At 38.4% G+C, this 72,089-nt stretch overlaps 5 protein-coding genes across 6 annotated transcripts in view; 3 read left to right on the plus strand and 2 right to left on the minus strand.

The window, feature by feature from the left end:
• The window catches only part of LOC121391061 (sodium/calcium exchanger regulatory protein 1-like), a 29,492-nt gene extending 18,528 nt beyond the window's left edge, over positions 1 to 10,964 (plus strand). Inside the window, exons 2-4 of the mRNA XM_041522821.1 lie at positions 7,172 to 7,359; positions 8,634 to 8,735; positions 10,345 to 10,964. Of these exons, the coding sequence (XP_041378755.1) occupies positions 7,172 to 7,359; positions 8,634 to 8,735; positions 10,345 to 10,398 (344 nt within the window). The 3' untranslated portion in view covers positions 10,399 to 10,964. The remainder of the gene's footprint in view (positions 1 to 7,171; positions 7,360 to 8,633; positions 8,736 to 10,344) is intronic.
• A 4,555-nt stretch (positions 10,965 to 15,519) lies between these two features.
• On the minus strand, positions 15,520 to 19,163 carry LOC121391071 (sodium/calcium exchanger regulatory protein 1-like). Its single transcript, XM_041522828.1, has 4 exons — positions 18,843 to 19,163; positions 18,353 to 18,531; positions 16,719 to 16,820; positions 15,520 to 15,647 (listed from the first exon to the last, which is right to left on the minus strand). The coding sequence occupies exons 1-4, from the start codon at positions 18,913 to 18,915 to the stop codon at positions 15,594 to 15,596; spliced, it is 408 nt and encodes a 135-aa protein (XP_041378762.1). The 5' UTR covers positions 18,916 to 19,163; the 3' UTR covers positions 15,520 to 15,593.
• A 2,881-nt stretch (positions 19,164 to 22,044) lies between these two features.
• LOC121391082 lies at positions 22,045 to 25,792 on the minus strand. 2 transcript variants are annotated; one of them, XM_041522837.1, is made up of 5 exons: positions 25,732 to 25,792; positions 24,805 to 25,270; positions 24,004 to 24,171; positions 23,450 to 23,677; positions 22,045 to 22,959 (listed from the first exon to the last, which is right to left on the minus strand). In XM_041522837.1, the coding sequence occupies exons 2-5, from the start codon at positions 25,249 to 25,251 to the stop codon at positions 22,438 to 22,440; spliced, it is 1,365 nt and encodes a 454-aa protein (XP_041378771.1). In that variant the 5' UTR covers positions 25,252 to 25,270; positions 25,732 to 25,792; the 3' UTR covers positions 22,045 to 22,437. The 2 variants fall into 2 exon arrangements, with proteins under 2 accessions (XP_041378771.1, XP_041378774.1); XM_041522840.1 differs by lacking the exon at positions 25,732 to 25,792 and having other exon boundaries at positions 24,805 to 25,426.
• Positions 25,793 to 29,403: 3,611 nt separating this feature from the next.
• On the plus strand, positions 29,404 to 37,183 carry LOC121368307. The gene is made up of 3 exons (XM_041492979.1): positions 29,404 to 29,488; positions 32,337 to 32,624; positions 34,745 to 37,183. Exons 1-3 carry the CDS (start codon positions 29,443 to 29,445, stop codon positions 35,812 to 35,814), a joined length of 1,404 nt encoding a protein of 467 aa, XP_041348913.1. The 5' UTR covers positions 29,404 to 29,442; the 3' UTR covers positions 35,815 to 37,183.
• Positions 37,184 to 69,469: 32,286 nt separating this feature from the next.
• The window catches only part of LOC121391100 (E3 ubiquitin-protein ligase RNF135-like), a 14,082-nt gene continuing 11,462 nt past the window's right edge, over positions 69,470 to 72,089 (plus strand). The window contains exon 1 of the mRNA XM_041522847.1: positions 69,470 to 69,530. The gene's annotated coding sequence lies outside the window, so the exon portion shown is untranslated. The remainder of the gene's footprint in view (positions 69,531 to 72,089) is intronic.

The following is a 72,089-nucleotide window of genomic DNA, read 5'->3' on the forward strand; positions in this document are numbered from 1 at the left end:
TCAGCTTTGTTAAAAACAGTTTTAGTGAGTTTTATGCACTTGTAAGCAGGCAATTCGATAAAAAGTAAAATCAAGCGTTAAAGACAGGAACCAGGCTACAGTGTTCTAGACAAATGACACTTTTTTCCCCCTAGTTTTCAGAAGGGAAAACAACTCGGTGTAAATAAATAGAAAACGTTTCTTTACAAATTACTTTTTATTCGCGTAGTTATTTTATTCATGCGCGTGAGAAATAATCCGTTTTAATATTGTCAATTAATCCTAAACCCGTACACATACTAAACATTTTATTGCATCATTATTAATTTTAGGCTTAAATTTACATTAGAGCCAGTTTACACTCTACAGCCTCACTTTAATTTTTTTTTATACAGGTATGAAGAAATGTTTTATTTAACGACGCACTCAACACATTTTATTTACGGTTATATGGCGTTAGACATATGGTTAAGAACCACACAGATTTTGAGAGGAAACCCGCTGTCGCCACTACATGGGCTACTCTTTCCGATTAGCAGCAAGAGATCTTTTATTTGCGCTTCCCACAGGCAGGATAGCACAAACCATGGCCTTTTTTGCACCAGTTATGGATCACTGGTCGGTACAAGTGGTTTGCACCTACCCATTGAGCCTTGCGGAGCACTCACTCAAGGTTTGGAGTCGGTATCTCGATTAAAAATCCCATGCCTCGACTGGGATCCGAACCCAGTACCTACCAGCCTGTAGACCGATGGCCTAACCACGAAGCAGGTATGAAGAAAATGTCATGAGAGTTGGTATGGGTTTAAATCTTAATACTATATATTTTTTATATGAGTTTTAGCATTAACGATTTAGTATATTGATATATGCCAGTCCTTCGGTTCTCTTTTAACATAAACGGACTATCGTAAACGTGTGCAAACTATTTTGACTGGTTTCCGAAATGGTCATTCGATTGAAACTGTAGCATAAAAAGCATTCAGGCAAGCGTTAGCGACAAAGGTTGGCTGAACTTACACCCAAGTCTAATCGTATTTGCGGTAATTCAGAGATAACTTAACTAATTCTGTAAGCGTGTTAGTTCAAACCAGTGTGAACGTATCACAAGCATACCAGCCGACAGCTTGGGAACATGCTCAAAGTTAGTTTGTCATCATGGTTTGGAAAGCAATTAGCAGATAGCAAAAAAACTGTCAGATTAAACCATTTCCCGCAACTCGCGAAAACAAAGTTCAACTACAGGGCAGTAAATACCACTGGCGTAGGAATCGCAAGGGTGGAGGGACATATGCCCCACTCTGTTTTTGATCCAGTAGCAGCAGCGATGGTATATATATATATATATATATATATCTCTCTCTCCTCTCTCTCTCTGTCTCTCTCTCTCTCTCTCTCTCTCTCTCTCTCTCTCTCTCTCTCTCTCTCTCTCTCTCTCTCTCTCTCTCTCTCTCTCTCTATATATATATATATATATATATATATGTGTGTGTGTGTGTGTGTGTGTGTGTGTGTGTGCTCCCTCTTCCACACTTTTTGGCACCTTCTTAGGTACCGTAACAAAAGTATTTTGAAGCCAATAGAGACGAAATATTTCGTCTAGGGGGAGGGGGTCAACATCCACATTTTATTTACGGTTATATGACGTCAGACATATGGCTAAGGACCACACAGATATATAGAGAGAGGAAACCCGCTGTTGCCACTTCATGAGCTACTCTTTTCGATTAGCAGCAAGGGATCTTTTATATGCACCATCCCACAGACAGGGTAGTACATACCACGGTATTTGATATACCAGTCGTGGTGCACTGGCTGGAACGAGAAATAGCCCTATGGGCCCACCGATGGGGATCGATCCCACATCGACCGCGCATCGAGCGAGCGCTGTACCACTGGGCTACGTCCCGCCCCCGAGCAAGGGCAAAGTACCGTAACAACCAGCCATGAAACATGGCCACTTTTTCCTCTCCTTCCTGGGTCCTTTGAATGGAGAGCCCTGGCCGTGAGTACCCCCCCCCCCCCCGCCACACACACACACAATTGGCTATTAATGAACTGCTTTACCCCACCCCACCCCCGGGCTTATTCCGGTTAAATACCGTATCTGTGGCGAGTGGATGAAGAAATTTGGCTACTGAATATATTTCACTTACTAGCCAGCAGCAAGTGAAAAAACCCTTCTGAAAAAACCCTTCTGATCCTAATAGTTGGTTTTATCAAAACTTTCATTTTATTAAAGAGAATTAAAAATACAGAATATTCTTTTTATTTATATCTAGATACTGTAAATCATGAAATTAATGCGAGCAAGTAATTAATGCGAAAAATGCGGCGAACACATCGACGCAATAATAACTTGACGCATTTTGTTTAGTCTCATTCCCAATACAAAAAATGTGCAGGATTTTACTATAATACTTCTAAATAAAATAAAACTTTTATAATATAAAGATGAAACAAAATACAAAAACTATTTTTGTTAAATGTCGTTTTGTGAATACTTCAAGTTGTCACTGTTGCAATATATCGCATTTGTTAACGTTTATTCCTGTGCTGCGCATCAAGTGTATAAAATCAGTCTAAAACATTTGTTAGAATAATACGTCTGCGTTCGCGTGAAATATTGTGCCCTGCAATAGCGACCCGTTTACCTTTTATTCCTACTGGTGGATTAATTAAAAGCAATCACCACACAAAAGTGCGAGGCATACTAACTACTAACCAACTAACAATTAACCTACTGTCCTGGACAGACAGCCCAGATAGCTGAGGTGTGTGCCCAGGACAGCGTGCTTGAACCTTAATTGGATATAAGCACGAAAATAAGTTGAAATGAAATGAGGCATACCCTTAACAATAGGTGTAGTTATACTAATTACACTACTTTAAGTAATTAGGGCTTCCTGGTCGACCCACCAAGTGATTAGCTTCAGGTTATGTAGTAACTGTCAAAACAACTACTGACTTCTTTTAACATGAAAGGTGAAGCCCAAACAATATAATAAGTACACAACTGTGGTTTTTATGTGATGTGGACTTTTGCCCGACGCATTAATAAAAATACGCATTTTTGTTCACCCATGTACGGACGCAATAATATCATGACGCATTAATTTCATGATTTACAGTATTCTTTATTTTGTTTTTGTTGAAAGTAAATGGGGCAAAGCTCTCCCTGTCTCTTTCAACAAAAAACCCAAACTGATTCACATAGCACCTTGGTCACGTCCACCAATGTGAAGCCAAAGTTGCTCTTATTTTAGTCTCTTGGGGTGGGGGTGGGGTGGGGTGGGTGGGGTGGGGGGGTGGGAGAGGTCTGCAGAGAGACTAAATTATTTAGTATCTTTTGGCTTCATATACTTTTGCTACGATCCCTAACGCCACTGAATACTGATGATGAAGAGGGCCAGCCCCCATCCCGAGGATAGAAAAAGGTGCCCTTTTTAAGTTAAAAGATGCCCTTTTTCATCTAGCTATAGAAGACCCTATATTAAGATGTTTGTTACTGGCTTCTTCCCATAATTATACTAGGCTAGGTACAGTCGAGACACTCTATAATTTAAGCGTGTATTACGGATTGATAGTCCTTATGGTGAATATGCAATACACGACAGATTACATGTATGTGTAATGGTATATTGTAAGTATAAAAGACGAAGTGAACTAAAAACAGGATTACATTAACCTGCAACAAGTTTAACTATTACCAAAGGTACCATCTGTTGCCTATACAACCATGTAAACAGATGCTGAATGTGCCAATGAACACAAACACACAGTAGAACCTTAACACTTCCAAGTCAAGGTGTTCAGCCAGCAAACGTTTCGTTAACGTTCGTGAACTAATTAATTGGTTCCCAACGTGGTCATATGGTTTACCGTAAAGCGCATAAACCAGTCTAGCGGACGATTTTCTGCTCGATCTGGCTGAACTCGGCCTTCATCTGCGTAAATCCACATTAGTTTTAAGCACAGAGATTTCTTGCTTTCCGTTTGAAAGATAATTTTGGAAATGACAAGATGATAATACGTGTTAGAAATAACAGCATGACTTTAATACGCGCGCATTGGATTGTAGTTAATGAACAACAGAACTAGATCGCGTGCCTGGTCTACATGGGCGGTCTACGTACCAGCGACTCTGTTTTTACCCCAACTCCCATATTTTGAGAAATCGATACGAATATATCACTTTGAAACATAACTTTCCACTTTGCCAGCTCAGAACCCATCAGAAGACACAAACATGATGTCTAAAATGGCTACATGCATAATCTCTACCGATACATATTTTTTTTGTTTGCTGCCTGCCTTTCTGTCTAGTTTGGTCTGGTCCGTCTGTGTGTCTGATCTGATCTGTCTGTGTGTCTGCAGGATTTTTTTTTGTCAGAAGATAATTTGAGGGTCCATAATAAAAACAAAACAGATCTTAGGTACCCCTACCAAGTAGTTATTGACTTTAGCAAATTTTAAACAGCAGTTTAATCTTTTTAAAAAATATTATAAAACATGTATCCATTAATTTCCTAGATTTTAAGATACGTAATTTTACCCCTCAAACACTCTGCAAAAAACCTTGGTCTATCTGGCTGTCTATCCGTCTGTCTGTCTACCTACCTTCTGACCGACCAATCTAATACAGGCTATATTAGGTGACTTGGAAAGACAGTCAAATTTAAAATAAGTAACAATAATGATTTACGTGTGTATCTGTTTCATTCTTTATGTCGCTGGATCGAACCACCTCGACGGATCCATTTAGCAAATTGTTTTTTTTTTATCTCGTTCCAACCAGTGCACTACAACTGGACAAAGGCCGTGGCATGTGCTTTCCTGTATGAGAAACAATGTAGCGGGTTTTCTCTGATGACTACGAGTCAGAATTACCAAATGTTTGACATCCGATAGCCGATGATTAATTAATCAATGTGCTCCAGTGGTGACGTTAAACAAAACAAACTTTTAAAAAACTGTTTAACCCTAAACTAAACGTTGTTTCTTCTGAATATTTACCCAGTGGTAAAAATGCTTGCTCGATGCGCGGTCGGTCTGGGATTGATCCCCGTCTGTGGGCCCATTGGGCTATTTCTCGTTCCAGCCAGTGCACCACGACTGGTATATCAAAGGCCCTGGTATGTACTACCCTGTCTGTATGATGGTGCATATAAAAGATCCCTTGCTGCTAATCAAAAAGAGTAGCCATGAAGTGGCGACAGCGGGTTTCCTCTCTCAATATCTGTGTCTGACGCCATATAACCGTAAATAAAATGTGTTGAGTGCGTCGTTAAATAAAAACATTTCTTTCTTTCTTTCTTTCTTTCTGAATATTGTATCAGATTAAAGAGCGGGACGTAGCCTAGTGGTAAAGCGCTCGCTTGATGCGCGGTCGGTTTGGGATTAATTCCCGTCGATGGGCCCATTGGGCTATTTCTCTTTCCTGCAGTGCACCACGACTGGTACATAAAAGGCCGTGGTATGTGCTATCCTGTTTTAGAGATGGTGCATATACAAGATCACTTGCTACTAATAACAAAAATGTAGCGGGTTATCTCTCTAAGACTGTATGTCAAAATTACCAAATATTTGACATCCAATAGCCGATAATTAATAAATCAATGTGCTCTAGTGATGTCGTTAAACAATAAAAAAACGTATCAGATTATATCGTTAGGACTGTTTTGGTCACATAGAGGTGTGGGTAGAAACGGTAGCCATGTGTTTAATACCCACCTCCTACAAAATAAAATGTAAACCGTGAATGCTTAGAGCAAACGAGAAAAACACGAAGAAAACCCACCAGGTATAAAATAACAAAATTACGCTGCCTACTGCCCCCCCCCCCCCCCCCCCCCCCCCCCCCGTGTGATACGTTCTGGATCAGCCCTTACGTAGGTTATGATAATTTAATTTAGGTACAGAGAAACTTCCCCATCTCTCCCAAATAAACCTAATTTACCCAGCAGATGTTTGTTAATAGAAAAATGTCACGTAGGTATATATATAATGGCGGTAAATCTGTTTTAACGTAAGTAAATAGATTTCCTACAGTCCCGTAAACACCTAATTTCCGCTTGACCTACACTTGCTCGCCAGCTAAAACATCAGGTGTTCGATTATTGAACTGCCGAATTTTGATGAATATTTTATTTAGAACTTGTTACAATTAAATAAAACAAAATAAAACAAATCAACGTATACGGATCACCTGACTATAATGAGCAATTGAGAATATCCTTTCTACACCAATTTATATAGTTTACTACCTGTATATAATGACCATCCGTTTTTGTATGATTACTGAGTAATACGAAGAAAAAAGAAAGGAATGTTTTATTTAACGACGCACTCAACACATTTTATTTACGGTTATATGGCGTCAGACATATGGTTAAGGACCACACAAATATTGAGAGAGGAAACCCGCTATCGCCACTTCACGGGCTACTCTTTTCGATGAGCAGCAAGGTATCTTTTGTATGCACCATCCCACAGACAGGGTAATACATACCACGGCCTTTGATATACCAGTCGTGGTGCACTGGCTGAAAAAAGAAATAGCCCAATGGGCCCACCGACGGGGATCGATCCCACACCGACCGCGCATCGAGCGAGCGCTGTACCTCTGGTCTACGTCCCGCCCACTGAGTAATACATGCGTATTGGGTAGGTATAATATTTAGTCAGCCCGTTCAACCTGCCACCTCTCTATAAAAAACAAGAACTATAGATTACAATTTGACGTAAGCAGCGAACCTTTCTAAGAAGCCCCACTCCCCCCTTTGTGTTTCCTCTATCATATATTTGTTTCACTTTCAAAGGCGGGACGTAGCCCAAGTGATAAAGCGTTCGCTTGATGCACGGTCGGTCTGGGATCGATCCCCGTAGGTGGGATCATTGGGCTATTTCTCGCTCCAGCCAGTGCACCAAGACTAGTATATCAAAGGCTGTGGTATGTACTACCCTGTCTGTGGGATGGTGCATATAAAAGATCCCTTGCTGCTAATCGAAAAGAGTAGCCCATGAAGTGGCGACAGCGGGTTTTCTCTCTCAATATCTATGTAGTCCTTAACGATATGTCTGACGTCATATAACCGTAAATAAAATGTGCTGAGTGCGTCGTTAAATAAAACATTTCCTTCCTTCTACTTCACTTTCATTATTGTGAAGAAAACACCCTTATTTCTTACAGGAGTTAGTCCAGAAAACATAAAGAAAGCTACTGTAGCTCTCTCGGCGTCTTCCAAACTGGTTCAACAGATCTCCGTCTCGGGCGAAGACTGGACCATCAAGGTTGTCACCAATTCCGGCGAGAAGGCTATAAACTTCAAACTTGGCGAAGAGTTCTCCACCAGTACACTAGATGGAAGACCCGTCAAGGTAAAACTAGTGTGTTTTTAAATACTTTATGGAGTGAAAAAATAGGTTGGAAATCTACCAGTGCTTCATGCTGGGTGCACCATGATGAAGAAACCATTGACTGCATAGATTGCAGAATATGTAATTGTTAAAGTCTACTTCGTTTCTGCGACTCAGCCATTACAATTACTAAGAATCAACTTATGGCCATAAGCGTACGCGACGGGGGTGGGGTGGGGTGGGGGTGGGGGTGGGGGAGGCACAGGGGGCAACTGCCCCACTAGTGCTGGAACAAAAACTCAAATTCGGGCAAAAATTACACAGATATTCGAGAAAATATGTTAACGTAAGACCTTTTTACCATGTATTTCCATCATTCTACCCTCAAAATTAGTTGTAATCTATGAAAAAAAATGCGTACTGATTCGTTTGCAACCCTGTATAGCTGTTTGGTAGTAATGCTAATATGAATGAATGTTGTTATCCAGATTCGGGCATTTTGATTTAATTCGGGCAAACGCCAGCCTGCCCCCCCCCACCCCCACCCCTACAAAAATGAGAGCCCGTACGCCTATGTTTATGGTTACTGAATTTTGGAAATGTCACCACTACCAACTCGTTACTCGGTCACATTTAGCATAGAAATCGGAAGCGAGCGGAGACAGCAGCCCCAAGTTTGAGGGCCAACACCACCACCAAGGTGTATTAAAAGTGTAGCTGTAATTTTATTTATTGTTGTTAAATGATAGAAATGCGATATTTGTGCTCCAAAATCGGGGTTCGAAACCTACTGCTCGAAAATAATGTTCTTCTTTTTTATATATTTTCTAGGGGAGCATAACCCGACACCCCCCCCCCCCCCCCCCACCCCGACTAGAAACTTCGCTTGCCACAGTCTAGACCCCCACTGCATAATTCCTTCCTTAAAATGTATTTCAGTTCTATAAAACTATATCTGTCTCCCATAATATTCCACATAACTACAACAGCATCAGCCACATTCATTATTATCAAACCTACTTTTACGTCGATTTAATAGATTTGTTTTAATTCAGTTTTACTATTCTACCGAAATGATTACACATGGTTCATATCGACCTGTATCAATTAATTATTCGACTTTAAATGTCGAATGAACGTACAGCACAGTTTTGATCGTGCATGTATATCATTATAATTATATGTCAGTATTACTGTATAATGTTATGTTTTATACTATATATGTTTAACTGCCAGAAATCAAATTTTGACTAGCACAGTATTGCTGTAAGATGATATACGTACATTGTTTTTAGGCGACCCTGAACCTAGAGGGAGACAAGTTGGTTGAAATTCATAAAGGCGATGGCTTCGAAACGAAGAGTATCAGAACCGTTTCAGGAGGTGAAATGACAATGGTAAAGCAGACGTACGAGGGGCAGTCAAACAATGAACGACACCCCAGCACGAAAAATACATCGGCTATTGGGTGTCAAACTATGTTAATGGGCAGTCAAACAATTCGTAGAACTACGTACCGAAAGTGACAACAGATCAAAAGTCTCTACATTACGTTTTAATATAATCATCATTGACCCCAATGTATTTGGTCCAATTACTCCTTCGAGACACTGGTGCCAGCGACATAGAACTCTTCTGGCTGGTACATCAACCACCAACAACTAATTCCGGAATAATTTTAATTACAAACCATATAAATTATGCTTGTGAGTTTCAGTAGCATGTTCACCTTCGTCGGTGAGAAACCTGATAATGGCGCTTTGTTCCAATCTGGTCAAATTCACGGTTTCAGGATGGTAGGTTACCGTTAAGCTATAACATGTAAATACACAGGCAAGAAGAATCGTTTTATTGTTAGGACAGTTGTATGAAAGAATAAACTTTTGGAAAACCTCAAAACACGATGGTGTTCCAAACTTTGATATCTAGTTCTACGAAAGTTTTGACTTCCTTTCGTATTTGATACTTTTTATATTTTTGCCAATAACCTAATTTGACACCCAATAGCCGATGTATTTTTCGTGCTAGGATGTCGTTAAACATTCGTTCATTCATTCATCCATTCATTCATTCATTCATTCATTCATTCATTCATTCATTCATATGATATGTTTTACTGCAATGTTGTTGTTTTTATTCTAAAGTTATTTATGTACGATATAGTGCCATCCATTAGCTACCTAGACACAACACTCAAATATGGCCACTTAATAAAGCAATTTAATACATTCTTATTATCGAAAATTGCAATGCGAATTTATGCTAATAGAAGGCAGGACATGTTTCTTACATAACTATTCGCTGGATGCTCATGCGCTTTGTTTATAGCTGGTCTTGGTGTTTTCGTACAATCCTATTTTCGGGCACGTTTGAAGTGGACGAGGGGTTAAATAAATAATGACTGATATTGATAATGGAAGATAAACATTTTAATCTAAGATCCCCACATGTGCATGTTGTTTGAACATGGGACTCAGTTTAAAAGTGGGAGGCATCAACAAATTGCCAAGTTATTATATCGAGAACACACACACATTGGGAGGGGAGGGCAGTCACATTGTCTATGAGTCGTGTTATGGGGCAATAGCACAAATTATAAAAGGTGGTGAGAAAAAAAGGTTGTGTTGGCGAGGGGTGGAAGTGGGTGGGGACGTAGGGCCATATCCTTCCTCTGGCTACAACAGTGTTGAAAGATTGGCCGTGAATGTTGTTAACGACATGAACCAGTAATATGCAAGGTGCAGGTCAATTAAATTTGTGTCGATTAACAATAATAATTATAACGATAATGCTAAAATGTCATATTACAAAAAATAAAACATTAAGTTATGATCATAAAGCTTTAAATATAGCAAGCATTAAAATGCATGTCAGTATATAGTAATACATGTACTACTAAACATGATTTTTACTTCTAGATTCTCCCTTTTAAAATTCCTTTAATTTACATACGTAAAATATGCTGCGTTTGATAAATTATATACATACTTATTTATTTGTTTTCAGGTTTTAAGCGGAAATGGGGTTACTTGTACTAGGAAGTACAAGAAAGTTGATTAAATGTCCTGGATGCTCTATACTATCTTCCTAATCTGGAATTCCAGTCTGAGATTAACCGACGGTGTTGTGCGCAGTTTTGTTTGTTGTGACTAGTATTGGTCTATTATCAGAATGTTTATTTCGCAAAGAACTGTTATTGGTCAGTTGCATGCATGTTCATTTTGTGCAGCATTCGAACGGGTTAATAACACGAATGCTTGTGTCTTCGCAAATAATTTACATTAGTCATTTACATGAACGTTTATATTGACGGAGTACATGGATATTTATTTCCTGTGCAGACTTGCACACAAGGGGAACCAGAAGTAGGTGTGCATGGTATAACTTACTTATAATTTACTTTTGAAATAGTGCCTCCAAAGGCAAAAGCGTGTATACAATTGAACAAGATGAGTGAAGTGAGGTGCGGGATTAGGAAATCATTTAGTCCAGTAAAGGGCGATAAATCGGTTGGAATATCATTATTGATCATCGGTTATAATCAGTTTTCACCAACCGATCCACTTTCGATTACACTATCGGTTAAACTAGTATGCACGTAAAACGGATGAATTACGAGGACCAAGCATGTACCTATTGTCGTATTTACCGGGTAGACCCATCACATTGTTAATTTGACTTTTAATAACAGTATAATACCATTTTTAATACACACATGAACACAAACCCCAACCCCAACCCCAACATATTTACATCAATTCCGTCATCTAAACTAGAGGAACAGTAATTGTAGTGAATGTTTCCCACGACAATCAATTATTAATTTTTATAATCGATCATCAAATCGGTAGAACCCAACCGATCAATTTCCGATTATAAGCCACCACAGGAACATCACTAAGAAGACCCATCAATTTCCGATTATAAGCCACCACAGGAACATCACTAAGAAGACCCATCAATTTCCGATTATAAGCCACCACAGGTACATCACTAAGAAGACCCATCAATTTCCGATTATAAGCCACCACAGGAACATCACTAAGAAGACCCATCAATTTCCGATTATAAGCCACCACAGGAACATCACTAAGAAGACCCATCAATGTCCGATTATAAGCCACCACAGGAACATCACTAAGAAGACCCATCAATTTCCGATTATAAGCCACCACAGGAACATCACTAAGAAGACCCATCAATTTCCGATTATAAGCCACCACAGGAACATCACTAAGAAGACCCATCAATTTCCGATTACAAGCCACCACAGGAACATCACTAAGAAGACCCATCAATTTCCGATTACAAGCCACCACAGGAACATCACTAAGAAGACCCATCAATTTCCGATTATAAGCCACCACAGGAACATCACTAAGAAGACCCATCAATTTCCGATTATAAGCCACCACTGGAACATCACTAAGAAGACCCATCAATTTCCGATTATAAGCCACCACTGGAACATCACTAAGAAGACCCATCAATCTCCGATTATAAGCCACCACAGGAACATCACTAAGAAGACCCATCAATTTCCGATTATAAGCCACCACAGGAACATCACTAAGAAGACCCATCAATTTCCGATTATAAGCCACCACAGGAACATCACTAAGAAGACTCATCATTTGTATTTTGTTAATGTGAAGACGTTAAACTTTAAAAAAAAGAAGTTTGTTTTGCTTAACGACACCACTAGAGCACATTGATTAATTAATCATCTGCTATTGGATGTCAAACATTTGGTATTTATGACTCGTAGTTATCAGAGGAAACCCGCTACATTTTTCTTAATGCAGCAAAGGATCTTTTATGTGTACCTTCCCACAGACAGGAAAGCACATACCACGGCCTTTGACCAGTTGTGGTGCACTGGTTGGAACGAGACCCCCCCCCCCCCCATCAGTTGAATGAATCCACCGAGGTGGTTCGATCCTGCAGACGTTAAAGATACACGATCCTCTTCCAACACTCACTATTCGCAACTTACAGGTTAATTATAGAAAATAGTATTTCATGGGGTAAACTCAGTTTCAGTAAAAAATTCTTTACATAAAAAGAGGACCACTGAACGAAAACTTTATACACTTCTTCATCTTATCATCAGCTGCAAAGTGATTGTCTCGCTCAGGAAAAACGGAACAACAACAACAACAACAGGCGTGTGTGCAGAAATTTATGCTGGGAGGAGGGTGTGTGTGTCTAGACTGTACTGAGCGAAGTTTCGAGTTGGGGAGGGAGGTGGGCAGTCATGTTCCCCCGAAAAATGTTTTTCGCTTCAGCAGGGGTGAGAGGTCGACCACAACCACCGTGAAACCAAGTTCAGGCCTAATAGTTGCTCATCTGGTTTTGGTTATGCTTGATTGCTTTCAGTAAGATTCTGTTTATGCGCCACGTACATTTTGTTAATGAATGTTGGGCATTCGGCAAGTAGATTATTCTCTCTTTTTTTTTATGGTTATGAATTATTTTAATTTTCTCAGTAGATATTATAAATGTCAGCCACCCTTCCTTGTGTTAAACGCCAAGTACCTACTTTCCCCTGAGAATAACAGTTCTCCAAACTCCCTTAAAGGTGTCTAAGGTGAAGGCCGCGGATATATCTAGTTCAGACCAGGGTACCATTCCCGGGTGTTAGATGTTTGCCCTCGGTTACTGAGGACGTGGGTTGGGAAGAAGGAACCAAATTTAAAGTCGATGACTCTCGGACATTTCTACACTAAACATAAACTGACATAGTGGCGTATAAGTATTTTTCAAAGATTATTTAACAAAGATATTGCATTCTATGGTATTGTAGAGTAATTTTCTCATGCATCAATTCATGTTTACGACAGTAGTTGTAGTTACATATATTTGTTGTACTTCGTATTCATTTGTGGCTATAAAACAATACAGAAACATCTGTACACATACTTCGAGTTTTTCTTTTATAGATCTCAACGGGGGTCGGGGGGGGGGGGGGGGGTCGGCGCGATCGATTTGAGATCGATCCCTGTCAATGGGCCCATTGGGTTATTTCTTGCTAGTGCACTGCGACTGATATATCAAAGGCCGTGGTATGTGCTATCCTGTCTGTGGCATAATGCAAATAAAAGATCCCTTGGTACTAAGACCATATGTCAGAATGACCGAATGTTTGACATCCAATAGCCGATGATAAATAAATTTACTTTAATGGTGTCGTTAAACAAAAGAAACTAAGTAAGGAATTAACATATTTTAAACCACGGCTATTTGAGAGAGAGAGAGAGAGAGAGAGAGAGAGAGAGAGAGAGAGAGAGAGAGAGAGAGAGAGAGAGAGAGAGAGAGAGAGAGAGAGAGAGAGAGAGAGAGAGAGAGAGAGAGAGAGAGAGAGAGAGAGAGAGACAGACAGACAGACAGACAGACAGACAGAGACGGAGAGGGAGAACGAGAGAAGAGGAGGGAGATAGAGCGAGCGAGCGAGGGAGGGTGGGAAAGAGCGAGGGAGAGAGAGAGAGAGAGAGAGACAGAGAGACAGACAGACAGAGAGAGAGAGAAACCGAGGGGGAGAGAGAGAGAGAGAGAGAGAGAGAGAGAGAGAGAGAGAGAGAGAGAGAGAGAGAGAGAGAGAGAGAGAGAGAGAGAGAGAGAGAGAGAGAGAGAGAGAGGGAAGGAGAGAGAGAGGGGGAGCGCTCCTACCTATAAAGCAGCAAGGGATCTTTTATAAGCAAATTTTCTTGTGGTGTGCCAGTCGTGGATCACTGGTTGGGACGGGACCCCCCGAAAAAGCCGTTGAGGGTATTCGATCCTGTAACCCATCGCACTTTAAAGAAGCGCCCAGCCGATTGAGTTAAATCTCTCCCCACGTATGGTAAATGCATTTTAAGAGAATTATCTGTTCATTTATAAAACGTGTTTTGTTTAACGATACCCCTAGAGCATATTGACTTATTAATCATCGGCTATTGGATGTCATACATTTTGGACAATTGTGGCTTAGAGAAAACACCGGTAAATGTTCCCTTTAGAATCAAGGGATCTTCTATATGTACTTTTCACAGTCGGGACAACACGTACAACTGCTTTTGATATACCAGTCGTATAAACACCAAAAAAAGGTCAATGTAACGAATTCAAGCAGCCCATTTTTAGTGGTTATATTATTGGACCACTTTTATTATTTGATTTGCAGTTATTACACAATAGAAAATACATATAAACTGAACCACTTTGTTTTTATATTACTGACTGTCAATACATAAGGCCATCCTAACATAACAAAGGGTGGGTGGGGGCTGTAAACGGCCAGGCCACAGTCATGTAGGGTCTTCTCCAACTATAGGGATGTAGCCGAGTGGTAAAGCGCTCGCTTGATGCGCGGTCGGTTTGGGATCGATCCCCGTCAGTGGGCCCATTGAGCTATTTCTCGCTCCAGCCAGTGCACCACGACTGGTACATCAAAGGCCGTGGTATGTGCTATCCTGTGTATGGGATGGTGCATATAAAAGATCCCCTGCATGCTGCTAATCGAAAAGAGTAGCCCATGAACTGGCGACAGCGGGTTTCCTCCCATATGTCCGACGCCATATAACCGTAAATGAAATGTGTTGAGTGTTAAATAAAACATTTCCTTCTTTCCTTCTCCAACTATAAAAAAGACACTCTTTTAAACTTAAAATTGCACCTTTTCGTATTTTACGTTAATTTACGACTCTCTGTGTGCAATTTTCCAAACAAGTATACGTAAAAGGTCACGGTAAAATGACGAGGTCATTGATTGATTTTATTTCAACTTATTTTCGTGCTTATATCCAATTAAGGTTCAAGCACGCTGTCCTGGGCACACATCTCAGCTATCTGGGTTGTCTGTCCAGGACAGTGGGTTATTTGTTAATTGGTTAGTGGTTAGTGAGAAAGAAGACGGTGTAGTGGCTTTACACCTACCCATTGAGCCCGTAAGAACTCGCTCTGGGTTGGAGCCGGTACCGGGCTGCGAACCCAGTACCTACCAGCCTGTAGTCCGATGGACTTAACCACGACGCCACCGAGGCCGGTACATTAATACATAAAGCAGCAGGGTTTAGTGCAATTGAAAGAAATGCTCAGGAACAGTATTATTCCAACTTATATTATCCCGTTTTCAAACTGTGTTATTGTTCATTAGAAAAATGTTCCGTAGACCACAAGCAACAAGAAAAAAGAAAAAAGAAAGAAAATTAGAAAATAATTTAATTCAACAAGTATAAACAATTATTGTATATGTGTACAGCGTTCTTGATACTGTCTTAGTCAACTCTGTGATATCGTCGGTACGCCACCACATCTTCACAAATGAGGATCTGAAAATAAATAAATAATAAAACAAATTATAACCAAGGGCATAAGATTTTAACAATTAATTAAGTACAGTATAGTACTCTTATAACGAACTGCAAGGCACAGACACGTCAGTTCGTTATAGCAGTAGGTCACTTCGTTATATCCATTTTCGGAAGTTAACCGTTTTCATTCAGGACGATAAGATACAAATAAGATGAACATTATGATCAGTTCGTTATATATACACTAATTTACATTGAAATTCCTGACGACGCCACCATACAACTAAAAGCGTATTGGGCTTGCTACAATAGAACATTTAAACAAAATGTTGCAAGTAATTTGTAAGTGAACTGAACAAAAAAAAAAAAAGAAAAAAAAAGTAAATATTTCGAGCTGCCAAAAATCTTGGAACAGCGGATTTAAAGTAACCAAAAAAAAAAACAGAAGAAAAAAAAAGAAATGTTTTATTTAACGACGCACTCAACACATTTTATTTACGGTTATATGGCGTCAGACATATGGTTAAGGACCACAAATATTTTGAGAGGAAACAGCTGTCGCCACTACATGGGCTACTCTTTCCGATTAGCAGCAAGGGATCTTTTATTTGCGCTTCCCACAGGCAGGATAGCACAAACCATGGCCTTTGTTGAACCAGTTATGGATCACTGGTCGGTGCAAGTGGTTTACACCTACCCATTGAGCCTTGCGGAACACTCACTCAGGGTTTGGAGTCAGTATCTGGATTAAAAATCCCATGCCTCGACTGGGATCCGAACCCAGTACCTACCAGCCTGTAGACCGATGGCCTAACCACGACGCCACCGAGGCCGGTCTAAAGTAACCAGTGCAACATCGCGTTTAACAAGCGCTAATATGAGTATCAAACATCAACCCAGATACAGTGAATAGTAATATTTGGCCCCAAATATTTAAATAAACATGTTTTGATGTCACACTTTTCGGAAATGAAAAATAATCAATTAAAAGACAATCTTATCTAGACAAAATTGGAAGAGGGGGCTAGTGGATCCAATATATCCGCTATTAAATAAATCAGTGTTCCCGAACAAGAAAGAACTACATACCAGAATCATTTCATCGTTGACTACGTTCCTGATATGTTTCACAGAAAACCCATCTCCAGTTGCATGTCGAATCAACGTGTCGCCCTCTAGTGTCAGCGTAGCCTGAAATGTTTTTTTATGCATCATAATTAATTTGTTTTCGCTAATGAAACAATCAATCATTAGACCTGCGTATAAAAAGTGTTACATTCGACCCGTACACACAAATACACATCCGCACACAGACACACGCGCTCATACGCACGCACACACACACACGCACGCACGCGCGATCGCGCACACGCACACTCACGGCCCATACTGTTCTTTATAACATCAGTTCGAATGGTCTCCAGCTAGATGTCCTGTTTATTTACTGGTCTGTCACACTCAGGATAGGCATACTGACTTATAGTGTAGAAAACCATTAATTACAACATCCAAACAGTCGTCAAGTACTGTGTCTAAAAGATATTGAGTTTCTGAAATATAACGCCAGAGACCATTTGTCAGATTCACTGACGAAATTAAACTTACATGTTTGTGACTAGAAGAAACGCTACAAGAAGAAACTCGACACCTGTAGATCCTTACCTGGGGTACTGTTTCAGATAGGAGGTCAGGTCAGGTCAGGTCAGGTCAGGTCATAGGACCTACAGTGCACATTCAGGGCAAGCTGTTGTAGCGCACGGCTGCCATGAGCGCAGGTGTCGACCCATGCCGGCTACTCCGTTCAGGACAGGAATTCAGATATGAGTGCCGGGTGTCTTCTTTGAGCGACTGTATTGGTCACGAACATATTTTTTTCTGTCAGGGGCCACGGAACTGAAGTCTTCCGAGGGGACCATTCTCTCCCCACGTTTTATTCTTAGGCCTAGAATGCCGAAACTGTCGTATTTGAACACCTGGCCCGCATTTTACGAAGTGATCTTAGCGCAAAGATCGCCTTAAGTGCATAGATATCTTATGCACTTAAGTTGATCTTAGCGCTAAGATCGCTTTGTAAAACGGGTCTCTTGAAATCAAAAACTAATTCACGGGACCTTCTTCCCGAACCCGCTCTAACATATCCAAGCTCTTAAACATTGGGCCCTTAAATGTCCCTCCCCCGTACCACCATCAGTCTGACTGTTCCCCCCCCCCACACCCCCACACCCCCACCCCCCATTTAAAATACACTCCGCGGGCTCTGAATGTTATGAACGGATTAGAACATTATCAAATTAAAAAGCTGTGGTATCAAACTTGGGAACCTATAAAATAATTAATGTATTAATAATTGTCCTGACACAAAAACAGAGTAGGGTTAGAGGAGTCTCGAGCTACATTCTATCTGGTTGTGTTAGGGCATGATTGATTTGATTTCAACTTATTTTCGTGCTTATATCCAATTAAGGTTCAAATACGCTGTCCTGGGCACACATCTTAGCTATCTGGCTGTCTGTCCAGGACAGTGGATTAGTTGTTAGTTGGTTAGTGGTTAGTGAGAGAGAAGAGGGTGTAGTGGACTTACACCTACCCATTGAGCCCTTAAGAACTCACTCTGGGTTGGAGCCGGCACCGGGCTGCGAACCCTGTACCTACCAGCCTGTAGTCCGATGGCTTAACCACTGCGCCACCGAGGCCGGTTGTTAGGGCATGTTTCTTCTACTCACAGTAAGAGGTCTTTTATCCAGTGTTGTCGTTGGCGTTGGAACTCCTATCTGGAACACGGCTGGACGAGCACCAAACACAGTGTGGTTGAGAAACGTCCACTTGTCACCTTCGTGGAATATCTCTAGTGTCGTGTCCTTCACCGCTTTCATCGCCGTACGAATGCTTTCATCAGGACATCCTGAAATAACAATCATTTAAATAAAAATATATTTTAAAAATATTTATATGATAGTTATTAATTTTGAAATTTATAACACAATTACGTATATATAATACACAAGCGTAGGAAGGTGCCAAAAAGTGTGTGTGTGGGGGGGGGGGGGGAGGGGGCACACTTTTATATTTACACACTTTTACACTATTATAAAGCAAATACAAAGCAAAATATCTGTAAATATAAAGCAAAATGTGCCCCCCCCCTCCCCCCGTAATCTACGCCAGTGATAAAATATTATTTCAATTTCTTCTTTTTTTCTTTCTTTTTTTTACCTGTTTTAGCCATAAGAGCCTCGAAGTTTTCGGATGCGTGGAGTTGCCATTTTCCATCAAATTTGTCTGCCATTGCTATTTGAAAATATAATTTCCTTTTAGAATACGTTCCTTAAACGAACCACACACAGGATTTACTTTCAGTGGTTCGAAGTTCCATTTTATAGCATTCCATGCGGATGCTTTCTCTATACTCGGCTTCCTCGAAGTTAAAGTAGGTCAGTTCCACAATTCACAGAACAGATGTCAACACCGGCCACTGATTGGTTCTCGCTGGAGTACGGAACTCGCAGCTGTGATGTCATAACAGTAAACAGACTTGACTCAAACCAACAGGATGTCCCAGTTCCAGAATACAGAAATTATATTTTAAAACAGGTGTTGTTTTTCTACTTGTTTATTTCTTCTTTATCTGTGTCTGCCTGCCCCCCCCCCCCCCCACCCCTGCTATCTATCCTCATCTCTCTCTCTCTCTCTCTCTCTCTCTCTCTGTGTGTGTCTGTGTGTGTGTGTGTGTGTGTGTGTATGTATGTCTCTCTATATATATCTCTGTTTATGCGTGTGTGTGTGTGTGAAGGGCGGATCCATAATTGTGTAAATGGGGTAATAAAATTCTAAACAGGACAATTTTGAGTTTTCCGAAGGCAAATAAAACGAGCTCCCAAAGGTATCAATATTTGTAGGGGTTTTCGGGGGCATGCTCCCCGGAATTTTTAAAAATAAAGATTCCCAGAGAGGTATTTTTATGACAGTTTAGTGATATATATTGTGGATGATGAATTAAAAAAAGGTTATTAAAAAGGGCACTTCAAACGTATTTTACTCGCATTTTGTTATAACATTTAATGTTATTTCAGTATTTATAATTGTCGTGGCTCCGTGCTCCCAACATTCGTAGTCATGTTCACTAAACCTTGTCCTGCATTCATAGGCGTACGAGCTCCCATTTCTTAAAGGGGGGGGGGGGGGGGGCATGCCCGAATTCAACGAAAATACCAGAATCTGGATTACAACATTTATTCATATAATTAGCATTACTGCCAAACAACTAAATAAGGTTGCAAACGAATCATTACGCATTTTTACACGGGATACAACTAATATTGTGGGTGGAATGATGAAAATACTACGGTTTTTAAACCAGTTCATTTTGCTCCAAAATCTCTATCGTTTTTGCCGGAATTTGAGGATTTGTTCCCGAACTGGAGTTTGAAACAATACCCTGCACCTTCCGTCTCTGCATTCGAGAGTTGATAGACACAGTGGTCTGCGCAACTCGGAAAATTCCTGTCCACTAAATGCAACTAAGAGCCCTCGCCCCATTTCCGCTGCTATTTATTTAGTTTTCATTTCAACTTATTTTCGTGCTTATATCCAATTAAGGTTCAAGGTCCTGGGCACACACCTCAGCTATCTGTTCAGTGGGTTAGCTGTTAATTGTTTGTGAGAGAGAAGAGGGTGTAGTGGCCTTACACCTACCCATTGAGTCGTTAAATCTCGCTCTTGGTGGGAGCCGGTACCGGGCTACGAACCCTGTACCTACCAGTAGGGCCTCCACGAGTCCAAAATATTGAACACAGGTACTCGAGGGTCAAACTCGACTCGAACCCGAGTACCCGACATTTACACTAGATAATAATGAGACTAAAGAATAAAGTAAAATAGCATTATAAAATAGTATTGCATACAGAAACCAGTGGATATGTTCAGTGTTGTGTCGAACGGCCAAATTAAAAGAGAAACTAGAGCATAACCATATAATTATTGTGTAACTTATATTGTTGATTATCTACTGCTGAAATTATTGGCCTACATTGTCCATTGTATTATAGTTGTTCACTGTACTCCACTTTGTACGGGTACTCGAGTCCCGTGAACGGACTCGAGTTTTGCTAGACTCGACCCGTGCCCCAGTACTCGTGGAGACCCTACCTACCATCCGTATGTCCGATGGCTTAACCATGACACCACCAAGGCCGGTGCTATTTATTATTTTTATTTTTTTTCAACTTATTTTTGTGCTTATATCCAATTAAGTTTCAAGCGCGCTGTCCTGGACTGTCTGTCCAGGACAGTGGGTTAGTTGTTGGTTGGTAGTTAGTGAGAGAGAAGAGGGTGTAGTGGCCTTACACCTACCCATTGAGCCCTTAAGAACTCGCCCTGGGTTGCAGCCGGTACCGGGCTGTAAACCTTGTACCTACCAGCCTTATGACTTAACCACGACACCACCTAGGCCGGTGTTAATTATTAACACCGCTATAACTAATATTGTAAGTAAGACAATCCAGTTACACTCTAGATCATCCACAGTGATCTCCCCTTTCCAATGGAACGGAATATAATTAAGGGGAACCGGTCTCGGTGGCGTAGTGATTAAGCCATCGGTCTACAGGCTGGTAGGTACAGGGTTCGCAGCCCGGCACCGGCTCTCATCCAGAGCGAATTTTAACAATTCAATGGGTAGGAGTAAGGCCACTACACCCTCTTCTCTCTCACTAACCACTAACAATTAACAACTAACCTACTGTTCTGGACAGACAGCCCAGATAGCTGAGGTGTGTGTCCAGGACAGCGTGCTTGAAACTTACTTGGATATAAGCACGAAAATAAGTTGAAATGAAATAATTAAGGGGCGGTTTGTAGCTGAATGGTAGAGCGCTCCCCTGATCGCGATCACCTTTAGTGGTTTCGCTTTCGTTTTTCTCCAATACCAACCAATGCCCCACGACTGGTATATCACATGCCGTGATGTATACTGTCCTGTCTATTAGACTATTAGAACGTACATGTGCATAATGCATCTTGCTGCTGTTTTGGTACGAATAACGTGTGTAGCAGTGTTTGCATTAGAAACAATATTTGACTCTTTTTTTCTTCTTTTTTTCCATTTCATTACCGACATATATTATAAATTTTTAACCAAAAATTAAAGTTGACAGATATAAAATAGCTACATTTGGGTATGATAAAAAATCGATTGGTATTAAAGAGGTTTGCAGCGCTTGAAAGAGGAGTTCACTTCGAACCCAATCTAGACTCACTTTTGAAACTTAGTTTGATACAAACACAGGAATATATTATATCCACCTCACCCACATCATCATATAATACCAACAAATTACAATTGACTCAAATCTTTCACAATATCGTTTGACGATAACAGATATTTATGAGAACAAAAAAGAAAACAAAAAATCACCATGCAGTGGACATTTATTGCAACAACAGATAACAGCAAAATAATGAACATATTTAACAACATAAGCACAGTGTTTCAATAAATACCTTATGACATAATATTTGCAATTTAAATTCACATTTACATATGTACATGTATTAACGACAAAACAAAAGCATCCAGTGTCACACATGTCAACGATACAAAGATATTCAATAAAGAACATCATCACCAACACAGGTCAATACTTGTATTTTAAATTTGTAACTGCCATTATAATAAGACTTGAACATATAATCCGAGCAGACGTGAAATATAGGAATATGTCACAGTGGACGATTATATACACCACAACACTAATTTAAATTATTTTATCACATACTGTTCAACATTTCTAAACATATTATAGTCAGTTATTCAGTAAGCTTCATGTGAAATTTTGAAGTCACCTTTAACGACTGTTCTGTGATTGGAACGTTTTCGTGAGATTCTCCTCCAAGCATAGTCATACAGTCTGAGTGACGTAAGCGCATTCTGTGCAGTTGCTTTCCTCCTCAGAGTGACTCTCCTGATAAACAGACTGCAACCACTCTTCACAACCTCGTCCACCTGGCGTCTGACGTCACTCCTTCCCAGCAGACGACTTTCCCAACCCACGTCGTTCGGGATCCGTTTGGCAAACCTGCTGAAGACAACATGGCGCCTTGATCTCCTCTGACTTTGGACAGCTACCTCGTACAAAGCTGGCAGAGTAGTTTTCCCCGGGAAAATTCTGATTTTGCGATACCCTCGTCCTTCTCCTCTCTTCTTTTCCCAAGTGTCGTCTGGTTTGTCGGGACAAACAACCTTAACCCACGGCGACCAATGGAGATCCCTCAGCATGAAGTTGTTTTCTGGAACATTCTCTCTTCTCAACAGGCGAACAGGACACATTTTACTCTGAAACACAAGAACAACTTAATAATTATCTGCCTTCGTGTTCCAAGCAGTATCAATAATTTAAAACGGTGTCATTCATATAAAATGTATTTGATAAGACAATAAAAATATTTCAGACTAAGTTGAGTGTGTTACTGTGTCAGATTTAATTTATTTCTCTTACCAGAAAATCGTGAATACTTAAATCTAATTTGTAACTTGAATGTTTCTGGTTTTCTGCTTCCAAAATAAGCGACGCATTCCATAGCTATCAGTAGATACTTAAATCTGAGTTTAAATAGAATATTTCTGGCTGTCTGGTTGTAACAGCATCCAATACATTTTATCAGTTAATAGTGTCTGTAGCTGCCAGCATCCACCCGTCGCTATTGTAGTTTTAAGTTATTATCTCCATAATCTATTTTAAATGCTTAAATATTAAAACTATATTCGAGATGACAGATTTAATTTTAAAAAAACTCCGATTAAATTAAAACCGAATCTTCTTTACCTTGACGTGTCTCTTGTTGTTGGCTTTCAGTACAGGTCTTTTCAAAGAACCCTTCTTTAACGAAGCTGGTTTTGCCACTTTCTTTGACGTTGTTTTTGGTTTGGCTTTACACAGTGGGGAACCAGTTGCGACAATTGTTGTGGGATCTCGCAGAGTAGAAAACAAGCCGTGCAGATCTTTATGTAGACTGCCGTCACCGCATCTCTGTCGGACTTCTTTCTCGTACACCTGAAATAAAATAGTTCTTATTTCAATATACGAAACAGCAGTGTGAATTACTGTGAGAGTGAAAAAAATACAAATCCATATGAAAACTTCTAAAATCGTCTATTTTTGTGATATTCTTTCCCATTTCTTTGTTGGTGTGATTACATTTATAATACATAGAACATGCTAAATAGCAGTTTGTATCAAATTAATGCTAAACTACTTTCCTGTTTCAAAACCTGAAATATGGAATTAAGAAACATATTCCTGATGTGAATTGTAAAACCGTGTTGCGTGAAGGTCAGCTAAAGACGCCATGAATAGAAATGTTTATTTTAAATGTTTACCTGCAGCAAGTCCTCTCCTTGTTCTTTGTAGCAGATGGCCATCAAGAAATCAAAGATGTTTGAAAAGCTGTCCATCTTAAGGTGACGACCAGACGTTTTTTCCGCCATTGTCTTATAAAACGTTTCTGCGCCAAATGATTTGCACTGTACAGCATAAATCTTTACTCCCTGCAATAGTATGACATGGATGTTTAATAAATATTTTTTATTTTGTACAGGTAACATTTTTTAAATACATGTATTGATTGGTATATTGGAGAACTTGTACTTTTTGATTACCGTATTTAAGTCTTTGTCAGCCAATCAGAGACATTTCAGCTTTGAATTGTTAAATTATTTGTCAGCGAACCACAAACTGGTTATGTATTTTTATATCATAAATACTATTACATGCCGGCCTACTATTATTCGGCCACAGCACTCGCCATGTTACGTTGATGAGACCAGATATCAAGATACCAATAATCTGGTGCCCCCTTCTTGTGAAACGGCTAAGCTTCCAGATATGGTAGTACAGAAACACCTGTTCTTCGCTAACATACAGACATCTTCTAAGGTACATACAAGGACGAGGACGATGAGTAGGAAGAAAGAGAAAAAAAAAGAACAAGAACAAGAAAAAGAAGAGGAAAGATGAAGATGAAGATGAAGAATAAGAATAAAAAGAATAAGAAGCACCAGCACCAGCAACACCAACAGCCGGAGACGAGCTTTGGAATGATTTTATTGTTATCCATCACTTTAAAAGCTGAATGGGTGCTACAATTAATTAGATGATGTTATTGTTTAAGGTCTACATACCATGTTTGCGAGGTTGTCCGTTTCAACTCTCCAGTCTAGTTTCAGTTTGTTGTCTGGATAGTTTGGCTCGTGTGGCTTCGCGTCACCGATCATGACGAGGGCTCGATTAGACCCTGGCGTCCAGGAGAGTTCATCACGAACCTGGTACAGCACCAGCTCGTAACACTCGTCCGAGTCCCCCCCGCCAGTGGAGGAAACATCACTGACGAAATCACACAGTTTCTTCACGTCATCCGTGAAGTCCACGAACTTGGTAACATAATTGTGTTTGTCGCAGTAATCCCCATGCGCAAACACAGCGATTCTGATCGCGGGGATGTCTGCTTGGAGACGCTGAATCATGTCTTTCAATCGACCTCTAACCTCAGCTAGACAACTGCTCATAGATCCAGTCGTGTCGAAAGAGAAGACAATTTCGGGCAATCCGCCTGGGGGTAACAGAGCCATTTAGAACTATGTTGTGATTCTGAAATTTTTTTATATAAAAGAATATATTCTACATGCACAGCACAACTTTACACAATACATATGAAACTTACCAAACGTAAATAATAATATATTTACTGTTCACCTTAACAAGATGTTAAAAAAATTAAAACAACTAAATTATAAAAAAAAGTATTAAAAGTGAAATAATAATAAAAAAAAAAAAATGAATAAAGAATAAGAAGATAATGTTAATGGACTAATACCTACAATTTAATTTTATTTAGGAATCGTATCAGGTTTGTGTGTGTGTGTGTGTGTGTGTGTGTGTATGTATGTGTGTGTGTACATGTATCTATCTGTATATTTGTATGTCTATACCTGTACCTGTACCTGTATCTATGTACATGTATCTTTATACGTACATATATATATATATATATATATATATATATATATATATATATATATATATATATATATATATATATATTAACTTACATTTAAAATAACTGAGAGACTGGCAGACGTATTGTTTTTATCCTCTTTTTTTATTATTCCTTTCGCTTGTGCTAGGACCAATATTTCTGAATTTTACAACGTTAGCTGGCTTTATATAGGGCCAGACAGCCTACGTCACAAGCATGTTTCGACTTGTTGTGACACGAATAGTTGTGTTCAGTCTTTCATTCATGTTGTTACATTAGAGGACGTATTCGATTGAGCTACTCAAATATCATTGCCTGGTATTCTAGTTCTTTTTTATGTGCCGTGTTATTTGATATTACGCATATGCTGTCATAAACTATCCTTAATATCCATATAGCGATACGACTGCACCATTTATAAGAACAAAATCAAACAAACTAACAAACTGAAACTAAATGAATCTCAACCAGTGCACAGACAGATAGTTTACTTCGCGGAGTAATATTTCAATCGGAATATTTCGACTATTTCCGTCAACGACAATACAGGGTGTACTATACCAAATAAAATCCCATAAACGACCATGTTAACGTTTGTATTTAAAAACACTATATATGCAATATATCCACCAAACTATGACCCATAAATATCAGTACTACAATCCCTACCTCAAAGTATTAACTAAAGAAAATGGTACGCCCCGCTCATAGCTCATTTTCAGTTTTTACATCACACCTAGTTCCGAACAACATTTTAGTACTTTTTTTTTTACAGGTACCCCATACATATTTCAAGCACAAGGCTACTTTGACCCAGCAGGCAGTTATTTTCTTTAGTACTATCATTTTTGATGACTAAAATTACATCTATAAATTTCTTGTTCAGATTACCAGTAGCCTGTCTGTACATAAACATTTAAGGTGTTTTCATCGTCTTAACGTTTGTAGTAGTCAAACCAGATTTTACCTTACAATAATTTCGTACGTACGATTCCGTACGAAACAAATATGTGTTACGAAGTAAAATGAAATTTGAATACTACAGACATTAGCACACGGCCGCAAATACTGGATATACAGACACTGATATTGTAAACAAGAAAATGTAGTATGAAAAGCAACCATTGAAGCTCGCTATATCTCGCTCCAAGAATTGATTTCTCGAGACTCGGGTCAGAAAAACCATCTACAAAAGGACTCATGCCAGAAACTATTAAATTAGTTGGATATAAGCACGAAAATAAATATAAATGGATACAACTGTTATTCTCGGTATCGTTTGTATATCTGGTCGAGCAATTACAGAAAACAGTTTAAAAGTTTGTTTTGTTTAACGACACCACTAGAGCACATTGATTTATTAATCATCGGCTATCGGATGTCAAACATATGGTCATTTTGACAGTCATAGAGAGGAAACCCGCTACATTATTCCATTAGTAGCAATGGATTTTTTATATGCACCATGCTACAGACAGGATATCACATACCACGGCCTTTGATATAGAATGAAATATAATTCAGTTACTGGGCAGGCCCAAAACGTGATCTAGGCTTACCTAATGTATAGATATTTACAATCATTTTTGTCTAGAAAACCTCATTTCTTCAGTAGTTTGGGGAATTATTAAAACACCAGCTAAAATTTTGACCCCTCTGCTCCGCTCCCCCCCCCCCCCCCCCCCTCCCCAATTTTTTTTTTTATTAATTGAGTGGAGTAAATCAGCCTTCTCAAAATTATTTCATATATGTTGAATTAAGCATACATAGCCAATGCAGGCTTTTGTTAAATTTTGGATTTTGAAATAAGAAATAAACTGTTATTCAAGAACTATTTTGTTTTGTAAGCGACAAGACATTCAACATGTCTGGACCTGCTACCCTTGAAAAGACTTCAAAACAGTAAAGTTATGAGATAAAATGGTTGGTAGTAAGGCCTTTACGAGTCCAAAATATTGGATTCGAGTACTCGAGGGTCAAACTCGAACTGGATTTTGACTTTGAATTGGTTTAACATGCTCATATACCACTAAGGTTTCGAGCATGTCTGTCCCGGGTTCCGCACCTGGATAGCCAGGGGCCCGATCCGGGACAGAAAATTTAAGGGGACAATTTAGATTATTAATGCCAAAAGAAAGGGGACTTATTTAAATTTGTATGCGAACCAAAGAATAAACGGAAAATACAAAAATATAAAAGTACATGTACTCATTGATAATTTTTGCGCAATTTAGAGCGGGCTTCCTAAAATAAATTCGACCTGGACCACCAAAGTACCCGACACTTACACTAGATGATGATGAGATTAAGGAATAAAGTAAATTAGCATTATGCTAATTCCAGCGCTGAACATGGATGCCAAATCATGCCATTGCATTGCATTTACAAACCTTTTATTATTATTATTATTATTATATTATTATCATTTTTGTGACGGACGGACGGCCAGTTTAAAAAGGAAAACTAGCGCATGATCATATAATTATTGTGTAACTTATATCGTTGATAAGTTACTGCTGAAATTATTGTCCTACCTTGTCCATTGTATTATAGTTGATCATTGTCAGTGCCGGATTTATAAGGTGGCAAAGAGGGTCATTTGCCCCGCGGCCTTCTACCAGAGTGGCCCACAGACTAAGGACTTCCTTTATAAAAAAATTAATAATTATAAAATTAGTTTAATTATTAAACACAATTAACAAAGTGTGTGTGAGGACATCAGAAAATAGAAAGACAGGGGCCCCAGACCTGAAGTGCCCCGGGCTCCCCAAGGTCTAAATCCGGCCCTGGTCATTGTATTCCGCCTTAAACGGGTACTCGAGTCCTGTGAACGGACTCGAGTCTTGCTAGACTCGACCCGTGCCCGAGTATTCGAGTACTCGTGGATATCCTAGTTGGTAGATTTATTATGTAGGACTTCAGGATAGATAAGATATCGGCTTGCATTTATCCTGCTCCGATCGAATGGCGAATGTCGTGAGGGAGAGCTCCCCCCTCCCCGACCCTCTGTTTATGCATCTGTCTCTGTCTGTCTGTCTGTCTGTCTCTCTCTCTCTCTCTCTCTCTCTCTCTCTCTCTCTCTCTCTCTCTCTCTCTCTCTCTCTCTCTCTCTCTCTCTGCGTGTGCGTCTTTTCATAACATGATGGTCCTAGAAAAATAATATCAAGATGTTTTATTACAATAATCTTTAATGTTGTACGATCCGAAGCACCGTATCCTTTCCCCTCATCCCTGCAGGTTGGACTACACCAATTAAAATCCCATAGGCAACCATGTTAACGTTTGTGTTTAAAAACACTATATGTAATATACCAACCAAAATATGACCCATAAATATCAGTACCACAACCTCTACCTCAAAGTATTAACTGCAGAAAATGGTACCTTTCGTGGCTCATTTTCGGTATAACCAGATGTTTTTACAACACCCCTAGTTTCGCACAAAATTTTAGTACTTTTTTTTACAGGTACCCCATACATGTTCCAAGCACAAGGATACTTGACACAGCGGTACTAGATGAAATAAAATTGCATACATTTTTAGCCCAGATGAAACTAAGTTTTTTTTACATCCAACACACTCACATTTATAACCAATCACAGGACTTATGGTGTTAACGTCTGTGCACCTCCAACTTTGACCCAGCTTGAAATTATTTGGTTTAGTGCTACCTGCAAGCGCGCCTGTGCGCTTAATTTAGACCAGTCAGTGTCATATTCTATATATAGCGATGGATTTCCCAGGTTTACGTCATTAACAGTCTGCTTCTTGGTGTGTTACTACATGGTTCTTAGTCTACATATAGAATTTACACGATATTGCGAAACAGGTAATTTAACTGAAAAAAAGGTTTTATATTATTGAAAAACTAGACATATAAATTATATGTCTAGTTTTTCAATAATATAAAGTTTTAACAAATTAACATTACAAAGAAAATAGATTGTAACACGAATAAGCACCTTTCCATGGTTGCGCCGACATGTTGTTCAATATTTTTTAACTTTAGATCCTACAAACTATGCTGCTTTGGTTTGAGACTTCCATGGGTTTATTTTCGTGGTAAAATTGGCAAAGAAATGAATGATATACTTTGTGCTTTCGTGTCAGGTCCAAAGTGTAATATATGTTTTATTTTACAGAACACGTAACAGTGCTAGTCTACGAACTTATTCTTCGTAGAAATTTCTACTTTCTGTTTAGGTATTTTCTGAAATTTCAAAACACGGGACGGGTGTTAAATGTCAAACCGGACGCAATTTAATTCTCAACTGGTTATTGTGCAAACGTTTTTGGGGTAACTTATTTAAAAAACGTTAGGTTCACGCGGTTTTTCTAGGCACGGTCTAGTAATCGGAACCACATTGACAACTATTATTTTGTTTGTCAAAATTTTAATTTAATAATACAAATAATAATTAGCAAGCAGTTTTTCATATTTTTTCCACGACTTTCTAAAAATCCCACGACTTTTCAGGCTTGAAAAAATAAAGAAAAGTAAAATGCAAATTCCATTACTTTCGAGGAATCACAGGACCGTTCGGAACTCTATATTAGGCCAAGTCTAGTCAAGTCAAGTCAAGTCAAAAACAAATTTGGTTTGCGTTCTTTTGTAACAGTATATATATATATATATTTTTTTTAATGAATCTTAGATAACATTAGATAACCAAGTCATGTGTCGGTTTAAATACAAGACTACTGTTTTTAATGACTGCTACACTCTTAAGTCCTAGCAAAACATGACAATGAACCATGCTAATAGTAATTTAACACCAACATGTTCACTTCTAGTTAGAGTTGGGTATTGCCATAATTTTGATATTGCGATATATAATGGGATATTTAACTAAATGTTGTGATATATATTGCAATTATATTGCACAATCTTGAAGCTAAATTATAAGCATCTGTGTAGTAATACCATGACTGTTTCCTGTATAAAATATATTAAATTTGTTTTAAAATCCCAGCGTTTTGTTTAAAATCTAAAATATTAATTCACGTTTGCTATTATATAGTTGTCGTTAACAAACGCCAAGTTCTAAAAATCGAACAATTTTTCCGCTTGAATGCAAACATTTCCAGAAATATATTCATCTGTACTTTGACCGGCCTCGGTGGCGTCGTGGCAGGCCATCGGTCTACAGGCTGGTAGTTGCTGGGTTCGGATCCCAGTCGAGGCATGGGATTTTTAATCCAGATACCGACTCCAAACCCCGAGTGAGTGCTCCGCAAGGCTCAATGGGTAGGTGTCAACCACTTGCACCGACCAGTGATCCACAACTGGTTCAACAAGGGCCATGGTTTGTGCTATCCTGCCTGTGGGAAGTGCAAATAAAAGATCCCTTGCTGCTAATTGGAATGTAGTGGCGACAGCGGGTTTCCTCTTAGAATCTTTGTGATCCGTAACCATATGTCTGACGCCATATAACCGTAAATAAAATGTGTTGAGTGCGTCGTTAAATAAAACATTTCTTTCTTTCTTTCTTTCTTTCTGTACTTTGAAGTTCTGTGTTATAGACTTATTAACAAGCGCTAGCTCTTTTTAAAGATAATTTTAGTGTCTGGCTTGTCGGAAGAATATTAAACAACCAATGCACCTTTTTTTACTTGGCCTTATTATTTTGATTTAAAAAGACATCAAGGTTTCAGCAAGAAATTAATATTTGGGTATGGCGATACGGAAGACAAAAATTATTATTCAGTGGAATCGTGTGATATATTTATATAGATATTAGATTTAGATACATTTAACTTTGCTTTTTATATTCCTTTCTTGAAAGGGTCATCCTACTGCACATATAAAAATAAGTTTTATAATTTATTAGTACTTTAAAGCCAACATTAATCAACCAGTAATGATAACAGTAATTAATTTTGTCAAAAGGTCAAGTAAAAACATTAAAAAATCTTCCAAATATTTTGGATATGGCGCCATACGCAAATAATGTTTTTTGGGAGATGGCATTTTACCCTTCGGCAGAAACCCTGAATATATATATATATATATATATATATATATATATATATATACTCTCCAACAAAAGTAGGGGAACCTGAAATATTAATGTTAATATCAACTATTAGACCGAACATACGTTTTGACCACAGACATCCTAGTAAAGAACGTTCAGGTCTGTTTATCAACACACCGAAACACGTTCCATAGTTTGCACGTGCATCACGCAGTTGCCCCGTACTCCTGCGTGGGGTGTCATTCTCGATTTTGACAGTTTCCAAGAAGGTCGATTAATCACTGTGGAACATTATTTCTGTCGAGCATTTTCATTCTGTTCATCATACAGTTGCTACTGTTTTATTTTTACTCATTTTTATTTGAATTTGCGATTTACTGATAAAAAACGTCAACTTTCAAATTTCACTTCCGACCCCAATCGTCCTTCAAGATCTTTGGTGGTCATAAAACCTACTGTAATAATGAACTACCGGTTGTACTGTTTGCCCAATTAATTCACTATTATCATATAACCATTCCCCACAGCTAATATACCTTACAATTTTGGCAATTGTAAATTCTTATTAGAGTTCCCCTACTTTTTTTGAAGAATATATATATATATATATATATATATATATATATATATATATATATATATATATATATATATATAAACAACTCCAATTAATATGGGTTTTTTCTTCTTTTTCTTCAGATATGGCCTCCTCATGTTACACTGACAACGATGAAGTCTCGTGCAGTCTCTGTATGGAGGTTTTTAGCGACCCGAGGACAATACCTTGTGGGCACACTTTCTGTCGCGCATGCCTACAGAACCTTTTCAACTCCAACAAGAAGCCTCACAGCATCTATCGTTGCCCCGTATGTAGAAAGCGCGTGTCCCTCCCGGACACGACGAAACCAGTATCATGCTACGCCGACCAGTTCCCACGCAATGTGGCGCTCTTGCAGGCCATAGACACCATCAGCAAGTTAAAGCAACGTGGGTTAACAGTCTTAGCTAACTGATTCTCTGTGGTGTAGGTTCTAATAGACCAAATCAATTCCTTATTGCCGATAATGTTAACGTTTACTAATAAAACTGATATAAGCAGCGTATCAACACACCCAGGAAGTACAGCAGTAGAAAGTGTGATACCTCACATCTAATCTACCTGCAAGAAAATGGGAGGTCACGTATCATTTAAGAGATTTAATTAATGTTTTTAATAGCAACCGTCATTTACGCTGAAAATTGCAGTTTCATTTTTGGGGGTACCCCGCATTAGTTTCAACCTCTGGTATATACTGCATAACAACTGTTTAACAATAAAAGTGTATTTATTTAATGTCAATGGATTATAGTATTTGCACAAACAATCAATGTCACATATTACTACCAATCACACCCACAGCTGCTTTTACTCTATAAATATTTGACACGGAACTCTCTTCTTTGGTACTATGCAACCTGTAATAGGCGATCGGGCATAAATCTGGTATGTTCTGGGTTCGCATCCCGGTACTGGCTCCCACAAGACCAAGTTTAATGACTCCGTGGTTAGTGGCCGGTTTCTCTCTCACTGACCACTCACCCTCCGTTCTGGACAGACATCCCAAATAGCTGGGGTGTGTGTCCAGAACAGCGTGCTTAAATCTTAATTGGATATAGGCACGAAAATAACTATAAATCAATGAAACTATACCACTAGAGCACATTGAACTATTAATAATCGGCTGTTGGATGTCAAAAATTAGGTAATTTCAACATATAGTCTTAGAGAGGAAACCCGCTACATTTTTCAATTAGTAGAAAGGGATCTTTTATATGCACCATCTCACAGACAGTAAAGCACATATCACGGCCTTTGACCAGTTGTGGTGCACTGGTTGGAATGGGAGAACATAAGTGAATGAATAAAAGTCTTAAAAGCTGTTTATTTGCGTATATTTTATTGTACTGTTGTAGGGGGAAAAAAACAACAACAACGATTTACAAACTTGACTTACGATCCTTTAATAAAAATAGTGGAGAGAAAACATTACCGCCGCCAACCACCCCCACATCCCTCTACCCGGTTCTGCGAGTCTGAATATTGTAGTGTCCTTGAAAACAAAGTATCGAAATTTAGGAAAATCGACCTGTGGGTCCCGGTGTAAAGCAGGCTTATTTGAATGAATGAAAGTCAATACAGTTTAGTGAGAGGGAAAAAAAGTAAAGTTTTATTTAACGACACCACTAGAGCACATTGATTTTTTTTTATCTTATCATCGGCTATTGGACGTCAAACATGTGGTCATCCTGACACTGTTTGTAAGAGGAAACCCGCTGTCGCCACTACATGGGCTACTCTTCCGATTAGCAGCAAGGGATCTTTTATTTGCGCTTCCCACAGGCAGGATAGCACAAACCATGGCCTTTGTTGAACCAGTTATGGATCACTGGTCGGTGCAAGTGGTTTACACCTACCCATTGAGCCTTGCGGAGCACTCACTCAGGGTTTGGAGTCGGTATCTGGATTAAAAATCCCATGCCGCAACTGGGATCCGAACCCAGTACCTACCAGCCTGTAGACCGATGGCCTAACCACGACGCCGGTCTAGTGAGAGAGAAGTCTAACAACTAGCCACTTACCCAAGTGCTGCATGTGAATTTATGTATTATCAGTCTCTCCGTAATTTAAGTTAGGGGAGAAATTAAATGGACAGACCCTAGTTTTTAAACACTACAGCATATGTTTCACTATTAGAGCCGTTTATCATAACTGAAGTCAAACATTACTTGTATTTTATTCTTTAGATTATCCATTTCTGTAGAACCGGAGTGTTTCTGGTCATCCTGGTGTTTATAATACAAAAACAAAAATAAAATAAAAATAAAAATAAAATAAATTTTAAAAATCCATTTTAAACAAATATTTTTTCGGTTTCAACATCACAGACTTCTTTCACTCTATTGTAACTATATCTAAAAGAGTTACAGGTTTGTAAATTAACTAAACTTAGTGTCCATGTTTTTTACGGGTTAAAAGTAGGGTCTGCGCCTTTAACACCTGCCTCAATTTTTCTCTTCACGGAAATTGTCTCTTAACGTTTTTCTTTTGTCTTCTTTTTGTTTATTAGGTGATGCCCCAGCAACCACTACAACAACAGATCATCTAACGCAGAATATGAAGTCCATCTGCCAGAAACTGGAGAGGTTCAACCACATTCTTCAAAGCAAAATGAAGTCCGACCAGATCGTGACAACCCTTCGCGCCGAACAGACCCGGATGAAGAAAGAGCTACAACAATGCCAGCTCTCCACAAATAATGGCATTTCAGAGACACGAGCAAGAATCCTAAACATATCGGGCATCCAGCCTGACCGGAAGAGAGATAAAATGGTACAGACAGGAGCGTTTAACATGCAGGCAAACGATTTCCTTAGCTCTGGCATACAGTGCATCCTGGTGCTCGAAGGCGAACGATCGAACACGATTGTCGTGACCGATTCTTTCAACTGGTCTGTGAAATATTTCTGTGCAGAGACGTTTGCTCTTCAAAGCAAACGCAAGGTGTTCGGTGCCCCGTGCGGCCTTGCAGAGTCACGTGATCAGCAGGTGGCGGTCGTCCTGCCAAGAGAAAAGCAGATACTGTTTCTGACAATGCGGGATGACACCAGCCTGACCAAAAAGGTGAGGACTGACAGAATGTACTTTTACATAGCCATGCTGCCTGCCAACCGTATGGCAGTCACCGGGGGTAATCTGCAGTCTGTCGCCCATGAAAACTGGTGGGGTAAATACGTTGACGTGTTGGATGAAGAGGGCACAGTGATCCAGTCCCTACTCTTTGACATGTTCATCGAGCCGTGGTGTCTCGCAGTGAAAGGAGACTCTCTAGTTGTCGTATCCGACTGTGGTTCGCTGGTATCGGTGGCGTCATCAGGGGAAGTCACGTGGGCGACGCGTGATCAACAAAGGCTACTTCATCTACGTGGCGTAACGTGTGACGTAGAGGAGTTTGTTTATGTTTGTGACAATGACAGGAGTTGTGTTGTTCAGTTCTCACGTGACGGTGAGATCATCCGGGACATCCTCACGTGCCAGGATGGACTGACGGAGCCTCTGTACGTCTGCTGTGATCAGGACAAACTGTATGTCGGCCAGAGCAATGGAGAAGTTAAAATATTTACGTGGAGCAAAGATTAAAGTTGCAGGATGTCCGCTCCACGGATTCTGTAAAATGCACAATATAAATACAACTGCTGTTTTAATAATGATACTTTCCCCGGACAGACAATTGGACTCGGTGAAGCCTGTTAGATAGGGTTCTTTATTCCAGAGAATATATCAAATAGTCTAAACATACCTTATAGTTATAAGGAAAAAAAAGTATTATTAAAATACATTCACATCTATACATAAACAGTTCTAAAACACAGTATTAAAACACAATTAGCCTAATATATATATATATATATATATATATATATATATATATATATATATTGTAACAAAATGTGGGCGTTTAGTAATTATCAATGTTGTTTGATGATGAAGTCTCCATTACGGGCCTTCGCGGTTATTTCACAGACCGCAGACTAACGGCTCAGAGATCGTTTTCAAGGAAAATATTACAATATTCTATGTCATTATTACTCTTACTATTTAAAACATATTATGGAATTTTTACGTAATCGAATGATGTAGCAGTCACTACCTGTCGTTAGCGTTTTTACTATTTCTAGCCAGTTGAAGCTGTGAAAATAGCACAATTTTATTTGCATGGAAGCCGCCATCTTTGAACTTAACATATGAACGATTTTCAGCCTGTTGCTATATTAATTAGGTTGTAAACGGACTATTGTTTAGATAATTTAGGATATTATTTAAATATGCTAGTTTATAATAGTTATTGGAAAAATAGTGGTTTCCTTAAATATTAGTTTATTGTATTTCTTAATTACTAATTTCCAGCATTTACGACTTAGTGCTATTTTTAACTTGACATTATTTCCATTATATCGTGTGCGCTATTTATAACATGACCTTCTTTACCGTATATGGAATATTCCTATTTTTATCCAACCTTTTTGGCTAAATAAGGGGTTGGTACGGGGTATAAAAAGCGCGACGTCATGACGGTTGGAGTTCAGTTTCTCGGACCATACAGATTTTAAAGAATTAATAACTAGGCCTCCAATGGTAACAACAAATAAAGAAATACAGAAATATTATCACACAGATACAGCACATACACACAGAACAGATAAAGAACAAGTATTTAGAGATTACAGACTTAGATTCCAGATTTTCACAGCGTTAGGTTCACGTTAAAGTTACGTCCCTCTCCTTGACGGTAGTGACGGTTGACGAACTGAGTGACGGGGTAGGGTAAAACTTAGAATTATGTAAATAAGTATAAATAAATAAACTATATAAGCAATTAGAAATTATTAATGAAATCATAATTTAATTCTAAATACTAAATTGATGTATTTTGTGTAGTTAATGTATTGTGACTATTATACTGTTGTTAATATTATTAATTATTTACAAGAATACATTTCTTGAGTTTAACTCTACCTGACTTTGTTCTTCTTCATTTAATTACTTCATATTACAGGACAGTTACTGTAATAATTACACTTTATTTATCTTGCACTTTGTGTGCCTCCCATCTACCAGTTTGAGAATACATTTCTCAAATTTATTAAATTATTTTCTGTTGACAACCTGTGTTGTGAATTAAGGCCACTGTAAGTAAACAGATTAAAGACATACCGTACAGGAAAGAAATATAGATTAGTGTAGAGAGGTAATGTACAGGAAAGAGATACAGATTAAAGACATATAGTACGGGAAAGAAATATAGATATTAGAGTAAAGAAGGAATGTACTGGAAAGAGATGCAGAATACAAATTAAAGATATATATATAGTACAGGAAAGAGACAAATAATACAGAATAAAGAGAGTACAAATATTGAAGAAAGAGTTTATAAGTTACAGTCGCCACCGCTCGACACGAATCACACAACACCAGGTATATCACCACAGTCGCGTAACAACGACGTGGGGATTTTGTCACAGTGGTGGCAGAGAACGTGGGACCAAACACACAAGATAACTAACGTTAAAGAGCATGTCTAACAGTGATAGAGAGTCACCGTTGGATATAGAAGACCGAGAGACTGGACCTGATGTGAACTTCCTAGGTAGCCCAGAGTCCGAAGTAGCTTTTCATGAAAGACACAGACAAGGAATTACTTATTCTGGACTACTGGAGGGATCCTCCCATCAAGGAGCTTTACTCATATTCACACCAGTAAGAAATCCAAGTTATAAACACACACAAGATCATAGTCCTGAGAGGGAAACTGAAAGAATAAAGACATTTATTACAAATACAACGATGCCAAAGATATTATTGTCCAAGTCTTCACAGTCAAGTTCATGTCCCAATGTTCATGGGATAAACAGAGAATCAAGATACGCTAATGCACAGCACAGGTCTGAAAGAGAAAAATATTCACAGTATGAACAAACCATTTTAGATCCAATATCAAGACAAAGTGGTCACACAGTATATCAAGCAGATACAAATGGAATGCCACAGATACGTTTTTCTAATTTTGTTACAAGTAACAATAACAGTTCAACAAGTATAAGACACAGTAATAAAAAGCCTGCCATTTATGATGGTGAAAGTAACTGGTATGACTATCTAGTTCATTTTGAAATGGTTGCAGAGTTGAATCAGTGGGATGAAGAGACAAAAGCAATGGAACTTGCTACCAGTTTAAGAGGTCAAGCACAGACTGTACTCACAGATTTAACAAGAGAACAAAGAATGAACTTTGCATATTTTAAAACGGTATTAGCATCAAGATTTGAACCAGAAAATCAGTCGACAATGTTCCGCATTCAACTGAAAAATAGAATATGGCGAAGAACAGAATCTATAAATGACTGGGCGCAAGATATTAAACAGCTAATAAAGAAAACACAGCCATATGTTAGCCGAGAAGGAAAAGGGAGATTAGCTGTAGACTATTTTATGAATTCTCTGAATGACCCAAATTTAGAGTGGGCTGTTAAAAACAATGACCCGGAAACATTAGATAAAGCTGTTCAAATGGACTTAAAGTATGAAGCATTCCAGTTAGGACACAAAAGAAAATTTAAAGATTATGGTGATGTTTGAATGCAAAGAACAGATGAAGACCCAATAAAGTTACTCGAAAACAGAATGCAGAATTGACAAACTGGATAGAGAAATGAGAGATAAGCAAAGACACACAGGGAGAGAGAATCAAAGATTCCACAACAAGAAAGACTGTAGATGTACTCACTGTGGTATATATGGTCATGAAGAAGTAGACTGTAGGAGGAAATATTTCGGACTAAGAATTATACAGAATTCTTCAACAGAGAACCATACTACAGTGAAATGGAATACAAGTCAGAGTCAGGAACACTGATAACAGCCAGCTGTGTGGGTCCAAACCTGGCTGAAACTATACTACAGTGAAAAGGAATACAAGTCAGAGTCAGGAACACTGATAACAGCCAGTTGTGTGGGTCCAAACCTGGCTGAAACTATACTACAGTGAAAAGGAATACAAGTCAGAGTCAGGAACACTGATAACAGCCAGTTGTGTGGGTCCAAACCTGGCTGAAACTATACTACAGTGAAACGGAATACAAGTCAGAGTCAGGAACACTGATAACAGCCAGCTGTGTGGGTCCAAACCTGGCTGAAACTATACTACAGTGAAATGGAATACAAGTCAGAGTCAGGAACACTGATAACAGCCAGCTGTGTGGGTCCAAACCTGGCTGAAACTATACTACAGTGAAAAGGAATACAAGTCAGAGTCAGGAAAACTAATAACAGCCAGTTGTGTGGGTCCAAACCTGGCTGAAACTATACTACAGTGAAAAGGAATACAAGTCAGAGTCAGGAACACTGATAACAGCCAGCTGTGTGGGTCCAAACCTGGCTGAAACTATACTACAGTGAAATGGAATACAAGTCAGAGTCAGGAACACTGATAACAGCCAGCTGTGTGGGTCCAAACCTGGCTGAAACTATACTACAGTGAAATGGAATACAAGTCAGAGTCAGGAACACTAATAACAGTCAGCTGTGTGGGTCCAAACCTGGCTGAAACTTCTACAAAAGGGCCCGACAACAACAACACAGAAAATGGACTTTATTTATTTATAACAGTTCTTGGAGATAAATGTAACTGTTTGACTGATTCCGGCTCTACTATATCAGTTATTCACCCAGAGAGATATTATGAAATACCTGCAGCAAAGCGACCTACTTTAATACGAAGTGGAACAAACAGATGGAGGTGTTGTCTCACTCCTAGGCACTATAACAGTCCCAATAAAGATATCCGAGAATCTCATCTTAAATCAAGAATTAATAGTTGCTGATGTCGAAGCACAGCTCATACTGGGGTATGACTTTCTTTGAGACAACCAAAGTACTTTACATATGGGAGATGGAACTATCACATTGAAAGGAGAAACGTTTCAACGTCAAAAAGAAAGTCAAATGACCTCTACATTTAGAGTGACAGTTGAAAAGACTGTAATTATACCTCCAAATAGTGAAATGGTATTTACTGGAAAAGTCGAAGCAGGTGTAAAGAAACAAGATCTGATTGTTGAAGCAAACCCAGAGTTCACAGAGAGAGCTGCGATAATAGTTGCACGATCAGTCATAACATAGAAACTGGACTAATTCCTGTCCGAATAATCAGTTTATCCAATGAACAGGTCAGAGTGTATAGCTAAAGCATCACCTGTAAATAAAATAACAGAATTAGGTAATGGAGATACGATATGTAACAGTGATATAGCTGGAGATATAAGAAAAATCCACCACATTTAAATGATCTTTTTGACTACTCAAGTGCAGAGTTAAACCAAGATCAGAAAGAGTTAGTCAGAGAATTATTGCTAAAACATCAAAATGTTTTTGCAAAATCAAAGACAGAGTTAGGAAGAAGCAACATTATACAGCATAGCATTGATACAGGTAATGCACACCCCATAAAGCAACACCCAAGATGTATACCACTGTCAAAACAAGCAGAAATTGAAAAACTGGTACAAGAAATGGTCGAGATGGGTATCGCATAACCTTCAAACAGCCCATGGGCCAGTCCAGTAGTATTAGTCACAAAGAAAGACAAGAGTTTAAGGTTTTGCATTGATTACAGTTAAAGATTCTTACCTGCTGCCAAGAATTGACGACCATGCTTAGAATGTAAATATTGTGAATGCCAGGATGATAAAGAAAGAAAAGAATTTTCTAACCATACTAAATGTACAGATGAAGAAACAGAGTTGAAAGATAATAGAGTGATATTTGCTATTACCAGACAAAATGGAAAAGGAATGAAAAGAACCGCAGAAAAGACTGAAAATAGAAGAGTTCCAGATGGGAATGGGTCAGTATCCTGCACTAGTCCGGATGGTGTGGATGAGACTGAAACGAAGTCGCCAAATAAAATAAGTGCACATTCCCCTTTTAAAAATATAACCTCAGGTATATCCTGGCATGAACACCTCGGACGCGCGGCTGGTCCGTGCTCGTGCGAGAGAAGAATCCAGGGCGATTTGCTCGGAGGCCTAACCTCAAGCATAGTACGTTCTGGGAAATGATAGCCCAGGAACGTCCTCGCTTGCGCTTGGGACGAAAGACCAGGAGCAACACCTGGCACAACCTCTAGACTATCTTCCATCATGAAAAACAGTTCGAAAATGGTTTCAAGCTAAAACCAAAGAGGAGATAAGAAATGGGCAAGCAGCAGATGTCGATCTAAAAAATCGAACACGGACTACTTGTCAATAAAAAGGACAGGAAAGAAGTTTCAAACGAAAGATAAAAGATTAGAAGGTATTTAGATCAGTGGGATAAGTTACGAATGTACGATGGTATTTTATATAGACAACAACCAAGTGGAACTGGCCATTCCACAAAGTTGCAACTTTTATTTCCAGAAGTATGGAAGACCGAGGTCTTAGAAGGGTTACATAACAACCCAGTGGATGGTCACTTAGGAGTGGATCGAACAACAGCACGTATCAAAGAGCACTTCTACTGGCCAGGTATGGATGAAGATATCAAGAAATGGTGCAAAGAGTGTTTAATTTGTCAAGCTCGAAAGAATCCACAGAAAATATCAAGAGGGAACCCGAAACAACAGTCAACATCACAGACTTCTTTCACTCTATTGTAACTATATCTAAAAGAGTTACAGTTTTGTAAATTAACTAAACTTAGTGTCCATTTTTTTTACGGGTTAAAACTAGGGTCTGCGCCTTTAACAGCTGCCTCAATTTTTCTCTTCACGGAAATTGTCTCTTAACGTTTTTCTTGTGTCTTCTTTTTGTTTATTAGGTGATGCCCCAGCAACCACTACAACAACAGATCATCTAACGCAGAATATGAAGTCCATCTGCCAGAAACTGGAGAGTGTCAACCAAATTCTTCAAAGCCAAATGAAGTCCAAGATTAAGCGACTTGACAACAGGTTCGTTGAGACTGCAGACGAAATCGACCAGATCGTGACCGCCCTTCGCGCCGAACAGACCCGGATGAAGAAAGAGCTACAACAATGCCAACTCTCCACAGACAATGGCATTTCACAGACACGAGCAAGAATCCTAAACATATTGGGCATCCAGCCTGACCGGAGGAGAGATAAAATGGTACAGACAGGAGCGTTTAATATGCAGGCAAACGATTTCCTTAGCTCTGGCATACAGTGCATCCTGGTGCTCGAAGGCGAACGATCGAACACGATTGTCGTGACCGATTCTTTCAACTCGTCTGTGAAATATTTCTGTGCAGAGACGTTTGCTCTTCAAAGCAAACGCAAGGTGTTCGGTGCCCCGTGCGGCCTTGCTGAGTCACGTGATCAGCAGGTGGCGGTCGTCCTGCCAAGAGAAAAGCAGATACTGGTTCTGACAATACGGGATGACATCAGCCTGACCAAAAAGGTGAGGACCGACAGAATGTACTTTTACATAGCCATGCTGCCTGCCAACCGTATGGCAGTCACCGGGGGTAATCTGCAGTCTGTCGCCCATGAAAACTGGTGGGGTAAATACGTTGACGTGTTGGATGAAGAGGGCACAGTGATCCAGTCCCTACTCTTTGACATGTTCATCGAGCCGTGGTGTCTCGCAGTGAAAGGAGACTCTCTAGTTGTCGTATCCGACTGTGGTTCGCTGGTATCGGTGGCGTCATCAGGGGAAGTCACGTGGGCGACGCGTGATCAACAAAGGCTACTTCATCTACGTGGCGTAACGTGTGACGTGGAGGAGTTTGTTTATGTTTGTGACAATGACAGGAGTTGTGTTGTTCAGTTCTCACGTGACGGTGAGATCATCCGGGACATCCTCACGTGCCAGGATGGACTGACGGAGCCTCTGTACGTCTGCTGTGATCAGGACAAACTGTATGTCGGCCAGAGCAATGGAGAAGTTAAAATATTTACGTGGAGCAAAGATTAAAGTTGCAGGATGTCCGCTCCATGGATTCTGTAAAATGCACAATATAAATACAACTGCTGTTTTAATAATGATACTTTCCCCGGACAGACAACTGGACTCGGTGAAGCCTGTTAGATAGGGTTCTTTATTCCAGAGAATATATCAAATAGTCTAAACATACCTTATAGTTATAAGGAAAAAAAAGTATTATTAAAATACATTCACATCTATACATAAACAGTTCTAAAACACAGTATTAAAACACAATTAGCCTAATATATATATATATATATATATATATATATATATATATATATATATATATATATATATATATATATATATATATATATTGTAACAAAATGTGGGCGTTTAGTAATTATCAATGTTGTTTGATGATGAAGTCTCCATTACGGGCCTTCGCGGTTATTTCACAGACCCGGTTATTTCACAGACCGCAGACTAACGGCTCAGAGATCGTTTTCAAGGAAAATATTACAATATTCTATGTCATTATTACTCTTACTATTTAAAACATATTATGGAATTTTTACGTAATCGAATGATGTAGCAGTCACTACCTGTCGTTAGCGTTTTTACTATTTCTAGCCAGTTGAAGCTGTGAAAATAGCACAATTTTATTTGCATGGAAGCCGCCATCTTTGAACTTAACATATGAACGATTTTCAGCCTGTTGCTATATTAATTAGGTTGTAAACGGACTATTGTTTAGATAATTTAGGATATTATTTAAATATGCTAGTTTATAATAGTTATTGGAAAAATAGTGGTTTCCTTAAATATTAGTTTATTGTATTTCTTAATTACTAATTTCCAGCATTTACGACTTAGTGCTATTTTTAACTTGACATTATTTCCATTATATCGTGTGCGCTATTTATAACATGACCTTCTTTACCGTATATGGAATATTCCTATTTTTATCCAACCTTTTTGGCTAAATAAGGGGTTGGTACGGGGTATAAAAAGCGCGACGTCATGACGGTTGGAGTTCAGTTTCTCGGACCATACAGATTTTAAAGAATTAATAACTAGGCCTCCAATGGTAACAACAAATAAAGAAATACAGAAATATTATCACACAGATACAGCACATACACACAGAACAGATAAAGAACAAGTATTTAGAGATTACAGACTTAGATTCCAGATTTTCACAGCGTTAGGTTCACGTTAAAGTTACGTCCCTCTCCTTGACGGTAGTGACGGTTGACGAACCGAGTGACGGGGTAGGGTAAAACTTAGAATTATGTAAATAAGTATAAATAAATAAACTATATAAGCAATTAGAAATTATTAATGAAATCATAATTTAATTCTAAATACTAAATTGATGTATTTTGTGTAGTTAATGTATTGTGACTATTATACTGTTGTTAATATTATTAATTATTTACAAGAATACATTTCTTGAGTTTAACTCTACCTGACTTTGTTCTTCTTCATTTAATTACTTCATATTACAGGACAGTTACTGTAATAATTACACTTTATTTATCTTGCACTTTGTGTGCCTCCCATCTACCAGTTTGAGAATACATTTCTCAAATTTATTAAATTATTTTCTGTTGACAACCTGTGTTGTGAATTAAGGCCACTGTAAGTAAACAGATTAAAGACATACCGTACAGGAAAGAAATATAGATTAGTGTAGAGAGGTAATGTACAGGAAAGAGATACAGATTAAAGACATATAGTACGGGAAAGAAATATAGATATTAGAGTAAAGAAGGAATGTAATGGAAAGAGATGCAGAATACAAATTAAAGATATATATATAGTACAGGAAAGAGACAAATAATACAGAATAAAGAGAGTACAAATATTGAAGAAAGAGTTTATAAGTTACAGTCGCCACCGCTCGACACGAATCACACAACACCAGGTATATCACCACAGTCGCGTAACAACGACGTGGGGATTTTGTCACAGTGGTGGCAGAGAACGTGGGACCAAACACACAAGATAACTAACGTTAAAGAGCATGTCTAACAGTGATAGAGAGTCACCGTTGGATATAGAAGACCGAGAGACTGGACCTGATGTGAACTTCCTAGGTAGCCCAGAGTCCGAAGTAGCTTTTCATGAAAGACACAGACAAGGAATTACTTATTCTGGACTACTGGAGGGATCCTCCCATCAAGGAGCTTTACTCATATTCACACCAGTAAGAAATCCAAGTTATAAACACACACAAGATCAAAGTCCTGAGAGGGTAACTGAAAGAATAAAGACATTTATTACAAATACAACGATGCCAAAGATATTATTTTCCAAGTCTTCACAGTCAAGTTCATGTCCCAATGTTCATGGGATAAACAGAGAATCAAGATACGCTAATGCACAGCACAGGTCTGAAAGAGAAAAATATTCACAGTATGAACAAACCATTTTAGATCCAATATCAAGACAAAGTGGTCACACAGTATATCAAGCAGATACAAATCGAATGCCACAGATACGTTTTTCTAATTTTGTTACAAGTAACAATAACAGTTCAACAAGTATAAGACACAGTAATAAAAAGCCTGCCATTTATGATGGTGAAAGTAACTGGTATGACTATCTAGTTCATTTTGAAATGGTTGCAGAGTTGAATCAGAGGGATGAAGAGAAAAGCAATGGAACTTGCTACCAGTTTAAGAGGTCAAGCACAGACTGTACTCACAGATTTAACAAGAGAACAAAGAATGAACTTTGCATATTTTAAAACGGTATTAGCATCAAGATTTGAACCAGAAAATCAGTCGACAATGTTCCGCATTCAACTGAAAAATAGAATATGGCGAAGAACAGAATCTATAAATGACTGGGCGCAAGATATTAAACAGCTAATAAAGAAAACACAGCCATATGTTAGCCGAGAAGGAAAAGGGAGATTAGCTGTAGACTATTTTATGAATTCTCTGAATGACCCAAATTTAGAGTGGGCTGTTAAAAACAATGACCCGGAAACATTAGATAAAGCTGTTCAAATGGACTTAAAGTATGAAGCATTCCAGTTAGGACACAAAAGAAAATTTAAAGATTATGGTGATATTTGAATGCAAAGAACAGATGAAGACCCAATAAATTTACTCGAAAACAGAATGCAGAATTGACAAACTGGATAGAGAAATGAGAGATAAGCAAAGACACACAGGGAGAGAGAATCAAAGATTCCACAACAAGAAAGACTGTAGATGTACTCACTGTGGTATATATGGTCATGAAGAAGTAGACTGCAGGAGGAAATATTTCGGACTAAGAATTATACAGAATTCTTCAACAGAGAACCATACTACAGTGAAAAGGAATACAAGTCAGAGTCAGGAAAACTAATAACAGCCAGCTGTGTGGGTCCAAACCTGGCTGAAACTATACTACAGTGAAAAGGAATACAAGTCAGAGTCAGGAACACTAATAACAGCCAGCTGTGTGGGTCCAAACCTGGCTGAAACTATACTACAGTGAAAAGGAATACAAGTCAGAGTCAGGAAAACTAATAACAGCCAGCTGTGTGGGTCCAAACCTGGCTGAAACTATACTACAGTGAAAAGGAATACAAGTCAGAGTCAGGAAAACTAATAACAGCCAGCTGTGTGGGTCCAAACCTGGCTGAAACTATACTACAGTGAAAAGGAATACAAGTCAGAGTCAGGAACACTAATAACAGCCAGCTGTGTGGGTCCAAACCTGGCTGAAACTATACTACAGTGAAAAGGAATACAAGTCAGAGTCAGGAAAACTAATAACAGCCAGCTGTGTGGGTCCAAACCTGGCTGAAACTATACTACAGTGAAAAGGAATACAAGTCAGAGTCAGGAACACTGATAACAGTCAGCTGTGTGGGTCCAAACCTGGCTGAAACTATACTACAGTGAAAAGGAATACAAGTCAGAGTCAGGAACACTGATAACAGCCAGCTGTGTGGGTCCAAACCTGGCTGAAACTATACTACAGTGAAAAGGAATACGTCAGAGTCAGGAACACTGATAACAGCCAGCTGTGTGGGTCCAAACCTGGCTGAAACTATACTACAGTGAAAAGGAATACAAGTCAGATCCAGGAACACTGATAACAGTCAGCTGTGTGGGTCCAAACCTGGCTGAAACTATACTACAGTGAAAAGGAATACGTCAGAGTCAGGAACACTGATAACAGCCAGCTGTGTGGGTCCAAACCTGGCTGAAACTATACTACAGTGAAAAGGAATACAAGTCAGAGTCAGGAACACTGATAACAGTCAGCTGTGTGGGTCCAAACCTGGCTGAAACTATACTACAGTGAAAAGGAATACAAGTCAGAGTCAGGAACACTGATAACAGCCAGCTGTGTGGGTCCAAACCTGGCTGAAACTATACTACAGTGAAAAGGAATACAAGTCAGAGTCAGGAACACTGATAACAGTCAGCTGTGTGGGTCCAAACCTGGCTGAAACTATACTACAGTGAAATGGAATACAAGTCAGAGTCAGGAACACTAATAACAGGCTGTGTGGGTCCAAACCTGGCTGAAACTATACTACAGTGAAAAGGAATACAAGTCAGAGTCAGGAACACTGATAACAGCCAGCTGTGTGGGTCCAAACCTGGCTGAAACTATACTACAGTGAAAAGGAATACAAGTCAGAGTCAGGAAAACTAATAACAGCCAGCTGTGTGGGTCCAAACCTGGCTGAAACTATACTACAGTGAAAAGGAATACAAGTCAGAGTCAGGAACACTGATAACAGCCAGCTGTGTGGGTCCAAACCTGGCTGAAACTATACTACAGTGAAAAGGAATACAAGTCAGAGTCAGGAACACTGATAACAGTCAGCTGTGTGGGTCCAAACCTGGCTGAAACTATACTACAGTGAAAAGGAATACAAGTCAGAGTCAGGAACACTGATAACCGTCAGCTGTGTGGGTCCAAACCTGGCTGAAACTATACTACAGTGAAAAGGAATACAAGTCAGAGTCAGGAACACCGATAACAGCCAGCTGTGTGGGTCTAAACCTGGCTGAAACTATACTACAGTGAAAAGGAATACAAGTCAGAGTCAGGAACACTGATAACAGTCAGCTGTGTGGGTCCAAACCTGGCTGAAACTATACTACAGTGAAAACGAATAGAAGTCAGAGTCAGGAACACTAATAACAGGCTGTGTGGGTCCAAACCTGGCTGAAACTATACTACAGTGAAAAGGAATACAAGTCAGAGTCAGAAACACTGATAACAGCCAGCTGTGTGGGTCCAAACCTGGCTGAAACTATACTACAGTGAAATGGAATACAAGTCAGAGTCAGGAACACTGATAACAGTCAGCTGTGTGGGTCCAAACCTGGCTGAAACTATATTACAGTGAAATGGAATACAAGTCAGAGTCAGGAACACTGATAACAGCCAGCTGTGTGGGTCCAAACCTGGCTGAAACTATACTACAGTGAAAAGGAATACAAGTCAGAGTCAGGAACACTGATAACAGCCAGCTGTGTGGGTCCAAACCTGGCTGAAACTATACTACAGTGAAATGGAATACAAGTCAGAGTCAGGAACACTGATAACAGCCAGCTGTGTGGGTCCAAACCTGGCTGAAACTATACTACAGTGAAATGGAATACAAGTCAGAGTCAGGAACGCTGATAACAGCCAGCTGTGTGGGTCCAAACCTGGCTGAAACTATACTACAGTGAAATGGAATACAAGTCAGAGTCAGGAACACTGATAACAGCCAGCTGTGTGGGTCCAAACCTGGCTGAAACTATACTACAGTGAAAAAGAATACAAGTCAGAGTCAGGAACACTAATAACAGGCTGTGTGGGTCCAAACCTGGCTGAAACTATACTACAGTGAAAAGGAATATAAGTCAGAGTCAGAAAAACTGATAACAGTCAGCTGTGTGGGTCCAAACCTGGCTGAAACTATACTACAGTGAAAAGGAATACAAGTCAGAGTCAGGAAAACTAATAACAGCCAGCTGTGTGGGTCCAAACCTGGCTGAAACTATACTACAGTGAAAAGGAATACAAGTCAGAGTCAGGAAAACTAATAACAGCCAGCTGTGTGGGTCCAAACCTGGCTGAAACTATACTACAGTGAAAAGGAATACAAGTCAGAGTCAGGAACACTAATAACAGCCAGCTGTGTGGGTCCAAACCTGGCTGAAACTATACTACAGTGAAATGGAATACAAGTCAGAGTCAGGAACACTGATAACCGTCAGCTGTGTGGGTCCAAACCTGGCTGAAACTATACTACAGTGAAAAGGAATACAAGTCAGAGTCAGGAACACTGATAACAGCCAGCTGTGTGGGTCTAAACCTGGCTGAAACTATACTACAGTGAAAAGGAATACAAGTCAGAGTCAGGAACACTGATAACAGTCAGCTGTGTGGGTCCAAACCTGGCTGAAACTATACTACAGTGAAAACGAATACAAGTCAGAGTCAGGAACACTAATAACAGGCTGTGTGGGTCCAAACCTGGCTGAAACTATACTACAGTGAAAAGGAATACAAGTCAGAGTCAGAAACACTGATAACAGCCAGCTGTGTGGGTCCAAACCTGGCTGAAACTATACTACAGTGAAATGGAATACAAGTCAGAGTCAGGAACACTGATAACAGTCAGCTGTGTGGGTCCAAACCTGGCTGAAACTATATTACAGTGAAATGGAATACAAGTCAGAGTCAGGAACACTGATAACAGCCAGCTGTGTGGGTCCAAACCTGGCTGAAACTATACTACAGTGAAAAGGAATACAAGTCAGAGTCAGGAACACTGATAACAGCCAGCTGTGTGGGTCCAAACCTGGCTGAAACTATACTACAGTGAAATGGAATACAAGTCAGAGTCAGGAACACTGATAACAGCCAGCTGTGTGGGTCCAAACCTGGCTGAAACTATACTACAGTGAAATGGAATACAAGTCAGAGTCAGGAACACTGATAACAGCCAGCTGTGTGGGTCCAAACCTGGCTGAAACTATACTACAGTGAAATGGAATACAAGTCAGAGTCAGGAACACTGATAACAGCCAGCTGTGTGGGTCCAAACCTGGCTGAAACTATACTACAGTGAAAAAGAATACAAGTCAGAGTCAGGAACACTAATAACAGGCTGTGTGGGTCCAAACCTGGCTGAAACTATACTACAGTGAAAAGGAATATAAGTCAGAGTCAGAAAAACTGATAACAGTCAGCTGTGTGGGTCCAAACCTGGCTGAAACTATACTACAGTGAAAAGGAATACAAGTCAGAGTCAGGAAAACTAATAACAGCCAGCTGTGTGGGTCCAAACCTGGCTGAAACTATACTACAGTGAAAAGGAATACAAGTCAGAGTCAGGAAAACTAATAACAGCCAGCTGTGTGGGTCCAAACCTGGCTGAAACTATACTACAGTGAAAAGGAATACAAGTCAGAGTCAGGAACACTAATAACAGCCAGCTGTGTGGGTCCAAACCTGGCTGAAACTATACTACAGTGAAATGGAATACAAGTCAGAGTCAGAAAAACTGATAACAGCCAGCTGTGTGGGTCCAAACCTGGCTGAAACTATACTACAGTGAAATGGAATACAAGTCAGAGTCAGGAAAACTAATAACAGTCAGCTGTGTGGGTCCAAACCTGGCTGAAACTTCTACAAAAGGGCCCGACAACAACAACAAAGAAAATGGACTTTATTTATTTATAACAGTTCTTGGAGATAAATGTAACTGTTTGATTGATTCCGGCTCTACTATATCAGTTATTCACCCAGAGAGATATTATGAAATACCTGCAGCAAAGCGACCTACTTTAATAGGAAGTGGAACACAAACAGATGGAGGTGTTGTCTCACCCGTAGGCACTATAACAGTCCCAATAAAGATATCCGAGAATCTCATCCTAAATCAAGAATTAATAGTTGCTGATGTCGAAGCACAGCTCATACTGGGGTATGACTTTCTTTGAGACAACCAAAGTACTTTACATATGGGAGATGGAACTATCACATTGAAAGGAGAAACGTTTCAACGTCAAAAAGAAAGTCAAATGACCTCTACATTTAGAGTGACAGTTGAAAAGACTGTAATTATACCTCCAAATAGTGAAATGGTATTTACTGGAAAAGTCGAAGCAGGTGTAAAGAAACAAGATCTGATTGTTGAAGCAAACCCAGAGTTCACAGAGAGAGCTGCGATAATAGTTGCACGATCAGTCGTAACATAGAAACTGGACTAATTCCTGTCCGAATAATCAGTTTATCCAATGAACAGGTCAGAGTGTATAGCTAAAGCATCACCTGTAAATAAAATAACAGAATTAGGTAATGGAGATACGATATGTAACAGTGATATAGCTGGAGATATAAGAAAAATCCACCACATTTAAATGATCTTTTTGACTACTCAAGTGCAGAGTTAAACCAAGATCAGAAAGAGTTAGTCAGAGAATTATTGCTAAAACATCAAAATGTTTTTGCAAAATCAAAGACAGAGTTAGGAAGAAGCAACATTATACAGCATAGCATTGACACAGGTAATGCACACCCCATAAAGCAACACCCAAGACGTATACCACTGTCAAAACAAGCAGAAATTGAAAAACTGGTACAAGAAATGGTCGAGATGGGTATCGCATAACCTTCAAACAGCCCATGGGCCAGTCCAGTAGTATTAGTCACAAAGAAAGACAAGAGTTTAAGGTTTTGCATTGATTACAGTTAAAGATTCTTACCCGCTGCCAAGAATTGACGACCATGCTTAGAATGTAAATATTGTGAATGCCAGGAAGATAAAGAAAGAAAAGAATTTTCTAACCATACTAAATGTACAGATGAAGAAACAGAGTTGAAAGATAATAGAGTGATATTTGCTATTACCAGACAAAATGGAAAAAGGAATGAAAAGAACCGCAGAAAAGACTGAAAATAGAAGAGTTCCAGATGGGAATGGGTCAGTATCCGGCACTAGTCCGGATGGTGTGGATGAGACTGAAACGAAGTCGCCAAATAAAATAAGTGCACATTCCCCTTTTAAAAATATAACCTCAGGTATATCCTGGGATGAACACCTCGGACGCGCGGCTGGTCCGTGCTCGTCCGAGAGAAGAATTCCGGGCGATTTGCTCGGAGGCCTAACCTCAAGCATAGTACGTTCTGGGAAATGATAGCCCAGGAAAGTCCTCGCTTGCGCTTGGGACGAAAGACCAGGAGCAACACCTGGCACAACCTCTAGACTATCTTCCATCATGGAAAACAGTTCGAAAATGGTTTCAAGCTAAAACCAAAGAGGAGATAAGAAATGGGCAAGCAGCAGATGTCGATCTAAAAAATCGAACATAGACTACTTGCCAATAAAAAGGACAGGAAAGAAGTTTCAAAAGAAAGCTCAAAGATTAGAAGGTATTTAGATCAGTGGGATAAGTTACGAATATACGATGGTATTTTATATAGAAAACAACCAAGTGGAACTGGCCATTCCACAAAGTTGCAACTTTTATTACCAGAAGTATGGAAGACCGAGGTCTTAGAAGGGTTACATAACAACCCAGTGGATGGTCACTTAGGAGTGGATCGAACAACAGCACGTATCAAAGAGCACTTCTACTGGCCAGGTATGGATGAAGTTATCAAGAAATGGTGCAAAGAGTGTTTAATTTGTCAAGCTCGAAAGAATCCACAGAAAATATCAAGAGGGAACCTGAAGCAACAGTTAATTAAAGCTCCACTTGAAAAAGTTGCTATGGACATAGTTGGTCCATTTCCTCGAATTATATAAAATAAAGAAGAGTTCCAAGCATGCTAGTAGAGTGGTTCATCATAATAATATGAAGCTCTATCATGGTGAAATAAAATCTTTAAAATAGAAATTGGTTAAATACAGAAAAAGAAAGTGTGCCAACACCAGTGTATAATGGCAAAGTTTTACAGAAATTTATATAGAACAAAGATTTTACAAAAAGAGTAACTTGACAGACTCCTAAAGTGGTATATACATTTATAAACAAAGACAAGACTAGATTAATGAAAACAAATAATGACCAGACAGAAAGGAAAACTGTATAGCTGAAAGACCACATACACTAAGTACAAACTGACCTGGGTGAAGTAAATGTACATATGACCTTGGGGCCCCCTGAAGCACACGGTCCTAACATGTGCTACATGTAGTACTAGCGATAAACCGACTCTGGTTATTATCTAGTACAGATCATAGTCTTTCGCTTAGACAATAGAAAGAACCATACATTGAAACAAATTTAACATCGCTACAGTAAACATCCACTTTATATACACACATAATTACCTTACATTAAACGAATAAACATTAACCAATCGCCGGTAATCATAAATCATTATTTCCAGCAGAGACCTACAGACATATACAGTATAATAAAATAAAACTAAGGTACACAAACATTATTGTCGTTATAGATGATACGGTTTACCTAGACACATTGAAATACCAGTACCTTTAGCTGTGGGCTTTAGGGCGGTAACATCATGGAAACGTCAACACGTCTACAAGGAACAAATAAAATAATACTCATTCTAATCTAGTTTAATATACACATACAACACAATATTAATATACATTTCTAAAACAAATAATAGCCACTCATTAAATTATAGCTTAGCTATAGGAACATCAGCTACAGTAACAGCTTGATGGCCAAGCCTAACTTCTAACACTTAAGTTAAGTCAGTTTATTTCTTTATCAGAGTTTATGTTAATTAAACTAGACATATATTTAAACTTTATATGTAATTTATAAACTTTACTTAATGTATGTTAGTAACATAACAATGTTAATTAGAAAAGTACAAATATAACTCCCCAATTATCCCTGTATAGTTTAAATGCAGAGTAGCCTGTGCAGATCGTTACAGGTGAAAGAATGTCAGGTGAATGACCAACAACTGGGTCAAATACAGCTGGGAAGTCTATTGGTTGATCGTCACTGTCCCTGGTCAGAGGTCAGCTGTTAGACAGATAAGTTCATGTCCCTACAGTTCCTAGCCAAAGGTTTAGGTGCATATGTGATGTGCATAATACAATCATTAAAACCAATAAAAGAACCGTGGTTTAACAATAACTCCGTATGTAATCACTATCAGTGTTAGGCGCGGATCTAGGTAATTGGTCGAGGGGATGTGGACCTCCCTGGTCAATATGAAAAGAAAAAAAAGAAAAAAAAATTCCATTTATTTTACCGCTAATATACTTCTCAGTGGCGGATCCAGTGTTAAATCTAACAAGGGTCACATCGAGGCTGTGCACTTACAGTAATCAACAATGTACACTGACTTGGATTATCCACATGCTTAAATTGTCCACAGAAATTCAAGCTTACCACTGTAAACATGTTCACCACTAATATAATAACCAATAAATGCATTATATTCATCTGCTAAATACTGGATTTTTCGGGACACTTCGAATTTCGGAGGGGAGGGGGTGGGGGTGCACTTTTAATACCCTCCTCTTGGATCCATGCTTGCAGTCTCTCGAGGGCAGTTTTTATGGTTAAAGTGATGCGATGAACTTATTTGAACCCCACCACCACCACCACCACCGCCACCACCCCAATATCATTTATATAGCCTATGCCTATCGTCCCAAAACACGACTCATTGACAGTTTGGGTACCTCTTCCCAAAGTGGGTGTTTTCCCAATATAAAATTTTGGCTACCGGCCTCGGTGATGTAATTTTTAAGCCACTGGACGTAAGACTGGTAGGTAATGGGTTCGCGTCTCGGTACCAGCTCCAACCCAGAGCGAATCTGTCGACTCGATGTGTAGACATAAGGCCACAACATCGACCGACTTCTCCTTAACCACTAACACCACTAACAACTAACCACCAACCCACTGTCCTGGACAGATACCTGAGATGTGTCCTGGATAGCGTGCTAGAACTATAACCCCCCCCCCCCCAAACAAACAATACTCTTTTTGGTATTTTTATTAATAGTCCAAATATTGATATTATCAATCTTTGTATGCTTTTAATAAAATACTATATACATATTTGTAGAATGAAAAAAACTCAGCCAAATTATATTTCATGTTTAGCTAACATACGTCGTTATAAGCAGATTGAATTGTATTCTCTTTATCTTTACCCCCCGGGAAAAGCTAGTTTAATAAGAAAAAAGTGGCAATATCTTAGTAGAATACTTCACAAGTAATACATATCTTCTTGTATTAATAACTGTGTGTTTTAACAGAAAATGTAACATTTCTTTATGTATTGTAATAATATGTATTTGAAGCTCCGAATAAAAATTTGAATAATAAAAAAAACCCCAACAACCCAACAACCAATATCTACGTACCCCACCTTCTACTTCATCGGTCCTGACAAACCAATAATTATACAACAAACAAACACTTACCTCTATTGATATTATTCAACATTTGCAGAAAAGATTGCAATAAAACAACACAGCAAGTGTGTCGTCATTACGTAGTCTTAGATCAATGCACAAATACTGTACACCTAGAGACAATTTAAAATAAATCTGCTTATAAATGTAAAAATGCGATACTTTTCGCACATTTCTGAAGTTAAACTGATGTTTGTTCAGTTTGTTGAGTTTAGAACAATGTAGAGCATTTATTTTAATGCAATATGTGTAGATATACTGTGCCTAAACAGGTTTCTGATCCTCAATTTTCTCTGAAGGATGGGACACGCGGCCCCTGTGACCCCCCCCACCCCCACCATTGGGTCCGCGCCTACGTTCGTGTACGTTACCGATATTGTTTGCTGTTGACATTGTTCAAGTTACTACCATTGATGTAGGAGTGGCACCCTCCCAGTGTGCATCTATGACACCAGGGTCCAATTTCACAAGACATCGTAAGCCTAGTTTTGCACGTAAACGTAAATCTACGACTAAAGCACAATTCTTATTTCTATTATAGTTCAACAAATATTGTTTGAAGGACACACATTTCATTTTCTTTGTCTTTAAAATACTCCAGCTTCCGTAATGATGTAATTTTCTGCGTGAAATTGATGCCAAACACGTGCAAACGCACGACCGGTATAACTACTGGTAGCAGACGTAAACATACGATGTTTAGTGAAATGGGGCCCAGTCTACTAGTGGAGCGGCATAGCTCAACATATCAAAACAATTGATCATTTTGTGATAAAAGCACGTGTTTGTGTGTTATACAAGACTAGACAACTTACAATATATGTATGTATTCGGTTCGTATTATAAATTGAAATGTTAACTTCATTGGCAAATCGTGCAATTTTCCTTGTCAACAAGTGAGTACAATGTAAATTATGCAAGCATTATATACTTAAGATTTCAATTTTAATTCATTACCTGACTTATCAGGGTAATTTCCATTCTATACGTAGTTAATTTCAGCTAAGTAAACGCCTTCTTATGTAGACACTGAATATTAATTTATGAATACTAGTATGATGAGTTAATCCATTATCTAAGTGATCAGATTTCCAAATTATATGTATATACTAGTAGATAAAGACATGAATTATCCCCTGTGCCAGTGCGTTAATATCTATGTATGTAACAGTCAACCTCAACATACATACAATATATAGATATTCATACATCAATACAACCATTCCCCACAGCTAATATACCTTACAATTTTGGCAATTGTAAATTCTTATTAGAGTTCCCCTACTTTTTTTGAAGAGTATATATATCATTATTTATTTATTTCTGCAGGCGGGATTTAACTCAGTCGGTTGAGTACTCCCCTGAGGTGCTTGCGTCGCAGAATTGAACCACCTCAGTGGATCCATTCAGCAGTTTTTTTCTCGTTCCAACCAGTACACCAAAATTGGACAGATGCCGTGGTATGTGCTTTCTTGTCTGTGGGAAAGTACATATAAAATATCCCTTGCTGCATTAGGAATAATGTATCGGGTTTCCTCTGATGACTACGAGTCAGAATTAACAAATGTTTGACATCCAATAGCCGATGATTAATTAATCCATGTGGTCCAGTGGTGACGTTAAAGAAAACAAACTTTAATGGGGCGATCACACTGGCCCGAATGAGCTTCCGTTTGTTTTCCGTATACGAACGTGGTGTGATTTTTTAAACTGGCCGAATGTCCCTCCGAATGTGTTTTCTCCAATGTATCACCGAATGCTTTCCGTTTGTTTTCCGAATGTTTTCAGTATGGTTTCAGAATGCTTTCAGAATAGACCGAATACTTCCCGCATGTTGACTTCGAAAGGTTTCCTTTCCGAACGCTTTCCGTATGCTTTCCGAATGCTTTCAGAACACGACGAATCGACCTAGAATGGACCGAACTCTTTCCGCATGCTTTCCCGCAAGGGTTCGGAAAGGGTTCGTCATGTTCTAGGTCCATTCGGGGTGTTCGGAAAGCATACGGAACATACTGTGCATTCTGGAAGTGTACGAGCAGTTCGGAAAATGTTCTGAAAGAATACTGGAAGGGTTCTGGCTATTCGTTATACATTCGGCGGCATAAATGAAAACAAATCCGGAAAGAATACTGAAAACGTTCGGAAAGCATTCGTCATGTTCTAGGTCCATTCGGGGTGTTCGGAAAGCATACGGACCCAGCACCTCCAAATTTTCATTCCGAATGCACCTAGAACTAGACACATGCTTCCCGAACGTTTTCCGTACATGCCGTATGCTCCTAGAATGCTTCCCGAATACTTCCCGAATACACATGGACGCCACATTCGGATGGTCGATGAAAATTATTTTGAACATGCACAACAAATTTTTGGAGCTACCGAATGCCGTTCCGTATGCATCCGTACAGAGCCGAACAGCCAGTATGCTCCTAGAACACACCGAATGCTTCCCGAATATGATCCGTTCGCTCCCCGAACACCCAAATTCCTATTCGGAAAACAAACGGAATAGCATTCGGGCCAGTGTGATCGGGCCATAACTATATTTCTGTTGCAATCAAATATATTATGCATTTCCAACACTCACTATAACTCTTTCTTTTTTTTCATTTCAGTACTTAACATGCACTACTATGTGATACATCTTTCTACCAAAGAATGAATGAATGTGTAACGACACCCCAGCACAATATTACCTAAATTATCTAAGTAGTGACTAAGTCTATAGATATAAAATAGTTGAGTTTGTTTACAGTACTTTTTCTGTAATTTAAACATGATTATTTCGATGATGATGACGATGATGATGACGACGACGAAGATGATGACGACGATGATGGTATCACATACTGTGAAATCCTTTATTTTCGTTTTTGTGGTTCACTTAAAACCACATTTAGTTTAGTTCTTAAAATTCATGAATCAAAAAGATAACAATGTAAATTCCTATTATGTGTACTCATGCATAAATTCGTTGACTGCTTTAATCCACGAATTGCTCGTTGGGCTATTTCTCATTATAGCCAGTGTACCACGACTGGTATATCAAAGGCCGTGGTATGTGTTATTATGTCTGTGGAATGGTGCATATAAAAGATCCCTTGCTACTAATTGACAAAATATAGCGGGTTTCCTCTCTAAGACTATATTTTAAAATTACCAAATATCTGGCATCCAATAGCCGATGATTAATAAATTAATATGCTCTAATGGTGTCGTTAAACAAAACAAACATTAATCCACGAATTACACGAAAATTAGACCCACCACCAAAAGTGATTTCACAATATTAATGTTCTTATTTCCAAATCGGTTTAAACAGTGGCCGTAGATGGCGTTCCCCTCCATCATCATCATGTACTGAAATCCAATATATCGTTTGACGATGACTGATATAATATATGAAAACAACAGAAACGAAGACCAATGAAAATTTATTGCAACAACAGATAACAGTAAAATAATGAACATATTTTAACAGTAATATTTACATATTTACAAGACAAACTCCCAGAATCGGTATATAATGGATATCCCATGGCCGTAGAAACCAGACTGTATGGGGCGAAGGATATGACCCCAACTTGAGGTGCAACACATTTCTTTTTTCCTACGTTTATATACACAGTATATAATTTTAAAATGTGCGTGTGCCCCTCACTTGAGTATGTGTTCCACTCACTTCACATATCGTTCCTATAACCGTGTATTCAATGTTCAAACGTGTTCTTCTGCTTTAAAAAATGTCATCACAAACACAATAAAATATTTCTATTTCTAAATACGTAACAGTTACTAGAACATCACGTGCATCAAACGTGAAATGTATGAATATGTATATTACAAAAACAAATTTAAATTATTTTATCACATGCTATATTGTTCAACGTTTCTAAACGTGTTCTTCTGCTTTAAAGAATGTCATCACCAACACAATGAAATATTTATACATGTATTCCTAAATACGCAATAGTTACTTGAACAACACATGCATGCAATTAGATTAGACATGAAATATATGAATATGTGACAGTCGCTAATTACATATGTCACAATAAAAAAATTATATATTTTTTATCACATGCTATATTGTTCAACGTTTCTAAACATTCTTGTCAGTTATTCAGTAAGCCTCATCTGAAATTTTGAAGTCACCTTTAACGACTGTTCTATGACTGCAACGTTTTCGTGAGATTCTCCTCGAAGCATAGTCATACAGTCTGAGTGACGTAAGCGCATTCTGTGCAGTTGTTGTCCTTTCTCCTCAGAGTGACTCTCCTGATGAACAGACTGCAACCACTCTTCACAACCTCGTCCACCTGGCGTCTGACGTCACTCCTTCCCAGTAGACGACTTTCCCAACCCAAACGTCTGCAGGGATCCATTTGGCAAACCTGCTGAAGACAACATGGCGCCGTGATCTTCTCTGACTTTGGAGATACCTCGTACCAAGCTGGCAGAGTAGTTTTCCCCGGGAAAATTCTGATTTTGCGATACCCTCGTCCTTCTCTCTTCTTTTCCCAAGTGTTGTCTAGTTTGTCGGGACAAACCTTTTTTTTCTAATATTTATTTTCCCCAGTCCATTCTGACCATGTCAAAGGTTGGGGAGCCTTGAATTCATGGCCTTACATCAAAGTAATATAATTTATATACAAGTACATATATCTAATTTGTGGTATAATAATGTTATATAGTCATATATAACAAATTGATACATAAATAATTTGTAATGTTTCTGTATAAATTAAAGATTGGTGAAAAAACTAAACAAATTGCTATGACGCATATAATGGAAAGGACTGGGAAATATAGGAGAAGAAGAAGGAAGATATAATGGTTAAAACACATAATAATAAATTGATAAATAAATAAATAAGCAAACAAACAAACGAAATAAAACAAACAAATAAATAAATAAACAAATAAAATAAAATAAATAAATAAATAAATACATGGAGGTGGGGGGGGGGGGGGGGGGGGGGGAGGGGTAAATCTATACTAGCGCGAAACGAAAAAGACCTGGAATTCGAAACAAGCTATTGTTAGGAAATACGTTTCAGTCAAAGAGATTAAGCCATGGTATCCATTGTTGATTAAACATTTCGTAATTGCAATTCTTGTATAAAATAAATCTTTCTATTTCAAACTTGTTTCGCAAAATGTTTTTAACTCCATTGATATTTAATATTTTTTTCTGTACTTTCATACAATAGATATAATATTTAACGTTGATAATCAACCAATTTACAAAGTTACTATTTTCGTTATTGATCATACCAAACATAACAATATCTTGACTAAAAATAATGTCAATTCCTGTTTCGGTCAGTATCCATTCTCGTATTGATTCCCAAATGTGGTTAACCTTGTTACAGTCAAAGAAAAGATGTTGTAACGTTTCACATGAAGCTTTGCAGAAGTCGCAAGCATTAGAATCCACGTAATGTATCATATACAAAAATGTATTACTAGTTAAGATTCTATGTATTATTCTATACTGAAACCATGATAATGTTGTGTCTTTTTACACATCGAAAAGGAATAACATAATACTTTTCCCATTTCTTTGTATCATACATGTATTCTTCATTTGCATATTTCAATTGTGCTTTTGGAATGACAGGTTGTGAAGTTAACATATCATACATATGTTTACAACCGTTTTTGTCTTTTAATAAATGTTGTATCTTAAACGGGAAAACAGGATTTTTAAGACTTGTGAAAGTGTCATCAATTATGTTTTCTAATTTGTTTATAAATGATTTAACAGCATTTGTTATTGACGCATATTCCAAGAAATTTGTATTTATATGATATTTTGTTATAAACTGTTCGTATGTTAAAACATCACCTTGTTCGTTTAATAAATCATTAATAAATGTGATACCATTATTGATATAATGTTTGTATATAAATGGTTTGTTACCTATACATATTTTGCTTTTATTCCAGATATTAATACTTAATATATCATCCACACTTTGTGGGTTTTGAACTTTTTTTTAATATCTATCCAGCTGGACAGGGTTTCTCTCCAAAACCTGTTCAGTTCGATTATATGTTCCATGTTAAAATGAGTTTGACCCCATTCTAACTTCCATCTCGTATGATGGAATACATCCTTAGAAAACCTTTTCGTTCCTATCCAAATAGCTTTAGATTTGGAAAAGTTTATTTTTAGGCCTGATATATATATGCATAGTAGTCTAAAACCGAAAGTGTATTGTACAGGGACTCGGGAGAACCGTCAAGAATGAAACTTGTATCATCTGCATATTGTGAAATTAAATATTGTTCACCATCTATACTGATACCATTGATAGCATGAAGTTGTTTTCTGGAACATTCTCTCTTCTCAGCAGGCGAACAGGACACATTTTACTCTGAAACACAAGAACACGTTAATAAGTATCTGTCTTCGTTTTGCTTGGAATATCACTAATTTAAAACGGTGAAATTCATATAAAATGTATTTGATAAGACAATACAAATATTTCAAACTATTTACAAGTCGAGTCTGTTACTGTGTCAGATTTAATTTATTTCTCACACCAGAAAATAGTGAATACTTAAATCTGACTTGTAACTTGAATGTTTCATAGCTATCAGCATCCACCTATTGCCATTGTAGTTTCAAAGTGTTATCTCTGTAATTATAATTAAAAATATATATTCAAGATGACAGCTTTAATACTAAAATAATTTAATAAATTAAGCCCGAATCTTCTTTACTTTGACTATTCTCTTGTTCTTGGCTTTCAGTACAGGCCTTTTTACAGAACACTTCTTTAACGAAGCTGGTTCTGTAATTTTCTTTGACGTTGGTTTTGGTTTGGCTTTACACAGTGGGGAACCAGTTGCTTCAGTGTCTGTGGGATCTCGCAGAGTAGAAAACAAGCCGTGCAGATTTTTATGTAGACTGCCGTCACCGCATCTCTGTCGGACTTCTTTCTCGTACACCTGAAATAAAATAGTTCTTATTTCAATATACGAAACAGATCATTTCCAGTCTGGAGCTCGACGCGGTAAGACGTGTTTGTTTCGCTTGTTCACACTGCATGTGCTTTCGCGGCTCGTCTTGGGGATCCTTCATTTCGCTTGTTTTTGTCAGCAAAGTAAGTTTTCTACTGGGATGTATGCGGCCATTGGAACTGATTAAACGCTGGAACGCTTCTCGTTTCGACAGTCTGCACCACTAGGTTGGATTCTTTTTTAGCGAGATTCCTTGCCTCCACGTCATTTCTCCGTCTGACTATGTTGACTTGTTTTTTTCGTGACTCGTATGACGGCCATTCTGCAGAACGCCACGGTTGTTTGCGTTTAGTCTCTACATGTCCGAGCCTGTCCTAGCAGCACTGGAAGAGTGATCGCCCCACTCTAAGAAGAAATAGGAAGCGGGGTCGGCCCCTACTACTCTTTTCTAGACTTTGTTTTATTGTGATACCATCTCGTATCCTCCGGAGTCGAGCCCGTCCGCACCACTATACCAACCCATGACGACTGGACTATACCCTAGTCTGATTCTCTCTCTCGTTCAGACAGATCCGGCTTCTCAAGATCTGTATTTCAGCACAGCACTACACCTTCAACGTCTATTGACTGTCAATCTAGGGGTTTTCTTGAAGGGATGCAACCCATCTCGTCCCCACAAGCTGTGCACCCTAACGGCCTTAACGAGGCCACTCACGTGGACATATAGATCGGACTTTAAACTTTTAGACCTTCGTTCAAAAGTTCATGTCGAAATTACTTCTTCTTCTTTTTAATAGTATTAAATAGTCCGATCCTCTCTTCTTTCTCTTATTTATTTTTGGACTGTCCTTCTAAAATGCTCCAAATTATATAAATATTCGACCGAGCAGTCAATTCTTTTTATTTTTGGCTTGTAACTTTTGTTCTTTAAATTCTATTAACTTTTTTACTAATTGCTATTTTCAAAATTCTGCCTACTTTCAACTCTACCCCCCACCCCCCACCCCGAGTCAGACCACCGATCTTATCTAATTTCTTTTTGACCACCCGATCTAATCTAGCAACCAAATTTAATGAGTAGAATTTTCTTTTTTAATTATATTAATTAGAGATACGCATCAAAATTTTAAAGGCCCACTATTTACTTTTTGGATGTAATTTCAAAATTGTCCCCTTAATTTTTTTCTGTCCCGGGACAAGCCCCTGGCTATCCAGAGACAGGCCCCGGGGCGGACATGCTCGAAGCTCTAGTGGTATATGAGCATGTAAAAATTATTCGCACTGGCACGAAACAGCTGTGTGAATTACTGTGAAAGTGAAATAAAATAAAAATCCATATTAAGACTTGTAAAATCGTCTATTTTTGGGATGTTCTCTCCCATTTCTTTGTTGGTGTGATTACAATTATAATACATAGTACATGCTAACTAGCAGTTTGTAGTAAATTAATGCTAAACTATTTTCCTTTCTCAAAAACTGAAAAATGGAATTAAGAAAAACAATACTGATGTGCATTACAACACCATGTCGCGTGAAGGTCATCTGAAGACTCCATGGATAGAACTTTAAATATTTACCTGCAGCAAGTCCTCTCCTTGTTCTTTGTAGCAGATGGCCATCAAGAAATCAAAGATGTTTGAAAAGCTGTCAATCTTAAGGTGACGACCAGACGTTTTTGTCCGCCATTGTCTTATAAAACATTTCTGCACCATATGATTTGCACTGTACAGCATAAATCTTTACTCCCTGCAACAGTATGACATAAATTTTTAATACATATTGTTTTATTTTGTACAAATAACAGTTTATAAATATTGGTATATTGGAGAAATTGTACTTTTTGATTATTTAATTCTTTGTCAGCCAATTAAAGACATTACAGCTTTGAATTGTTAAAGTCTTTGTCAGCGAACCAAAAACAGGTAATGTATTTTATATAATAAATACTATTACATAGGAAGAAAAAGAACAAGAACAAGAAAAAGAAGAGAAAATACGATGATGATGATGAAGAAGAAGAAGAAGAAGAAGAAGAAGAAGAAGAAAAGAAGAAAAAGCAACATCAACAACAGCCGGTGACGAGCTTTGGGATGATTTTATTGTTATCTATTACTTTAAAGGTTGGTTGGGTGCTACAATTAATTAGATGAACTTATTGTTTAAAGGTCTACATACCATGTTTGCGAGGCTGTCCGTTTCAACTCTCCAGTCGAGTTTCAGTTTGTTGTCTGGGTAGTTTGGCTCGTGTGGGTTCGCGTCCCCGATCATGACGAGGGCTCGGTTAGACTCTGGCGTCCAGGAGAGTATAGCACCAGCTCGTAACACTCGTCCAGCTCGTAACACTCGTCCGAGTCCCCCCCCCCCCCCCCCCCGCCAGTGGCGGAAACATCACTGACGAAATCACACAGTTTCTTCACGTCGTCCGTGAAGTCCACGAACTTGTATCTTTGTATTAGTAAGTAAGATCATGTTTATTACAGCAAACCTAAGGTGAGTTTCTTCTAGGGTTCCAGCACAACAGAAGCGAAAACCAGATAAAGAATCAAAGTAAGTTATTCATATTATTTAAATTAAGAGTATAGTTTAATCAATTTAAGATAGTTTACATAATTACCTAACCCTAACTTCAGCACTTCTAGTAACCACCTAGGGGGATCTTGGGAGGGGGTTGGGGTTCAATGATGGATGACAGATGTGTCCCTGGGATACATAAACAATTAAGGTGTCAAACTAGATTTTACCTTACAATAATTTCGTACGTACGATTCCGTACGAAACAAATATGTGTTACGAAGTAAAATGAAATTTGAATACTACAGACATTAGCACACGGCCGGAAACACAGTGGATATACAAACACTGATATTCACAAGAAAATGTATCATGAAAAGCAATCATTGAAGCTCGCTAAATTTCACTTCAAGAATTGATTTCTTGAGACTCGGGTCAGAAAATGCATCTACAAAAAGACTCATGCCAGAAACTGTTAAAGGGACATTCCTGAGTTTGCTGCAATTTTAAAGATATTTTCGACTAACAGACTTTTTAACGATTATAATTACATATCAAATTTCTTTTTCTTTCTGCATAAAATATTAGTGGCTGTATATTAAACGTGTTTCTGATCGTTCTAATATTTGTACTAGGTTAAATTTCATTTTATTTCCTAAAATATTGGGTTTTTTCGTACGTACGAAATTAATTCAAGACAAAATCCAGTTTGGGCTTCCTACAAATATTAAGACGATCAGAAACACATTGAATATACAGACACTGATATTCTAAACAAGAAAATATATTTAATACGTAAGTTTAATCGTAGAAATATTTTATTGGTTGGAAACATCTTACAATGAAGCAAACTGAGGAATGTCCCTTTAAATTAGTTGAATATAAGCACGAAAATAAATATAAATGGATGAAACTTATTTTAGTTTTTTATATACTAGTAACTGGTCGAGCAATTACAGAAAACAGTTTAAAAGTTTGTTTTGTTTAACGACACCACTAGAGCACATTGATTTATTAGTCATCGGCTATCGGATGTCAAACATATGGTCATTTTGACAATCAAAGAGAGGAAACCCGCTACATTTTTTCATTAGTAGCAATGTAGCTTTTATATGCACCATCCAACAGACAGGATATCACATACCACAGCCTTTGATATAGAAATGCAATATGATTTAGTTACTGGGCAAGCCCAAAAACTATTTTGTTTTGGTGTATACATATTGTGAGCGACAAGACATTCAACATGTGTGGACCTGCTACCCTTGAAAAGACTTCAAAACAGTAAAGTTATGAGATAAAATGGTTGGTAGTAAGGCCTTCACGAGTCCAAAATATTGGACTCGAGTACTCGAGGGTCAAACTCGACCTGGATTTTGACTTTGAATTGGTTTAACATGCTCATATACCACTAAGGCTTCGAGCATGTCCGTCCCGGGTTCCGCACCTGGATAGCCAGGGGCCCGATCCGGGACAGAAAATTTAAGGGGACAATTTAGATTATTAATGCCAAAAGAAAGGGGACTTATTTAAATTTGTATGCGAACCAAAGAATAAACGGAAAATAAATAATATAAAAGTACATGTACTCAATGATAATTTTAGCGTAATTTAGAGCGGGCTTCCTAAAATAAATTCGACCTGGACCACCAAAGTACCCGACACTTACACTAGATGATGATGAGATTAAGGAATAAAGTAAATTAGCATTATGCTAATTCCAGCGCTGAATATGGATGCCAAATCATGCCATTGGATTGCATTTACAAACCTGTTATTATTATTATTATTATTATTATATTATTATCATTTTTGTGACGGACGGACGGCCAGTTTAAAAAAGGAAAACTAGCGCATGATCGTATAATTATTGTGTAACTTATATCGTTGATAAGTTACTGCTGAAATTATTGTCCTACCTTGTCCATTGTATTATAGTTGATCATTGTCAGTGCCGGATTTATACGGTGGCAAAGAGGGTCATTTGCCCCGCGGCCTTCTACCAGAGGGGCCCACAGACTAAGGACTTCCTTTATAAAAAATTTAATAATTATAAAATTAGTTTAATTATTAAACACAATTAACAAAGTGTGTGTGAGGACATCAGAAAATAGAAAGACAGGGGCCCCCGAACCTGAAGTGCCCTGGGCTCCCCAAGGCCTAAATCCGGCCCTGGTCATTGTATTCCGCCTTAAACGGGTACTCGAGTCCTGTGAACGGACTCGAGTCTTGCTAGACTCGATCCGTGCCCGAGTATTCGAGCACTCGTGGATATCCTAGTTGGTAGATTTATTATGTAGGATTTCAGGATGAGATAAGATATCGGCTTGCATTTATCCTGCTCCGATCGAATGGCGAATGTCGTGAGGGAGAGCTCCCCCTCCCCGACCCTCTGTTTGTGCATCTGTCTCTCTGTGCATCTGTCTCTCTCTCTGTCTGTCTGTCTGTCTCTCTCTCTCTCTCTCTCTCTCTCTCTCTCTCTCTCTCTCTCTCTCTCTCTCTCTCTCTCTCTCTCTCTCTCTGCGTCTGCGTCTTTTCATAACATGATAGTCCTAGAAATAATATCAAGATGTTTTATTACAATAATCTTTAATGTTGTACGATCCGAAGCACCGTACCCTTTCCCCTCATCCCTGCAGGTTGGACTACACCAATTAAAATCCCATAGGCAACCATGTTAACGTTTGTGTTTAAAAACACTATATGTAATATATCAACCAAAATATGACCCATAAATATCAGTACCACAACCTCTACCTCAAAGTATTAACTGCAGAAAATGGTACCTTTCATGGCTCATTTTCGGTATAACCAGATGTTTTTACAACACCCCTAGTTTCGCACAAAATTCGAGTACCTTTTTTTTTACATGTACCCCATACATGTTCCAAGCACAAGGATACTTGACTCAGTGGTACTAGATGAAATAAAATTGCATACATTTTTAGCCCAGATAAAACTAAGTTTTTTGACAACCAACACACTAACATTTATAACCAATCACAGGACTATTGGTGTTAACGTCTGTCCTTGTCGTATTCTATATATAGCGATGGATTTCCCAGGTTTACGTCCTGTCTTTAACAGTCTGCTTCTGGGTGTGTAGCCCGAGTACTCTGACTGTAAGAAAGCTAGACGGACATTTGGACATAAATACGCTCTCATTACAGTCAGAGACCAACCTATGTATATTTTTGGCAATTCCTGACTACCAAACGGTAGGCAAAGAATCCCGCTCTAATACCACAACAATCCTATGTTTAACGTCAAATACCTTTACATCGATCATTTTTGAGTTAACTGATACAAAAAAATCCACATATTAATCACTAATACACATACTACAGAAAGAAACCCGACAGCACCCACATTCAGCTACGCTTCGGGACACTCCGTCGCAACAATTACAAAGCTCGGCGATCTATTTCGAGACTGGGCGATTCCGCCTTGTGCAGCAGTTACAGGGGCCGTCTCATAAGAGGAGGCAGTACGTAGCACATACTTTTGCCGTATCCTGTCGATAACACCCCAAATGTATCCATCAAATTCAAAATGGAGTCAATAATGTGTAATTGTTTTGGTTTAATGACGTAATTAAATCCAAATTCATCCAAAACGGCATTAGCCAACTCTTCCATGTTGTAACGTCGCTTGGTACGATTTATTGATAAAAAAAACGTCAACTTTCAAATTTCACTTCTGACCCCAATCGTCCTTTAAGATCTTTGGTGGTCATAAAACCTACTGTGATACTGAACTACCTATTATCATATAACCATTCCCCACAGTTAATATACCTTACATTTTGGCAATTGTAAATTCTTATTAGAGTTCCCCTACCTTTTTTGAAGAATATATATATATATATATATATATATATATATATATATATATATATATATATATATATATATATATATATAGGTGTCGGAATGTTGACACACATTCTAAGTACATATCTAATGCATCGGGGTGGTGGTCCATGCCGTCTAAGCCATCGGCACGACGTCGTTCCTCTATGGCCTGTCGCCATAATGAAAATTGGAGAAAAACGCATAGTCGTGTAAGTGCAATATATTTTGATGCACCTATACCCCATGGACTGGGCAAGGCTGGGTGTTAGAATGTTCACACACATTCTAAGTACATATCTAATGCAGCGGGGTGGTGGTCCATGCCGTCTAAACCCATAGCAACGATGTCGTTTATTCATAGCCTGTCGCCATATTGAAAGTTATTGTTATTGCTATTATTGTTATTATTAGTAATAATACTAATAGTTGATGTTGCTGATGCTGCTGCTCATTTATTGTCAAAACGGAAAAATATATTTGTGATATATTACGGTAATACCGAATTTTCACTTGTTTAGACGATATCGCAAGGCCTCAGACAGACCTTACCGGTCGATAAGTCTAAACGTGTAGTATGCGTAAAGCGAATGTGAAACTGACTTTCCAGTCACTTATTCGATATTGAATAAGGAAGTAGGAACGAGGAATAAATAACCAACTTCACAGAGCCGTGGTTTTAATACCTGATTATATCATCGTCATAAGGTATTTTTCAAGAATCATATGATACAAATTAAGCTGTAAAATTAATTTTGTACTTATTTTTACATTTTTCTCATGTAGTTTCGTGTTTTAAAATTTGCATTATAGGCGGAGTAAAATCCTCACTTCGTCCTGGCCGGGAATAAAACGTGAACTAAAACGCGTAGGATAAGGTGCTGTTAAAACAAAAGAAAACAAAACAAAAATAGTACTGAATGTTTATCGGATATTGGGCTTTCAATCACAGTGGATAACTCAGTGCAGTAACCACCGTATCATGTACTAGTGTCATTGGGAAATAGTTTATGATCCTGTCATCAAGTATCTATGACACCGACATGTTGTTCAATGTGTTTAACTTTAGGTCCTACAAACTATGCTGCTTTGGTTTGAGACATTCATGGGTTTATTTTCGTGGTAAGATTGGCAAAGAAATGAATGATATACTTTGTGCTTTCGTGTCAGGTCCAAAGTGTAATATATGTTTTATTTTACAGAACACGTAACAGTGCTAGTCTACGAACATATTCTTCGTAGAAATTTCTACTTTCTGTTTCGGTATTTTCTGGAATTTCAAAACAGGGGTGTTATAAATGTCAAACCGAACGCAATTTAATTATCAGTTGGTTATTACGCAAACGTTTTGGGGGTAATTTACTTTAAAAAAAACGTAATCGGAACCACATTGTAGGTATATGGTATGTGGGAATGACCCACTTATCATTCTAGGCTATTGTGCCTCGATACCTGGATCTTGCGCACCGAGGCATTACCGGGTGTGCGTCCTATTATGCTGCGCACAGCTCATCTAATATTATAGTTAAAAGGGAACACAAAGTAGTTCATATTCTCCCCTTTATCCCCGTTTTTGAATTTTTCATTGGATGCACTAAAGTCCGAACCAAAATGTTAACAACTACGAAAATTTGCACTCTTACCTTTATTTTTGGTTAGATTTTACCCAGATTTTGTCCAGAAAGAAATCTTTAAAAAACCATTACAATGACACAGATTCCACATACTAGATGATAACCATGTCAACTATATTGACTTCGCTGAGATCGCACAGGGCGAAAAGCATGTAATTTTGTGCCGGCTGCCATTTTGACTTTTTATGGAATATTCTCCAAGTGGGGTGAAAGGATATAACTTAATTTAACAACGTCATAACATATTATAAAAGCAAACGTGATGACGTCATATTAATTTTATTATTATTATTTTTCTTTTTCTTTAATGATACCACTAAAGATCATTGATTTTATATTAATTATGTCACATACTTTGGAGGCTTTCACCCCTCTTGAAGAGTATTCCATAAAAAAAACAAAATGGCAGACGGCAGAAAACTGCATGTATTTTGCTCTATGCTATCTCAGCGAAGTCGATACTGGCGACATCGTTACAGTCTCGTATGTGGAATCTGTGTCACTAATGATTTTTTTCACAACTTGTGTCTGGACAAAATTGTGGGGAAATGTAACGGTAATTAAAGGTAGGAGAGTAATTTATTGTAATTGTTAACAATTTGGTTCGGACTTTAGAAGTGGGAAAAATATTTCAACAAAATGTTTTGGTCATCCACGCTTTACCTGAAGTGCAGTGACTAGTTTCATTAAAACATATTTAGACTGTAATATATATATTTATCTACATTTGTACTAAATTGTATGCAAATCTGTAAACCACCGATGGTTTTTTTTAGGCTGCAAAAAAAAATACGAAAATCCCGGAAATTGTCCAGATCACCATATTTTTTTGATTTTTCCCCAGTACAAAATGCTTTCCAAATCCTTCATACTGAACAGATTTATAAAACAATATGGCATTGAAATGAATTTTAATAGTATTTATTATGGTTTAAACATGGGGTTTTTTCATAAATAATAAATGTACGGAACAGATGCATGACAATTTTATTCACCCATTTTATTGTCATTCTGTTTCCTGGCATTCGTCAGTCGGGTCACGTGACTGATTTTCTCCAATTTGATTGGCCGAGTCATGTTTACAAACAAAACTTACACACGTGCTTGTGTTTATATGTTTGTTTTGATTAAATATGAGTTTGTGAGAAGTGATTAAATAATTTTATTATAGACAACGTTAAGGTGTTTTTTTTCTAAGACAAGGCATGGCACACTGGGGACATTTTTATATTTAAAATATTAAAGATACTTTTTTTTATTTTTTTACTCTTGTTTATTTATTTATTATTATTTATTTAATTTGAATAATAAATTTTAATTTATTTTTGTAATTTTTAAAATATTTGTTTGGTGTTTTTTTTCCGTTTTTTGTAGAGCTTGGTGGTATACCGTATATACTGTTCAGTTCCAATTTACCATACCGAGCAAATTTCAAAATATTGAAATTTCAGTATTGAAAAACGTTATCCACCATTTAGTAAAGCACTAAAAATAGCTGAAAAGAAGAAAGTTAGAGCACACTTATTTACTAATCATAGGATGTCAAACATTCGGTTATTCTGACATATAGTCTTAGGAAACCCGCTACATTTTGCCATTAGTAGCAAGGTATCTTTTATGTGCACCATGCCAC

This window comes from Gigantopelta aegis, chromosome 3 (assembly GCF_016097555.1).
Source record: "Gigantopelta aegis isolate Gae_Host chromosome 3, Gae_host_genome, whole genome shotgun sequence".
Taxonomy (NCBI): Eukaryota; Metazoa; Mollusca; class Gastropoda; order Neomphalida; family Peltospiridae; genus Gigantopelta; species Gigantopelta aegis.

Excerpts from the sequence above, each read along its gene's own strand:
- LOC121391082 (XM_041522837.1), bottom strand. The coding sequence starts at position 25,251 with ATGGCTCTGTTACCCCCAGGCGGATTGCCCGAAATTGTCTTCTCTTTC. Across the intron at positions 24,172-24,804 it reads CGGACAACCTCGCAAACATG|GGAGTAAAGATTTATGCTGT; the intron begins GTATGTAGACCT and ends ATACTATTGCAG. Across the intron at positions 22,960-23,449 it reads ACAACAAGAGACACGTCAAG|AGTAAAATGTGTCCTGTTCG; the intron begins GTAAAGAAGATT and ends CTTGTGTTTCAG.
- LOC121391071 (XM_041522828.1), bottom strand. The coding sequence starts at position 18,915 with ATGGCAGACAAATTTGATGGAAAATGGCAACTCCACGCATCCGAAAAC. Across the intron at positions 16,821-18,352 it reads TGGATAAAAGACCTCTTACT|GCTACGCTGACACTAGAGGG; the intron begins GTGAGTAGAAGA and ends AAAACATTTCAG. Across the intron at positions 15,648-16,718 it reads TCAACGATGAAATGATTCTG|ATCCTCATTTGTGAAGATGT; the intron begins GTATGTAGTTCT and ends ATTTATTTTCAG.
- LOC121368307 (XM_041492979.1), top strand. The coding sequence starts at position 29,443 with ATGGTTCTTAGTCTACATATAGAATTTACACGATATTGCGAAACAG. Across the intron at positions 29,489-32,336 it reads TACACGATATTGCGAAACAG|ATATGGCCTCCTCATGTTAC; the intron begins GTAATTTAACTG and ends CTTTTTCTTCAG. Across the intron at positions 32,625-34,744 it reads CATCAGCAAGTTAAAGCAAC|GTGATGCCCCAGCAACCACT; the intron begins GTGGGTTAACAG and ends TTTGTTTATTAG.